Genomic DNA, 72089 nt, shown 5'->3' with positions numbered 1-72089 from the left:
ACATCAAAGTAGATGTATTGAAAAAATACCAGAACAAGAGAGAGAGTCCAATTTTAATGTTTGTCTGCCTATTGAATTAAATCTCCTTCCTTAAAGCGCACAAAATCAAAGATCAGAAAATCTGTATGTTTTTAAAGTTGTTGAAAAGGCCTATAATCTCACTGCATGAGTGGGATGCATTTTTTGAGAAATAACATGCTGTGGGTCATACTGCACTGTTTCAGTCTTATAGAAGGATGTTCCTTTGTTTGTGATATACAGTATATTTTCCTATCTTGTCTCTTGTTATTCTGGTTACCACGTAGGCCAGCAGACTCAGGTGGGAGGCTAAGCATATGGTTAGATAATAACAAAACGTACTTTCTGATTTTTCAGTATGCTTAATACTTTTCTTGTGAAAGAAACATGGTGAAGCATTTATTTCACTTTTGTTCTTTTTGATGCTTTCACTCATATCAGCTTCTATGTCACAAACAGATCCCTCAGGTCCCAACACCTGAATTTTGAGGATATTTAAAATTCAAAACCTTCATGCTCAGGTGCACTGAAACTTTGCAAACAGCCCCTGTATTTATAAAAGGCAAAATAAAAAAGCAAACCCTGCTGGTGTAAATCAGCCTGGCTTCACTGACCTAAAGGGTGTCATACTGATTTATACTAGTTGAGAATTTAGCTCCCATATTTGAATGCATCAGACTAGATGTTGGAATCCAGATTTAATTCTGTTGCTTGTGCCATCTATATTTCTCTGGGTAGAAAAGCATTCAAAGAATAAATAAATACCACAGTTTGGTTATTTAAATGTATGTTTGGCTATGATTAAATTAGTCATTTTATTAGAGGTGAAGAAATCCCACATCTTCCAAACCATTTTCTGAAATAAGCCAAGCAATGGCATGCACAGACTGATGGCATACTTCATGATAATAGCTATTTAAGCCCTGCTAGCTTCCCTCACCTTGGACCATGCTGATGAGGTCAACAACAACCTTTTAGTGCCTCGGCATTGAAAATGAAATGACAGCATTGCTTATTAGACTTACTTTCTTTTTTTTTTTTGGTTTATGGATCTCAAAATACTCACAGGAAGACCTTTGGTCTGGTTTGAACTATAAGCAACAAGTGATAGGTTAATGTGGTATAAACTCACTGTGCCACTTATGCCAGGCTTTTCAGTTTTAATCAACCATTACTTCCTACAAGATTAACTATACCTGAGAAAGGATGACAACAAAACTGAGAGAATGAAAAGGCAAACTGAAATATTTTGCCAAAGTATGTATAGACAGCAACAATAATCATTTGACTTTATGCCTAATTCTATTTAACTTTTTTTTTTTATAACTACAAATGAAAAACGAGCACATACAAATGGTTATAGGGCACTGGACCAGCCAGGAACTCTGGATAACTAAGTTCAGGTCCCTGCCTGACCATGGACTTCCTGTGCAAACTTGAACAAATCATTCAACCTCCGTGTACCACAATTCCTTGCATGTAAAAGGGGGAGAATAGCTCTTTCCTACTGCACAGAAATGTTGTGAGAACAAACATATCAATTATTGTGAGCTATTCAGATGCTACAATACTGACTAGTCACAATAACAAATTGCTATATTGTCTGATAAGAAGGGAACCCCCTCCATACAGGCTACCCCCTAATACAGCCCCCTCTCTAGAGGCTATCTCCATATATCCTGTATCAGACTATCCCCTAATATTCAGATTCACAGAAGTTTAGGGCTGGAAGGGACCTTGTGAGATCATTGGGTCCAGCCCCCCTGTGCTGGGCAGGAAAGACTGCTGGGGTCAAATAACCACAGCAAGCTGCGCATCCAGTCTCCTTTAGAAGATCTCCGGGGTAGATGCCTGCACCACCCCTGTTAGGAGTCTATTCCAGAGTCTGGTCACATGAACCATGAAGAAGTTTTTCCTTATATCCAGTCTGAAACCTTCTTCTAGGAGTTTATGACCATTGCTCCTGGTTTTCCCTTAAGGCGCTTTGGTGAACAGTCGTTCACCTAGCCCCTGATGCTCTCCTCCGATATATTTGTAAGCTGCCACCACATCCCCCCAAAGTCTTTTCTTCTCTAAACTGAACAGTCCCATATCTGTTAGCCTTTCCTCAAATGGCTTGTTTGTCAGGCCTCTAATCGTAAGAGTGGCTCTTCTCTGGACTCTTCCAAGTTTCTCCACATCCTTCTTGAAGCGCGGCACCCAAAACTGGACGCAGTACTCCAGCTGCAGCCTCACTAATGCTGAGTAGAGACGGAGAATAACTTCCTAAGTTTTGCTTGAGATGCATCGGTTGATACAGGCCAGCGTATTGTTAACAGTAGCATCACACTGGTGGCTCATATTCATTTTATGGTCAATTATGACCCCCAAGTCCCTTTCAGATGTGGTGCTAGCTAGTATAGCAAGCCTAATATGTAGGCAGCTTCAGAATAATTTTTCAAATGTGATTTTAGGAGCACAAGTTCATCCATTGTCCATGGGCTTTATGTTCCTAGACCCCCTGGAGACTTTTGGAATCCTCCATTTTTATACCAGGTTTTTTTTCCTATTAAAACCCCCAAAGATGGCTGTACTGCACTATGAAATAGTTCTCAAAACTTAGAAGGAAATGTATGCAGTTTGAGTTTTCTGAAACAAGATTTTCTCTAAGGCCTTAAATGAAATGAAATGTAATTGGACTTGTAAACTGATGAAATGAGCTCAAACACATTAGAAAGTGATGCGTTTTGGCAGGATGAATGAATGAGTGGATAGCATGTGATATAAAAGTCATTCTTTCCAAAAGGTATTAGGAAAACTAAGATTCAAGCCTCCCAGAAGAATAACGGAAACAAAATTACATAAAACTGAAAGCTAAAATGCAGAGGTAGTAAAACAAATGGTACAACATATTGGGGGAATGTAATCTTTGTTAAGAGAAGACTTCTTTCACAGGAGTTTTGTTAGTATTTTTAATTGATTAAATATGGCCTTGGCATATTTGGAAGCATGTGAAATAATAAGGTTGCTTTTCATGGTATTTAGGTGAACAAGGTCAGACCAAAGCATGAAATAAGATAATGCCAAATCTAGTGTAAATATCAAAGCACTTTAGAAGCCAATTGGAATTCTAAAAGGACTTCTCTAACTCACTTAAGTCTCAGACATGTAAAAAGTTGATTCCAGTGCGTTTCTCTGGGAGTTGTTTTAGGAGATGCTTTATCCATAATTAAACAAAGGACTTATTTTTTAATAATAAATATATTTTTAATAGTCATATCTTCCTTACCCACATGATTTATTTCACATATTTTTTTCAGGACAAAATTCTTCAAAGTCTTTATTCAACAGTATTAAGGAGTAAGGGCGGTGGGGAGTGTATTGTTTATGGTTTTTCTATTGCTAGCAATACTTAGAACTCCAGAATAAAATTTAAGAAACACAATATTACTTTACTATTAAATTTTATTTTAAATTGGGTTGCAAGCCATGGCACACAATGACATCGTTTTCTTTCTGATGCCTTTTCCTGGTGACAACCAAGGCCAGAGGCATCCAAAGAAGGCCTAACCCCCTCTTTTGTGATATGGCTAATGTTAGGATATAAAAAAAGGAGGGAAATGTCTTTCTAGACCTTGATAATTAGTTTATGCTCCAAAGTATAAGGATGGTTAGTCACTATAATTGCTATTCCAGCTAGAGTAATTGCAGATGCTACTCTCTACATCTGAGCCTTTTAGAAATCTTTCTACATAATCTCTCTCAAGCATTTTTCCATTTTAGATTTGTTATTTGGTGTTTTCTTTGAGTGTCCTCTTGTCCTTCAGAACAGGAAGGTTCAGTTGGCCTTCCATACTCTTCCTTGTTTCAAGTAAGTTGGTCATATCTACTTTTACCATTCCCTCTTCTAAAGTCAAATAATAAGAACCTTTAAATCTTGTGCCACTTGCTTCCCTTCCCCTCCTCTCTTAATCTTTTTGCAACTTTATTTTGTTTTTGTTGTTCTCTTCTGCCTTCTAGGTAAAATATGAGGCTCTAACACTTCTGCACATTGAAAAAAATGGTTGTATCATTATTCCTGTCCTCCTCAACCGCTCCTAACATTTATTGACCTCCACTGCACATTAAGGGGCAATCACCTATCTATTATCCTGTTATTAACCTTTTATTTGAGAATTTCCTTAAAGGTAACCCCCAGGTAGCACAGACCTGGCCACAAAAACTCTAGACATCCCAACCACTTGCGTACAGACCAAAACGAACATGCTCAGAAGCTGATCTGAGACTCCAGTTGCCACTATATTTGGCCCCTTTTAGGCCACTGCAGCCAGGTGCAACTTCTAGTTCTTTCAGTTCAAAGGCATAGTGAACTGACTCCTGGCTGGCCCTAAGATCAGGGAGCTGCTAAGGGTGGCATAACCCCTTCCCATCCTGCTTTGGTGCTTCTCTTTTTGCTGCAGAAGTCACAGCACCAACCAGTGGAGGACCTGGACTGTAAAGTTACAGCAACTCAAATCTGTTAATGTTCTTTTAGGTTTTTGCAGCCAGGTGCAACTTATAGCAGTCCCACCATTAGAGGAGTAAGCATGCAAGTGGTATTTTGGACCACCTAGGCAGATTTTGGATCATGCTCCTGCCAGAAACATTCTTAGTTCTCTTTAAGGTGATGAATAAGAGAGGAGGAGGAAGAAAAAGCAGGCCCTCCCATCTTTTAGCTCACCAGCCCAGTGGCTATAGAACTTATCCAGGGGAATGGAGTGGTGGGTCCTAGGCCTTCTCTTGACCAGAGGGATTTAAAACTTCTATCTTCTTTCTGGCAACGTGCCCCTGCTCCTGCCCTCACTGTTATATATTCATTTTGTCCAATGACATAAATGCAAAATCCAGAAACATCACTTTGGTGAGGGGCAGGAGCCAGAGCAAAAGCCTGAGCCCAGGGTCCCTTTCCTTCCAGAGCAGTGCTCACCTCAATCAGCTACAGACCCCAGGGCCCATGACTTATTCAGCTGGTGTCACATATCTTTCCCCTGTGGCTGCCCAATGGGATAGCTTCAAGAGGAGAGATGGAAGGGGCTCTTGGTTCTGTCTAGCCCATGGCCTGGCAGGAAGTAGGTTCAACCTTTTGGCTGAAGAGGACTAGAACTTGGCTCTCCCACTTCTTGGACTAGTGACCTAACTACTAGGCTATTGTACCAAGCTTTAAGATGGCTGCCATCCTCTTCCTCTAAACAGTTGCTAGCTATGTTTTTCTACAACTAACTTTCCAAAGATTTACAAGCTTGTGTGCATTTCAGGATGCAAGAGAATCACAACAGAGTTTAGGTGGCCAGAGCTGATCCTTTCTGAGCATACTTAGAAGGTGAGAGGGGGTGAGGGGAGAAATCTAAAATCCACATAAGTGGTCTGAAATGCCATTTAGATAACTACCCTTAGTCACGTAAGTGCTAATTATACTACTCTGGATTTGGGCAAGTCTCAGCAGTAGCATGGGCAGACCCCAATCAGAATCCCTGGTCTTGAATGCAGCCAACAACCGATGCGTTTAAAGCTACTACAGATCTCATCCTCCCAATGTCAAGATGAGTGTCTCCTAAATAGCATGGACTTATCCAAATAAGGTCACATTAATATTTACTATTCAGTCCGTATATTGTCTTTTATTAAACCACCATGATGAATGGAGAAGAGTAAGAAGGGACCTATAGTATTTATACAGTAACACATTTTGTATCCTAAAAAACAAGTTCCACTGAATTACAAAAAACTCATTTAGAAGAAAAATAGCCTGTGTGCTTCCCAAAAGAGTGTATGCTTGGGGAATATTTTCCACATCCTTCTTTCTTCTCTTTACCCTCTCTGTCTGTAATTCTTACTACTAATTCTTGTTATTTCTTCTGCATCCAAAGTTTTCTTAAATGTTTGAAGTAATTTTCTCAGTAAGTCTTTCATGTAAGTTTCTGAGGGTTGTGACTAGAGAAACAAGGTAAAAGGTCCATCCTGAGCATAGTGGCTAATTGGGTTAGCATGGTTAAGATAGGCCCATTTGAGTAACCAATGGCTAACATTGGAGGACCCGAGTAATTATAGGCCGGTGAGCCTCACCTCTATTCTTGGCAAGACCTTAGAAAAAATCATAAAGGATCACATTTGTGTTTTGACCAGGTCACAATGTGCTTAGCTGCAGGGGTGGAGATAGATGTTATCTACATGGATTTTAAAAAGGCTTTCGACACAGTGTCACACCCAATTTTTACAAGCAAACTGAGTAGCTGTGATATGGATTTTTTCACAGTAAGGTGGGTGAAAAACTGGCTTATATGATGCACCTAGAGAGTGGTGGTGGATGGGGGGTGGTTTTTCCCTGGAGAGATGTGGGCAGTGGTGTTACCCAGGGCTCTGTCCTTGGACCAGTGCTGTTCAATATCTTCATCAGTGATTTGAACGAGGGGGTTGAAAGCACTCTTGTCCAAATTTGCAGATGACACCAAGCTATGGGGTACAGTAAACACACTGGAGGGCAGAGAGTGGATCCAGGCAGATTTGGATAGACAGGGGAAGTGGGAGGATCAGAATAGGATGCAATTTAACAAGGATAAGTGCAAGGTGCTGCACCTGGGGAGAAAGAATCTCCAATACAGCTATAGACTGGGAAGCACCATTCTGAGTACCATGGCAGTGGAAAGGGATCTTAGACTAATAGTCAATGCAAAAATGAACATGAGTCACCAATATGATGAGGTAATAAGTAAGGCTAACTGCACGCTTTCTTGCATTAGTAGGTGCATCACGAGCAGGTCTAGGGAGGTGATACTTCCCCTCTATGCGGCACTGGTCAGGCCACAGCAGGAGTACTGCATCCAGTTCTGGGCGCTGCACTTCAAGAGGGATGTGGATAACCCTGAGAGGGTTCAGAGAAGGGCTACTCATATGGTTGAGGGCCTGCGGGTAAGATCCTATGAAGACAGACTGAGGGACCTGAGTCTCTTCAGCCTCTGCAAGAGAAAGCTGAGAGGTGATCTTGTGGCTGTCTACAAACTCATTATGGGGGGTCAGCAGGGAATAGGAGATACTCCGTTTACCAGGGTGCCCCTCAGGGTTACTAGAAATAATGGCTGCAAACTAAAGGAGAGTAGATTTAGACTGGATATCAGGAAGAAATTCTTTACGGTGAGGGTTGCCAAAATATGGAATGGGTTTCCAAGGGAGGTAGTGCTTTCCCCTACCTTGGAGGTATTCAAGAAAAGATTAGATAGGTACTTACCTGGGGTTATTTAACCCCAGCACTCTTTCCTGCCTAGATCAGGGGGTCTGACTCAATCACCTACAAGGTCCCTTCCGACCCTAGAAATCTATGAAACATCACTCCATGGCCCAAACAACCAGAAACCTATTTACAGCTGGGTCAGCTGGGAGTGGCTTTTAGTCACAATCCAAAGCAGTGCTTGAAATCGCACCTGTGGATCCACAGTGAACCACTCAACCACTCTGCCATCCCATCACTACGGGGCAAAGTAGTGAGACCTAATTCTGAAAACCTTTGACTGATCTTTATTTGCATGAGTAATCCTTCTAAAGCAAATGTTTCCAGCACCCAAACCTTCATGATCAAATACTTGAGATGAAATGTATATAATTTCTTCTCTTTGCTTAGTTCTGCTTTCTTAGAAATTCCTTCTAAATACATATTCTGCTTCAACAATAATTCAATTTTAGTTTAGAAAAGCCAAAGCCCCAACAGCTACTCATAGCAAAGAAGACACCACTGTAATATTACTTATTTCCACTTGGAACATCTACTGTTTTACATTTCCTGGTCACTAATGCTTACAAGGCAATTGCTATTAGTTACTACGGTAACATGAATCAGGAGCATATTTACATACCTTTCAAGGCTGAGAGGTTTCATAACATTTAATAGGTAGTGTCACATTAACCTAAAACTTGTCCTCTGTATCGCAGAATTAACTGTTTGAATGACATTTTAAAGGGTTTTTCTTTCCCCTAATGAAAAAGATTCTTAATATTTTTAAAATCAGCTTCTATTAACTGCACACAACATTGTACCTTTGGCTCCAATAGCAGATTCATATAGATTTCTAGGGTTGGAAGGGACCTATCAAGTCTTACCTCCTGCTCTGGGCAGGAAAGAGCGCTGGGGTCAAGTAACCCCAGCCAGATGCTTGTCTAATCTCCTTTTGAACACCTCTCAGGTAGAGGAAAGCACCACCTCCCTTGGAAGCCCATTCCATATTTTGGCAACCCTCACCATAAAGAATTTCTTCCTGATATCTGATCTAAATCTACTCTCCTTCAGTTTATGGCCGTTGTTTCTAGTAACCCCAAGGGACACCCTGGTAAATAGAGCATCCATTATTCCCTGCTGACCCCCTGGATGAGTTTGCAGACAGCCACGAGATCACCTCTCAGCTACAGTGATGTCTTATGTCTACACATATTCATCCTATCCAAATTGTTAAACTAATATTTGAGTTCCGCAGATTCTCTTCTCAAAGAAATGAAAAACATGAACATATTTGGTAACATGAACCTACCATATAAAACTAGCATGTGCATAGTGCTTCTTCCATCTACTTTGAGCCCTTCATGGTGTAAAACTTGTGTGATGGATAGCAGAAGCATAGCCAGGCAGCTGCTCCAGCACTGCCGTGGTATCGACTGTAGTGGTGCAATCAGCACCTGCTGTGATCATGACTATTTTTTGTGCTCGCCCTCAAAGGCAGCACCCAGGACTGTTTTCCCTGCCCCCACTTATGGATGCAGCATTAGACTCCTATTTGGGCCCAATCTTTCAGCAAAGGCTAAACTGGCTTGTGTGGCCTGGCAAGCAGCAAGGGCAAGGCCAGGGTGCCTGGGCAATGAACTGACTCAGCACATCTTCTGCAAACTTCAAGTCATCAGGGCTTCCAATGAACTCCAAGGATGACAGTAATCCAGACACTGCTGAGATACAGCACCAACAGAACCTTCTGTATTAGTTAGGGTGAATCAAGCTCCATGAGTTAAGGTGAGGAATGGCAAAATCTCTGTCTTTTGATCTCCCAATAACAACAGTCTATTCTTCTCAGAGCTAGTTTTTGAGCCAGATGTTATTAGAAAATGTTTACCCCCTACCAGAAATATACCCAATGCTCGATATTCCCCACAAGAAGGAATAGTAATGAATATGGTTATTCTGTGAACATGTAAGCATGACTTCAAATATATAAGATTCTTCTGCTTTATACATGCTCAGTATCAGCAACTTACATGCAGAAAAAACACAACATTTTCACTGACTTTTGAGTTGGAATGTAGACCTTTCCCTCACCTCAGACAATTTCTTATGTTTAGTTATATTAACATATGGCCAGCAGGGGAGGGGGATGAAATCACTTTTCCCTTTCGTATTCCCTCTGTTTCAGAGGTACAGGATTTTCAGCAATAATTTTTCAATAAAACTGTCACTGCTTCCAATAAAAAAGTTCAAGACTTAATTCGTATGACAAAAGATCTCCAAAAGTAAAACTAAAACTTTTCCACTTATTAAAAAACAAACAAACAAACAAACAAACAAACTCAAAAGGGAAATAGCATTAAAAAAAGGGAACATATTTCTACTGACAGTAGAACTCGGTTATATATCAGAATGGTTGATAACAACACGCAAAAAGCCTCTCAAATTCTGAAATGCACTTTCCAAAGCATGTAGCTTCTCACTATTAAAGGATCATCCTTGATCAGCTAGTGCAGAATTGCTCATCTTTTCTCTTGAAAAAGCCTTGCTCTCATTTAATGTAGATTTATAGGGGCATATCCTCAGTTGATGTAAACTGACATAGCTCCATTGAAGTTGGTTAAGTCTGACAACTTACATTCATTGAAGATCCATAGTCTTATTAACCAAAAAGCAAAAGCAGACATATAAGCAATAAAATAACTAGCATTAGAAATCCTTCCCTATACTTGCATTTAATGGAGTCCAAGCAGGCATATATTATTTACATTTTACTTGTAAACAAGATGTTCAGATGTCCACAACTAATAGTATCACAGTCACATAAATTCTGACCTATGCGGAAGGAATCTTATCTTCTAAAAAACATTGTATCAACAGTTTCTGTGGCATGTAAGGGATTATTATAGAAACACATTGTAGTGTGTTTTGGCAATACACCAGTGTTTTTATTCCAGGAACACAGAAGGCTCTGTTTAAATGAGACTAAAAGAGGGACTGTCACCTGAAGGAAAGTAGGAAATAATGTTCAGCTCATCCCCTGTTTCCTAGAAGATATTCAAGTTTCCTGGACCACTGATACATAAAAAGACCCGGAGAGACACCAACAACCACTGATCTTTCCCAATACACTAAGGACTACAGTAACAATTGGTCCAGAGTTCAGCTGGAAGAAACTGTTTTGAAGTGCATTATTGTACCTTGAAGAAGAAGTTTGCCTAAATCATTACATCCCCAAGAAGGAAGGGTGGGGCACTTCTGTACCAAGATGAAGCCTACCTATGTGTTAACTCAGACTCCAGAAGGAAGGCTGTAAGATTGCTGAACACAGAAGACATCCATATGGCCAGAAACTCCACAAAGATTCTACACAAAAAGGGATTTTATTTTTGTAAATCATTGCAAAAATCTAACAGAACTGAGGGACAACACACTTACAGGTCTAGACTATCGCATATCCTAAGAAAGTCCCTTTGGATGGCATTCTAGCCACAGTTACAAAGCACAAAAAGGAATTCAGGGCCACCTGTTAGGTACCTAAATCCAATCCTATGCTCTTCTGATTAAGTCCCTAAAAATCTATTCATGAATCTAAGGAAGTTACAGAAAGCTAAGGAAATCCAGACTGGACAAAAAGTACTGTAGGATGGATACATAACTGTTTGGATCACTGTGTTCAATGAAGTCATCGATGATGACAATGTCTAGCTGCGAGGACATATCAAGTGGGAATCCCCAGGGTACTGTCCTAGGGGATATAGGGGAATTTGCCCCTGCTATTGTTTAATTTCTTCATTAATCATTTGGACAATGGGATTGAGTTCATACTTAGCAAATTTGCACATGACACCAAGTGCAGGGGGGAGGGGTTCCAGACACACTGGAGGGCAGGGCTAGGATCCAGAATACCTAGATCAACTGTAAAAAATGGTCTGCAAAGAAGCAGATGAAATTCAACATGGACAAGTACAAAGTCCTACACTTGGGATGGAATAACTGCATGTTCAAATACAGACTGGGGAACGACTGGCTAGGCTGCAGTACTGCAGAGAAGGTTACAGTAGATCAGGGGTTGTCAACCAGGGGTACGTGTACCTCAGCGGGTACTTAGGAAGGCCACAGTGGGTACACAGCAGTGGCGCAGAGAAGTGGGGGTGGGGTTTTTGTTTTCGCCGTGCCACCGGCACTTCTCATTTTGCTGCCGCACAGCACTGCCCCACAGCATGCATCTTCTCCCCCAGTCACTGATCGGCCACTGGGCTCCTCCCCTGGCTCATCAATTGGCTGCTGGAGGACTTCCTGCTTCTCCACCAACCACTGGGTGTACACCGACCAAAATAGGTTGAAAACCCCTGCAGTAGACCATGAACTGAATATGGGCCAACATTGGGCTCATATTGCAAAAACGGCTAATAAGAGTACCTCTTGTAAATCAGAGGAAGTGATTCTTTTACTCTACTCAGCACTGGTGAGGCCTCCCCTGGAGAACTGTGTCCAGTTTCAGTACCCACACTTCAAAAACGATGTAGGCAGATTGGAAAGAGTCTAGCAGAGAGTGAGAAAGCTTAGTAGAGGCCTACAAAGCATGGTTAAGAGGAAAGGCTGAAAGAACTAGGATTACTTAGTCTGGAGAAGAAAAGGCTTGGGGGAGGGGGTGGTGGTCTTCAAATAACTGAAGGGAAATTACAGGGAAGATGGAGATGGGCTTTTTTCTCTGGCTGTGGGTTAGAGATGAGGAGGAACTTTCTGAGCATGAGGGTAGTCAAGCATTGGAGATTCCCCAGAGAAATGGGAATCTTCATCCTTGAAACTTTCAAAAGCAGACACTTGGTTTAGTGAGGGATGATTCTGCCTTGAGCAGGGAGCTGGACTACATGATCTTGTGACCTTTCAGCCCTTGTTTCCTATGATCTATTTTTGCAATGTATGGTCATCTTAGCCTGAGACTTTTGACTTTTAGAAACGTTTATTCTGGGGAGGGTGACAAAAGAGGGGCAGTAAAGACACTACAGGTTGGCCCGAAGGTCTCGGACTCAAGGATAAAGCCTGGGCTTGTGAGCTGCAAGGCCTGCCCCCGCAGTCTAGTCTGTGGTCTTTTTAACAAGTATACATTGCAACAAAGTAAATAAAGAAGGGCAGGGGGATGTGAGACAGGTAAGCGGGCCCATGAGGCCAGGCATGAGCAATGACACCTGGGCCTATGGCCCACAGGGCCTGCCCTCACACTCTAGACAAAATAAAGAACAAAGAAATATATACATACATACATACATATATACAGTTCTATAGTGGAGACACTCAAGGGGGCCTCAGGACATCAGGGGCTGTCCTGCACAGGCAAAGACCGAGGCCTTGGCCCACCAGACCCACCTCCATACTCTGAGCAGGTGGCGGCATCAGAGCACAAGGAGTAGGTGTCCCCTCTCGACCAGACACAGAGCCCCATGAAGGCCTAGTGCTCCTCAAAGGTGGGCACTGTCCATTGGAGGACTGCATGCTTGAATTCAAGTGAGAGGTGGGCCCGCACCAGCAGGTGGAAAAGGTGCAGAGCATCGTCCATCCCAGTCCCAGTGAGCCGGTTTCAGCGGCTCTTCAGGGTAGCCATCTTGGCCTGGCCTACCAGGAATTAGCCCAGGCTGACTGCGCCCTGCTCAGCCACCTGGTATAGGAAAGAGCAGATGTATGAGTGCTCTGAAAAGTCCTGGCCCAGCGCCTGAAGCAGCACCCCGAGGGCAGCAAAGAGTGGCCGCAGCCGGGTGCAGTCGAGGAAGGCGTGAAAGACTTTCTCTTCCACCACCCCCGGGCAGAAGGGGCAGGCTGCCGAGGCCACTGGATGCCATGCACCAAATCTCCACTGGAGGTCTCTGGTCTTCTTGGCAGTGGGCGTCTTGTACAGTGTGCACCACACTGGGGCCCCTGACAATGCCAGGTGCCACCACCACGCAGTGTTGGGGTGGCCGGCTACCACCTGGGTATACGGGTGCACACCACCCAAGTGTAGAGGCCCCTCTGAGGCAGTGTACCAAAGGGGCAGCCTGTGTTGCTCCCGGGAGGCACGAGGAGCCTCAGCAGCATGTTGGGCTGGTCGGCCAGCTCACTGGCCACTGCCAGGATGACTGGCAGTGGCGGAAAGGCATTACCCATGGCATCCATGGGGGGGAGGGCCTGGTGTGCCTGGAGGTAGCCTTCCAGGGTGGTCCCTGCTTCCATCAGGAGGGTGGCCCTAATGGCCCGCAGAAGCCGGCCCATGGTGTGGATGGAGTGCAGGACTAGTCGGGTGGCCAGGGCCCCAGCCACCCCGTTCAGGAAGGTAAGGTCCAGCATTAACAACTCCTGATCAAAGCCGAGGCCCCCCACTCGGTGCAGGAACCGACATGCCAGCTGCCACCACAGGAGGTGGCTCTCGGTGTACAAGAGCTGTTGTAGGGCTTGCAGGTGGTAGGCAGCCACCCTGCTGGCCAGGTCAGTCAAGCTCTGGCCCCCCTTAGTGGTGGGCATGTAGAGGGTGGCTCGTGGGAGCCAGTGGTGTCCGTTCCAAAAGAAGTCCACCAGGAGCCACTACAGCCTCTCGAGCAGCTCCAGCGGGGGGTCCAACACAGAGTACCAGTGCCACAAGGTTGAGGCTGCCAGGTTGTTGGCAATGAGGACCCAGCTGCGGTAGGAAAGGATGGGCAAGTGCCAGTGCCAGTGCTGCAGATGGGCCTCCATCCCTTCCAGCAGGTCCTCCCAGTTGTGGGCTGCAAAGGCCAGTGGCCCCAGGAACACCCCCAGGTCTTTGAGGCCTTCCCGGCACCAAGCGAAGTCCAGGGGGAGTGTACCAGCCCATGCCCCAAGCAGGAGGGTGTTGCTCTTGCCCCAGTTGCTGCGGGTTTATGAGGCAATCTCGTAGGTATGCTGACAGTCCAGCAGGGCCCTCATGTCCTCCTAGCTGCCCAGGAAGACTGTCACATTGTCCGTGTATGCCGTCAGCTGGATCAGGAGGCCGGTGGTCAGGCCTGGTGCTGGTGGCAGGGCTAAACTGGTCAGGTGGCGCTGCAGAATGTGCAGCAGTGGTTTGATGGCCAGCATGCCTGACAGGAGGCAGTCCTGGTGGATGCCTTGACGCACCGGGAATGGGGCGCACGGCATGCCATTCACCTTCAGCCGGCTGGAGGCATTGTGATACAGGACCCGGAGCACCGCGATGAAAAGGGGCCCAAAGCCAAAGGCCTTGAGGGTCCCGAGCAGGTACTGGTAGTTGACCTGATCAAAGGCCCTCTCCTGGTCCAGTGCAACCAGGCTGACATCCAGGCCAAAGAGCTCCGCAGCCACAAGCAGGTCACACAGCAGGAACAAGTTGTCCTGGATGGTCCTACTCGGCACACAGTAGCTCTGCTCAGACCCGATAACAGAGGCCATGATGATGTGGCATCTTCGCCAAGATGTTATAAATCGGCGCACGGAAGGAAGACTGGCCGCCAGTTCTTAAGGCAGCCAAGGTCCTAGCTAAGTGACAAAAAAAGCACAGGAGGAAGAGAAGAACTCACCTGCTTTTGTACTAACAGTTTTTCAGGGACTTGAGCAATGAGAACAGGATCAGACTTAGGCATCTAAGTCCATGTAGACATCTATTAGGCAGACTAGAATCTAGCCTGCAGTCTCTGTTTCAGAGTATAAAAAAAGAATTTAACCTAGGTATTTTTCCCACGAATTGAAGGTGTGCAACAGCATTTTAGATAGCAGAGTCTATATGTAAGGAGATGTCTGGGAAATTAATAAAAATGAGAGGGACTTATACTTTGTATCTGCTTTTTATCAAGGATTTGAGTATTTTGAAGCCTCTGTCTTCCAGCAAGGAAATAATTAAAAGGTGAACATTTTAATGTTTTACTTAAGATGGCATGATTAGGAAAGATGATCTAGTGACATTAGATTATGTGATTATGTGAAACTGGGTGAATTACCTAATCTGAAATTACCTAATCTTACTGATTTAATTACCTGAATTACCTAATCTGAAAAGCAAAAGGCAACTTTTCTATAAAATGGTAAATAAAGCCATATTATTTTTCTACCTAGAGGGGATACTGCTTTCTGGGGCCCTATACTTGCAGCTGTCTATCTGAGGGTCTGTTGTAAATATTTGGTAAAGTCTTTATTTGCTGACTAACAGGCAGCAAACATAATACAGCCCATGTTTGTTGCTAGTTCAGAACTGCTGTTTATAGGTATCTAAGTCTCCTGTGAGGGTATCCAAGACCTTAAACACTAGCCAAACCTAGTACAGTTAGGTACATGTAGCTGTCAAAATCTTTATTGTTTCTTTTAGAAACAGACCTTTCAGGCAGCAGGGGACCCATACACCCAGGCATGTTCTGTCAGTGGGAGTAAAGACAAAAAAGAATAGGGTTACAGTATGTTTCACAGTCAAGAGAAATTCGTGGCCTTTCAGAATTTTCCTCCTCCAAGGCTCCTTCATTCATAAGAGCCAGCTGTGACACATTAGATGTGACCAGAATAAAACCATTTTGTCATGGCGTTACTGAATGCTACGGGAGGCATTGTCAACTAGGGCTTATTAGTTCAGTAAAATACTAACACCCTAATAAGGCACAATATTTTGGCTTGAAATATTTTGCTAGGAAGAAAACTTCAATTTGCTTGTCATGTTCTCAGGCTCTGATTACCTAGAGCCAGAGCCAATAAATGTGCCTTAAATGGCTGCTTTGGGATGTTTTTGGTTGCATGGTCAATGTTTAGGCATGCAGCTCTTGATATTGTTTTAGTCTACAGATTTTCATAATAATAAAAATTCTACTTTCACGCTTAGAAAAAAAGGATCAAGCCAGTCATATATGGTAATGTATGGTAAGGATCAAGCCAGTCGTATATAGTAATAACCATATACGACTGGCTTGATCCTTTTTTTCTAAGCGTGAAAGTAGAATTTTTAAGCCTGTTTCTGAAAACCAGTGTTTCAGAAACAGGTCATGATGTGACCATGAAAGAATGGAGAGATTCCCTTCTGCTCCTTTTATACATGGGTCTACCTTCTTGTAAAGTACATGAAAGGTCACTAAACCATGATCTGGACAGCTGACAGGAAGGGATATACAGATCTATCTTTCAGTTTAGCTTGATAATTATTATTGCCAGGATTTTCTGAAGTACTAGGAAGAGAGAGAGAGAGAGAGATTGACTGTAGTCCTCTATAGAACAGACCTAATGCATCTTCCCCAGATGCTTTCTTTTATGTGATAACCGAAAATACTTCCATGAACATATTCAGTAGAGGAGCCCCCTGTTCTTCCCACTCTCCATGACAATGAAGAACGGGATAACTCAGGACTTGCATAAGAACATGACTGCCCAGCTCAGGTTCAGACATCTATAGCTTCTGCAAATTTCTAAATTTACACTGGGCATAGGAACTTAAATACACAGGCACAAGCATTGCCTCTTCTATACTAATGTTACATCACAATTTGCATCATCATTTTCATTTTGGTGATAGCTACTAGGACAGGGTGTGACAGGATTTTTCCAAAGGCTTGTTCAGATGCCCCCAACTGTGGGCTAATTTCGTACTCTCCCAGCCCTTCGTGATCATCCCCTCCATGTGTTCTCCTGCCATGCCTTGCCATGTAATCTTAATACCTAGGGAGGTTACCCAAGATGCCTCGAGGGGGTCAGGTGATGCAATCCTCAGGCAGGTCTCAGCCACAAGCTCTTTCCCTGTGTCCTCCTCCTCCCTCACTGGCCCTAATTATGGCTTCCAGCCTCCCCCATAGCCACCCTCATGTCTCACAGTTGGCTTTCATCAGGCCTCTTGACCCTACTAATTCCTATTCCCTCAGTTTCCCCCTCCCCTCTCTGACTTTGAGACCACTCAGCTTTTGCCTCCCCACCTCTTTGAGGCCCTGGCCCTTGCAGGGTAAACACTGCAGAGTGCTCCAGGGCACTCCGCTGTGTGGTCTCCAAACCACCGCTTACAGCTACTCCCAAACCTCTCGTCTCTATAAACAGATCCCTAACAGCAACATAACCCCACTGCGTGAACAGAAGCAAGCATTAACCAAAACCCTTAACCCATCCAAGCCCACTCACCAACAGGGAGAGGCTCTATGGGTCAGTTGTTCCTCACTAAGCAGCTTCTGTACCAACTTGCCGCCCTTAGCTTCTTCCTGGTGGGAGGCTCAGTCTCTGTGAAGCCTACCCCTAGGCAGCTTATTGCCCACGGGAGCTGGTAGCGCTGCTACTCTAGTTTCTGCCCTCTCTGGACTATTTACTGTCACGGGCATTGTCCTTCCCCCACTTGCAGGCTCCACTGATCAGGGACTTTTTCTCTGCTGGGTTTTGAGGAGGTTGAGGTTCTTGCCTTGATCTAAAGCCAAGCTCAAACTGTCTGAGTTTTGGCTCGCTGGACCCCAAAAGTCCTGTTCTTCAAGGGGCCTTGTGGGTTTTTCTAACCCTTCGGCCCTTCCCTAGTAAAACAGAGCTAAGGTTCCCTGTTCCCCAGGGCCATTTATAGGTAACAACACTACTTCTGCAGCTGAGCTGGCACTAGGAAAAATGTGCATGTGTGCATTTGACCATGCTAGCAAACACATGGTAGCTAACAAATATTAAAATCCCAGTGTGGACAAGGCAAGCAGTTTCTAGCTTTCACATGTTAACATAAACTTTGACTTGCTAACGAACATTCAGACACTTTCAGAATGTCATAATATTTTAACATAATAAATTAAGCATGCACAATATGATATATCATATTATATAATATACTTTATCACATACTGATATAGAATAGATAAATATACACTGTTAGTGCTAATGAAAAGGAATTCAACCTTTAAAGTTTGTTAGAACAAAGTGAAACAGTAAAAAAATACTCCAAATGAGTGGAAATATTTGAAAATTTTCATCAAATATTTCTCTGCCATAGTGAGTATATACAGTTTCTGAAGGGAACTATTCCAATCTTTTTTTTTTTTTTTTTATCAGCTCTAGTCATTCTACGTTTCCTAGCTGAGTCCCTGTACGAGGCTGGAGAGTGAAATGTAAAAGCATGGAGCTTTGTACTCAACAAGAAATGCTGGTTTGTGAAGCAGCAGCATGCAGAGAGGATATAAGGGAAGCTGTGGCAAATATGAAGTGGCACTATAACAGCAAGCTTTGCCCTGGGTTAAAAAGAATACAGACAAGTAAGACAGTTTAAATAAAGTGTGACCTTTTTGAAGGTGATCCTGATGGTTCTTCTGATCTGTGGAGGGGCTTATTATATATACATGATTTAGGATGGGCAGCAATGTTATAACACAGCAGAGTGTAGTAACTCTGCTATCAAACTTGTACATCAGAAAACTTACAATAAACAAGTTGTGTTTGGGATTCTGTTTTGCCTTAAAGGCAGAAGATAAATATCTTTGGGTTCAGACAGAATATGCATTTACCATGCAACCAGCCCCTTGAGAGTGCTCTACAGCCATGCCCTGATAGAAGTGCATGACTGCAGAGCGCTTTAAAAATGCATGATCGCAGGAGACATTAGTCCTCATTTAATGAGGGTTCAGATAAAGGTGCTCCAAAGTGGAGCACCTTCATTAACTTCTGTCTGGGAACATTAACCCTGTCTGGGAACAGGGCTGGACTGCATCAGCCCAGCCCTGCCCCAGTGCTGTCTTCAGGATGGGAGGGTGGGGGGAAGGGAGGGGAGGGATTTCTGTCTGGGGTTTGTCCAGCCTGCACTGGAGGGTGGGGTGGGTGGATTGAAGTCCCCCACCTTGGTGGGTGGGGTGCTTCAATCCACCCGCCCTACTCTCCAGCACAAGCTGGACAAACCCCAGACCGAACTCCCTCCCCTCCCTTCCTGAAGATAACACTGGAGCTGGGTGGGGGAGGCAGATCTAGGGGAGCGACAGGCAGGCAGTCTCTCTCCACTGGATCGGCTACAAAGTGGATCTTGATAGCCCCCACACCTGACCAAATACTGAATGTCTATTGGGGTGGGGTGGCAGTGGGGTCACTGTAACTCATGATGCTTTCTATGAAGCACCATGAGTTACAGTGGGAGCTGTAAGTCTGTCAGTGCCCTTCAGGGCAGAACATAAATGTGAAGGTAGAATGAATGAACCAGAATAAAGAGATATTGTCCTTAACCAAATGTAATCAGTAGCTACTGAGAAAAGATGAAAACAAACCCCTAGAGTCAGTAACGTTACATAGTTGTGAGAGGGAACAGAGTTTGGGTCACTCTGTGGAACTTGGATCCAAGTTTCTTCTTAATTGCACTTGCATACCACTCCTGATGTGAATGGGGTATCCGTTTGACTGATTGCAGAATTTGCCCCACTGTCTCTAACCATTTAATTCTGTTATGAGAGATACACACTGTAAATCACACTCAGACATGTTTCTAACTGCAGACACTTAAGTCGGAAATTTTAACTGCAGAGACTTAACAAATGTATTCCTCAGAACTCAAGTAAGAGTATTTTTAAATAGGATAAGCAACAGTACACTTTGCTCACAGAACCACAGTGTCCTTTCTATCTTCTTGTGGCCATAACAACAACAGCACAAGAAATGTTCAACAAACGTTCCCTTGCAGCGCATTTTTGGAAAGAACCACAAAGCTGCCCTTGCTCATAAAGCCATGTGTTGCAACCTGATGCTGTATCCTTTTCTAGTCTGAAACTGCTTTAAGTGCACTGCATTGCTGGGCCCCTCTGCTTCAAAGTCCATTTGGCTTACTCTAGAAACTGTTTCAATTTCTGAGGCACCAGAGAACGCTTGTGACCTCAGATCTCTTATCTGAGTTTGTGAGGTTCTGCTCCTCACTCACCCTGGAGCTTTAAATCAGTCTGAGACCTCCAGAGCTCCATGTAGGTTGGGAATATCCTGGGTTTCTAGTTTATACCTTTTCGAGGATGATCTAACAGAGAAGTAAGGAATTTCTTAACCACAGTGACTTTGTTCTTACAGCACTTGGGAATTACAGATCTTTGAAGACAACTGAAATCTTGAGATAAATCTTCCCTAGACTGATCTTACTCCTTCTGCAACTCTAAGGTTCATCAACATTTCTGGCTAAGAACAATCTCTTCTGTTTTTCTTGCAAGTACTTTGTGACTAGAGACAGAAATTACACATAACTGCTATAAGTGATTGGAAACCTGTTCAAATCTCTAACACAACAGAAGTTCAGCGCACATAAATCACCTTCAAAATGGCCAATGGTTGTCTGCAGTAAACCTGGATGGATGTAGCATTAGACTTCACTGATTTAGGTTAAATAGGTTTATTGAACTTCTGTTCCAGATCCCCTCCTGTTTCAAGTTAACTGACAGTCTCCCCAGCATCCCAGGATGTTTTACACCTGCCCCGCAACAACCCCTGTCCCCCCTGCAGGGTGGGCAGGCTATCCTTGCCCCAAGACTTCCCCCCCAGCTGAGCAGAGAGGTGTGCCCTAGTGCCCCTGGACTTCTGACCTGTGTCACTGCAGGCACACGGCTATAATTCTGGAATCAAAAGTAAATGTCTGATCATTTGCTTATTGGCTCTATCAATACAACTTAGAGTAAGGTGCAAATACTGAATTGATTCAGCCTTGGGCTTTTTGACTATCTGTACCCAGCCCATATGTGCAACAGTGACTGACCACAACACCCCTTTCTGCCCCAGCACCCAGCCCCAACCCTTGCCATCCTTCCATGTATGCCTTACCACACTGTAGAAAGCCAATTTATTTGCCAGTAGGTGAAAGATTGTCAGACACAATGGCTCCAGATTACTATCATGAAGGCTTTCCTCCTGCTTTACTGAGGGATCAAACACTTTTCCCAGATCACCTACTTGTCTGGAAAGCAATACAAAAGAGTGTCCTCAGGCAAGTTTAGCCGTATTCAGTACATAATAAAATATGGAGTTCATAACTGACACAGATACATCCCACTCTGTCACACAATGTTCTTTACTTCTTTGTGCTCAGAGTTTAAGTGCTTGTCCCATTAAAAACTAATACAAAGCAAATCAAGATGTAAGAGGGTAGGTTAAAGAGGGCATAAGAGGTGGGAGTATATGAGTATTCTATTACCTAAAACCCATTTACTATGTTTAAGAATAAAGGTAAATGCTTCCTGTCAAAACTAACAGCCCTGCCGTCCTAAGTGCATGCTTATTGGCAGTTCTCTCCTACCCACTTTCCACAGCCCTTCCATATCTGAGAAAGGGTATGGTACATAGCAGATGAGATGAGTATGAAACCAGAGCCTCTTATGTTTGATATGCCACATTTTGGTGATCTAAAATAATTTTTTTCTCTACCCGAGCTGTGCTAAGCTGGCAGATACTGTTCTCCAGTGCCTGTAACTTTCATGACTATAGTGATGTCTCATATTTGATTTTATACTGATACATGATCATTTTTATTGCTGGATTAATGGAAATTCATGTTTCTACAACACAATGGATACTATTTTTTCCATCTAACTTATCTATACTCTTGCCAATTCAATGTGATTTGATCGCAGTCTCATGAGATTTAGGGGATTACTCTCTGATCCTACAGTCGCATGTTTATATGACAATTTTAGCTTTCTTTGGGGGGAAAAAAGAGAAAGTTTTTGGCCCCAATGTTGCAGAAAAAAGCCTGACAATGTGATTCAAGTGCATCCTGTAGACTGCACACAAAACCCCCCTAAACAGTTAAATTTAAAATATCATGATATTTAAATATGCATGTCTCATAGGCCTGTCCCCTGATTTTTGAAAGTCTGACAGATGATACTGATATATATGCAATTATTCTAAGCAATACAGAGAGCCAACCCGCCCCCCCCCCCCCCCAAAAAAAAAAAAATCACTGCTAATCTACTGCAAGTTTCTTGGAGGCATCTGATCTGCAGCTTTTATTGCTGTTATGATTTGGCAACTTTTCTTTGCTTCTATGACAATGTCCAGAGAAATGTGTTGCTATCAAAGTTCAACTAAAAGTTATTGTGCTTAGTGCAAGAATCACTGGAAAAATGCAATGGCCCAATTTACACAGGATTTCACTAGAACTCAGTATGTTTCAACCTCACGCAGCTCCTTCAGTGCCAACTGAACTGTGCATATATCACCCACACAGTGTGATTGAGCATGCTCCAGGCCATGGCCATGGGGATGGGCAGAATAGAACTTCTCTCCACCAGTGTTGGCATTGGCAGCAAGAAGCTACTTTTACCCCAAACTGATGAGAAGGGAGCTTTTCTCTCTTGTATTATCACCATTTTCCCTGCTGGCACTCAGGCAGCAAGGAAGCAAAGGAAGATGAGCTTGATTCTGCCATTTGAATGTTTTTTCAGTGCAGATTTTTGGGTTTTCTTTTAACATGTGTACATGACAATGTTAAAAGCAGGTAACACAGGAAAAGTTGCATAAGGAGCAGAATGCAGTGGAGGACAGACAACTATTTCCCCCCACCTGTCTTATATCTGAGAACCCCAACACTGGATGGCAGATCAATAACTAACCATTTCTATGACTCCTGGGTGGTAAGCATGTTCATCAATCGCTATTGAAAGTCTGATCAGGTGGTGAAGGTACCCTTCAGCCTGCAAGAAGAATTGCAGTGACAATGACTGCTTTTGGGACACAGAGTAAAATTAACTTCTAGGTTATCCCCGTCAAGGACCATTAAGTCCTGAACTACGAGGGACACTGTGAACAAGTCATATTTTAACCTCCCATGAGCACAAAGCAGGCAGGTTCCCCTCCTCCCTTCAACAAATCTGACCTTCACTGAAATTTATGTGGAAATGAAACAGGAGAAGAAGGCTGTAGCCCTGCCAAACTCTGATGATGTGACTCATTTTAATTACTGGTATTTGGAAATTAAATGGCCTAAGGCTCATTCGGCAGTTTGTTTCAGGAAGAATGATTTAAGGACGCGCTAGAGTTGCAGTACCTTTTACAGCAAGTGTTGAACAAGGCATTCATTTTTCTTTTTACAGAATGTCCTTGTAAGCATAATAACAATTAGGAAGCTAGGCCTTCACATCAAAATCGCCTGTTCGCTCTGACATACCCTCCTTGGGCTACTTTATCACTTATAATTTTCTCAACAAGCTTCTTGAGTGCTAGCTTCTGAACATTCACTTTGAACAGCATTACAGGTGTCTGATTTCTTTAAAAGCAGAACATGTAAGAGCACAGTTGGAAAGAACATGTGCACCACTAATGTAGGCTTTTTAATTAATTGAACATCTTTTGCCTTTGAATATATTCCCTTTACCAGCTTTTTAAAGTTGTTACATTCACTAGCCAAAATAAGCGATTGAATCATCCTTCATCCAATGTATAAAAGAGGTGTAGAAACAAGAGCTCTCAACTACTGTCAGGTGCACAATCTTACAGGTGTACTTTCTGTTTCTTTTTAGTATACGTTTTTTTTTTAAAGAGAAAGGTAAGAAACAGAGGAGCAGAAATACATCAACAATACTAATGGAAAAATATTCTTATATAACTCACCATAAATAGGTCATATTCAGCTACAGCTGATTTACAAAGAGAGTGTGACCATATTTTCATTCATTTAGTTTGTTTTTAAGGGCATACTAAATGCATTTATTTAAACTGTAAAAATGTTCACAAAGCAAACAGAAAGCCAGAGACTATTCTCCTTAGATGAAAGTGACTGAAAATGCTAATTCTTAACAAAGAGAATAAAATAGATTCTCATGTCTTCAGCAAGCAAAGGACATGTTGGTTTTCAATGTTTTATGGTGAAAATGTAATTTTATTTGTGATTATAAAGTCTGAGTATGGATTTCTATAATGAATTTAAACAGGTTAACTATGCATTTTTACAAAAACCATCAATTAACCTTTTCTAAATATGCCTGTCCTTGACAACATTGTATCAATTCAGAATATTAAGAGCAGCTTGTTGGCTTCTGTTTTTGGCGTGACATCCTTTTAATAGGTGTTCCTCCTTAAAAAGGGGCAACTAGTTTTTGTGAATCATTTAAGATGCCCAGTCATCTGTTGAGTATTCCTAAGTATCATTTTTTCATATCCAACATTTAGGGATGTTAATTCTCAGACAACCTGGAATACTATGGAACAATCAAAGCATTTCTAAGTACAGTAAAAGCTTCCTTAACCAGCACCTTACAAGATGGCATGTTTTATTAACCCGCATGCCAGCTTGTAAGGTAAAGTGAAACTGGAAGTGCCCACCGTGGCACTTCCAGTTTCTCTGAGCCCCCATTGCATGGGGCATAGCAGCCTGCGCAGAGCCCACCTCCCTGTCCTGTGGGGCCCGTGGGAGGGTTGGTGATGTGGTGGGAGGGTTAGTGATGCCCCAGACGTGGCAGGAGAAGTGCTGGCCCGAACAGGCACGGTTTTGGGCTGCACCAATAGATGCATTAGATACAAGACATGGGAGGTGATAGTGCCTCTCCACTCAGCGCTGGTTAAGCCTCATCTGGAGCACTGTGCACAGTTCTGAGCTCTACATTTTAAGCAGGACATGGGGAAGTTAGAGAGGGTCCAAAGGCAGGCAACAAAGATGATTGAGGGCTTGGAAGGCAAGTCATATGAGGAGAGGCTGAAGGAGCTAAGCATGTTCGGCACTTAAAAAGTGACATACTAGCAGTCTTCAAATACTTGAAGGGCTGCCATAAAGATGAGGGAAAGCACCTTTTCTCTCTTGCTGCAGAGAAGAGGATGTGGACCAATGGCTTGAAGTTGCAGCGAAGTAAATTTAGATTGGATATCCAGAAAAAAAAACTTCTTCACTGTGAGAATAGTGAGGGTGCACCCTGTGCCATTTTCCAGGTCATTGATAAAGATATTGAACAAAACTAGCCCCTGGAGAACTCCACTTAATAATGGCTGCCAACTGGACATTGGGAGCCTTACTAAAATCAAGGTATACCACATCCACAGGTCTCCCTGCATCCACAGAGCCAGACATCTTATTATAGAAGGCAATCATGTTGGTCAGTCATGTCTTGCCCTTGGTGAATCAGTGCTGACTGTTCCTAATGACCTTCTCCAAGTGCTTAGAAATGGATTCCTTCAGGATCTGTTCCAGGGACTGAGGTGAGGCTGACTGGCTTGTAGTTCCCTGGATTCTCCTTTTTCCCTTTCTTAAATATGGGCACTATGTTTCCCCTTTTCCCATCATCCAGGACCTCCCCCAATCACCATGAATTTTCAAAGATGACGGCCAGTGGCGCTGTAATCACATCAGCCAACTCTCTCAGTACTCTTGGGTGCATCCCATCCAGACCCATGGACTTGTGCATGTCCAGATTTTCTAAATAGTCTCTAGCCTGTTCTTTCATCACTGTTAGCTGCTTAGCTCCTCCTCAAATTGTGTTGCCAGGTGCTGTAGTCTGGGAGCTGACCTTGCCTGTGAAGACTGAGGTGAAAAGGCATTGAGTACTCCAGCCTTTTCTGCATCCTCTGTCACTAGGTTGCCTCCCCCATTCTTGTTCCCCTTCACATCCCTTGCTAGTTGCAATGCCAATTGAACTTTGACCTTCCTGACTTCCTCCCTGCATGCCTGAGCAATACTCTTATACGTTTCCCTAGTTATTTGTTCAAGCTTCCACTTATTATAAGCTTCCTTTTTGTGATTTAGTTTACTGAAGAAGTTCCCTGCTAAGCCAAGCTTGTCTTCTGCCATACTTGCTAGTCTTCCTGCACATTGGGATGGTTTGTTCCTGCACTCTCAGTAAGGCTTCTTTGAAGTACAGCCAGCTATCCTGGACTCCTCTCCCTCAGACTGGCTTCCCAAGTGATCCTACCCATGAATTCCCTTTTTTGAAGTTCTGCTTTTTTAAAGTTCAGGGTCCTTACTCTGTTGCTCTCTACCCTTTGTTTCCTCAGGATCCCGAACTCAAATCATCTTGTGGTAACTGCTGCCCAAGTTGCCATCCACTACTACATTCCCCACCAATTCCCTGTTTGTGAGCAGCAGGTCAAGAAGAGCATGGCCCCTACTTGGCTGATCTAGCACTTGCATCAGGGAGTTGTCCCCAACACTCCAAAAACTTCCTGGATTCCCTGTACACTGCTATATTGCCTTCCCAGCAGATGTCAGGGCGATTGAAGTCCCTTGTGAAAACCAGGGCCTGTGATCAGGAAACTTCTGTTAGCTGTTTGAAGAAAGTGTCGTCCACTACTTCTTCCTGGTCTGGTGGTCTGTAGTAAACCCCTGCCATGACATCACCCTTATTGCTCTCTCCTCTCACCATAACCCAGAGACTTTCAACAGGCCTATTCTCCAGTTTCACACTGGTGCTCTGAGGAATCATGCAGCTATTTTACAAACAGCACAACTCCTTCTCTTCTCCCCTACCTGTCCTTCCTGAACAGTTTATGCCCATCCATGAAAGTGCTTCAGCCATTCAAGCTTTCCCACAAAATCTCTGAAAGCCCCCCAACCTGAACTCCCTCCGTTCCCTTTCCCCACTCTTATTCTATGAGGTACTGAATGCCCTCAGGCCCCACAGCCTGATTGGGGGCGCCAGGAGAAGTGCTGCTGGTACTTCTGGGTGTGCCCCTGGCATTTCTGGGTGCGCCCCGGCACTTCTGGGTCAGCGCAATTGACTGTGGGAGGACTCCCTCGCCCCCAGTTGGCACAATCAGCCTCAGTTACTGACTGGCTGCTGGGGTGGGGGGGCAATTGCCCCCCCTGACTCAGGAGGCACCAGTAGCCCATGATATCAGATCTCAGGCTAAGTCTGGGGAATGCACCGTTAGGAAAAGAATTTTGTGACTTACTATTGTGCTAAATCCCAACAACTTTACTCAGACACGTTTTCATGAGCATCAGCAGTTTTGTAGTATGAAAACCCTTCTACTAAGACTAAATTTAAGCCTATGCACTCAATGTTTACAGTACTATAGAAGCCATCATATAACAACTTCCAGTGGGAGCTATTTCCACCTTGGTGACCTAGCAATGAAAAAGTTTATAATCTGTTAGTTATCCCTTTTGCTATTCAGTACCTTAGCAACATCTGAACAAAATAAATGACTGACTAAGCAATTATCTTAATGTCCTTACGTCACTGGTGCTCAACCTCTGGCCTGAGAAGCCATGTTATCTTGCCCACGGAACTCCCTGGACTGAAAATTTGGTGGTAGCAGAGGGGAAACAACACTGCTATTGCTCTCCCATGACCAAATTTCCAAGCTAGATGACCAGATGACATAGCCCTGAGCAGGATAAGGCCTGATGGAGGCAGTGGGCCTTATCTGGCCAGGAAAGCAGACTGAATGTGGTACATGATGGCTGGGACCAGGGCAGCAGGACCAGTCAAGTGTGCATAGGCCTGGGGTTGGCACCCTATTCTTAGTGTGCAGAGCTATAGTCCAATCTGATGCATGTGCAGGCAGGGCCCAATCCAGCACACAGGGCCAGGCCCAATCAGTGCATGGAGCTGGGGCAAGGCACCAACCTCATGCTGGATCAGGTCCAGGGACCAATCCTGTGCACCAGTTCCATCCTTCAAACCAACCCTGCACCACTTGTCCTGCCCACAGCCCAGACAGTTGGGTTCTGTTAAAAAATATTTAATTATTTTCTTATATGCCGTGTTTTAAAAACATGTTTATTGACTTGGCTTCTGTTTATTGACACAGTGCTATGTTGAGATATAGCCTGTCATTGTTAGGTGCATATTCAGATTCCCACCCTGACAACAGATGCATAAAAAGAATGATTTTTCACATGAGGTAACCACCTTGAATTATTCAAAATGCCACTTCTTCCTGCCATATCTATTATATATTACTGCTAGTCTAGATAAGTGGGTGTTAGAGATTGGGAACATATTTCAGGCTAAATAAGACTTTTACACATGAATTATAAACCCCTAAAATAAAATTGGAGTTGTCATGCAAATTTCAGAGGTCTTAGTAGACATAAATATAATTAATATTATGCACTGAAACAAGCAACATTGTGCAGCCCCCCCCAACCCTAAAACCAGAAAAGGAATATTGTATGAATAAGAATACCCCATGTAGTAATATTTACAGGCAGAAGAGATATAAGGTACAGACAGCAGTGCAGCTCCCAGCTGTGACTGAGAACAATTTCTGCAAAGTGTTCTGAGTTACAAAGTTACCCCAGGCCAAACAGAAGTTCACAGTTCATTTCAAGTGGGAGAGGAATCTAGCTGCCAGCTAGGAGCCTGCAGCTGGGTTCCCATAGCAATTTCCAGGGCTCTGTGCCTGCATCTGATTTTTTCAGATTGGAAAGGGGAAAGGCAGCAGAGGGAGCTCTTTCTTGGGGCTCCCCAAATGGTACTGAAGGGTGGGGTGTTTGAATTGGAGCCCCTCCACCTTGGGGTCAGTTTTTCGCTTGACTGGCCATTTTTGAAGCTTTTCGCACTTGTGTTTGGTCACAGCTATAAACTGCTTTCTATGGCCAGATCAGGAGAAAACTGTCACTTCTGTCTGCACTTATATAATACATTTTCACAACTTCTCTCTGACTCCACCTCCTCCCTCCTTAAATCCTGCTCAAGCTATAATAGTAATATCTATAGTAAGGAATATAAGAGATCTACACATTGCTAACTAAGTAGGTCTGAAATAAACCTATTCTCTACACAAGTTACAATGCATAAAGTCTGAAGTTAAAGGTCAAAATAGGTACAAGCACAAGAAACTAGCTAAAGTTTAACACCAAGGACAAATCTGGGATACATCTACCTGTACTATAGCTTTATGTAGGGAGAAAACTGGTCTGGCCTTGTCATTCATGTTAAAAGGACCATAACTTGAGAAGCTGAGAACAGGGAATGTGGAGGAAGGTTGTTAAGATCACATGCTTTGGGGAAGAACACTTTAAGCAAGGAAGAACAAACTGTGCATAGTGGGTATTATAGAAAAAACAAGCTTGCATTGTCTGGCAATACTGAAAAAGCTGCCTATCAAACCTACCTTGATCCCTGTGGATTCCCTGAACAGTTGATTTCACTTGTACTTGACCCATCAAAATAAGACTAGAGTTGTTGCAAATCTCACAATAATTTTGTATATTCATTTCAGAAATCTAGTTTCCAGCTGTCTATATACACTAATATATAATGATTATACAAAACGGAGACAGCATTTTGCTACATTATTAAATGAATTGAAGCATACCTAAACATTACTGTGGATTCTATTTAAGTTAATTGCAAGTCTTTATAATTTTTACAATTAATGGAAACATGGCAAAAAGCATTTGTCCAAAAAATGTGGGGAATTTTAATAATATGACTGACAAAAATATGTAAATTGTATGTTAAAATCGTCTATGTTTTTTTTTCTTTCCTTTCCAGTTCTCTTGCACAAATGGGGAAAAACACAATCTCGCTGTCAAACATGGTGCAACACCAATACTGGCAGGTTTGTAAGAAAACAAAGTTTATTTTTTGTTTTAAGCCACTTTTCAAACAAAATATATGGCATTTCACTGTAACTACCTGCCCACATTTCCATATTAGATGTCCCTCTGCCTCATACACTTAACTCTTATAATCTTTTTTCACTTTAATTATTCCTAACTCTCATTCTGTCTAATATAATATAAAAACATTACTCTCCCTGAACCAGATATGACTATGTAGGGTATTGCCAAGGCTCTCAATTCTTGCTTCACCTTTATTGATCCAAGTTGGTCAGCTGGGCATTTAAACAGGATTTAGCCAGAATTTAGTTGCTTATGCCACAAGCAGCAATCCAGATCTACCCTAGATTCACAAAACATGTAGGCAATTAGAAACATTAGGTGCTTCTATTTGGGCCTGAATTGTTCCCTAACTGCCTACATCTGAGTTTCTGAGCATGGTCAGAAGTTATCCAGGCTAACCATCTCCATGACCAACTCCTACTCTGTTGCAATCCAGATTAGAATTGGGGAAGTTGCCTAAAGTCTGTCTAACTCTTTGGTTTGTTAGGAACCCATAAGGCATGCTTTACACACACTGACAGCATTGCTTTCAGTACAAAAGTATCTCCCATAGTCATGATCAAAAACACAGCTAGTATCAGCAGACCCATATTTCCTAATAGCCCAGTGGTTAGAGCACTTGGGAGAGAGAGCCTTTCTCTGAGTTTTTCAGTCATACACCAGACTGGTTGAAAACAACTATAACTCTGGCAATAAGGACTGGAGTCCAGGATTATTTCTTTGTAGGGGATTGCCCTCATCACAGAATCAGGCTCCCTTTTGCTTCTTTTCCTTCTTGCCTCCTGATTCTTGAATCCTTAGCTATCCAGAGCCCATCAACAGGAAAGGTGCTCCAAGACTATTCTTTAGTCTGGTTGTTGGGACATTATCCTGGCAAGTGGGAGATGTAGGTTTGAATCCCCTCAGAGATCCTGGGTGAATGTCTTAAACCCTAGGATATACAACGGCAGGTGGTGGCATGCTCTGCATCTTGAGTGAATAAAGGCACCTAATGTACAGGTCAGAATCAGACACCAAAGCTCAAAGAATCGGGAGATCAGAAACTCCCCTGTGGCGAGTGTTTCTTATTGGCTAGATCTGGATGCCTCAGCACCTGAGCACTCTGGGTTGCCTTTCAAAAGCATCTCATTCTTTTAATTAACAACACAGGGAGCCTTGGCATCCAACCCTATTTGGATCACTCTCCTGTGGTGAGGCATTATAATCCCTACGTCTACAAGGTCACTCTGGAGCCAGCCCACTGTCTTTATTCCACTTGATAACTGTGGCTCTTAATTTTGTCAGAAGTGCAGCTCTTATCTTGTCTCTTTCTTCTTGTGGTGTAGGCAGTCAATTCTAGTTCCACCTCCCCATCTTGAAGATGTCCTTCACCTTGACAGAGCTTCATTTCTTTGTTCACCCTGTCTCTCCATCTGATACCAACTTATTATTATTCCAGATCTTTAAGGCTTCTGTTTTCCCCTTTCTTTTAAAAACATTTAATGTAAGGGATTTTTTTCCCTTGCCTCCCAACACTGTAGTATATAATGCCTGCAAGGTAAATTAATTTGGCACAGTGAGGTTGATAGTGACCTTATGTTTTGCTGGTATTTCAATGCCTGTATAATGACAATATAACCACCCCTTCAATATTCCGCTTTATCCACAAGTATGCTGCTCTTTCCTCCACAAATACACGTGCAATTTGTGTCATTGTCTGAAGGCCGAATTTCGAAAAATTATTTCAACATGCTTTCCTGGTAGAATTTTTGAATAGTCATTAGCATAACTGCCGCTTTTGTGGATGGTGAGTACACTGCAGCCGAACACTGGAAATACAGTGGGGCTGCACAAAAAGAGCAGGCTCCCCAAGGCTGCACATGCACATATCCCAAGTTTCAAACCAGGCTATGTTACATAACTATACCACTCCACTGCATCTCCCTCGCTGCAGTGCATTTTCTTGTCCTAGTGTTAATTCACTTCCATCTGAGACAAAGCTATTGGTGGATATACTGTTTCTGTAAATTATTAGAGCGGAGACAGCTTGAAACTCAGATTAAGGGAAAAAAAAGCCCGTAAGGTCACTCCTGCAGTATATTCTACTAGAGTTCCTTAATGTGGGCTTTAATTATGTGTCATGAGCATTTGATCATATTTACATAGGCAAGCAGGTGCTGTTCATTTCTTCTGTGTACTGAAGCATCTCTTGACAAATCGGCATCACCATCCTATGTACTGTTTATATGACTGTGACCAGACAAGCCCTGCTGAGTGGTAGCAAAATTCAGCAGTTGGCCAGCCTGCCCTCACTCCAGCTTTTCCATCCTGCCACCCAGTGTCTTTCCTGCCATGCCTTGATGGAATACGTATTTCAACGGGAGACATCCCAAGCCTCAGAGCCATATTTTTCCTTTGGGCCACCTATTGCATTTGTCTACACCTTGACCCCCTAGGTCTTGGCCTACTTATTCTAGCTCCTACCATACTCTGGCCTCAGTTTCTGAGCTGTAGCTATACAAATGGGGCTTTAAGCTGCCACAGCCTAGGTCTGGGACCTCCTGTCCCCCTGGCCTCAAAGGGGTTAAACCAAGGGTGGAAAAAATGGTAGAGCCATTTCCCAGCAGCTCCTACCCCATGTTGCTACAGCCAGTTTCCAGAAGCAGGGGGGCTGTTACAGGGGGGCCAGGGTTTCCATGGGGACTGGCCCCAGCAGCACTGGTAGGACACACAACTGGGTAGGGAGCTGCTCTGGGGCTGGAGCTGGGATCTTGTGAGTGACAGTGTGGTCTGCGGGCAGCAGATCACAGTCTGCCCCAGCTCTGGAACATGCTATCACTGCTGCAAGATCCTAGCTCTGGAGCAGTTCCCTTCGCAGCCATGTGCCCATGGAAAACCTGGCCTGTGCTGTCACAGCTCTGCTGCTGCTGGGGTCTCCATGGAAAATAGCTGCAGTGATGTGGGCAGGGGCTGCTGGGAAATGAAGTCTGCCATGGGCCCCATTCAGTCCATGGGCCAGACTTTCCCTGATCCTGGATTAAACTCGCTCACTCTAGCTTCCTATCCCTAAGGGTCCTCAGCACCCACCCTGCTCACTTTCCTCTCTGTCTCTGGCCCTCCAGCCTAAAGGGAGTTAACACTCACAGGGTGCTTTAAGGCACCTCCAAAACTTCCAAAGCCTCCAGAACTTCCTACCCTCCCCCCACTGCCGCTCCGAGTCCTCTGGTCTTTACTAGTTTATATGCAACAAAAACACTACCCCTCCAGGCACTCGCACCCAAAACCCACTTGAACTTGGATCCTTCTCTCTTCTGGATCCACTCAGGAAGAAAAAGAAAATGTCTCTGCCCTTACACCACAGGGCTCCCCTTGCTGCATCTTCAAGTACTGCTGTGGCCCACCTGGGAGCTCTGCTTCCCTCCTGGTCAGGGCTAGCGTGCACTTCCTAGCCTGAGGGCAAGCCTCTTATTCCTACAAGCCCCTCCCTTTCCAGCCAGCCATACCTATGGCCCAGTCTGAGCACAGGAGTTGCTTGTGCATCTCCTACCATCTGCCTGCCCATTGGCTGCAAATTCTTCTTAGGGTGACCGGCAATAGCGGGGATCTTCTCTCTTTTCCCTTTCAGTGCTTGCCACCCAGAGTATCCCTCCAGTAGCCCTTGCAGCTGTCTTGCTGCCCTCATTGAGCCCTCATTCTTCTGAACCACAAAAATCCTGCTCTTAAAGGATCTTGCCAGTTCTTTTTGCCCTTCCAGACTTCTCACAGTAGCAGGGCAAATGTCCCATTACAGTGATTTGGCATTGAAATGAACTAGGGCTTTCCAATGTTAAAAGAATTATGTTTTGACTTTGGCCACTTGTAGTAGGAATTGTAGATGAGGGTTGTAACAGGGATGAGTCAGACAGGACTATAACACGCTCTCTGTAATAACCTAGCTTTCCGAGAAAAGCAGCTGTTTTTAAAGGGTGCATAAAAGAGATCAAAGCCCAGATCAGGATCAAACCTCACTGAAGTCAGTGGAAGGATGGTTATTGACATCAATGTGCTATAGATGAGGCCCTCAAATATGGAGAGGTTCTGTTGAGTTGATGGAGATACACTAGAGCAGGGTAAAAAGAGTGACTGGATAACACTGCTGCCTCATGTATGTTGTTGTAAGTGAAGTCATGTGTTACATCAGCACAATGGCAATTCCCTGTTTGTCTGTGCTGCAACCTTTTGAAAGTTGCGTCTGATCAATTCCAAGATTTTAGAGGGTGTCCTAGGTACTAACTAGCAGAGCCCCATTGATTTTTGGGACTAATTATGCTGTCAAAGGGAAAACTGTGGGGGAGAGGCCCCTGTATCAAATTAGCATATTCAGCAACTTCTGATATAGATCCGAGAGCCAGTTAAAATCCAGACTTTAACACCTTCTGGGATCAAAACAAGAAAACAAGTCTCCATCTTGGCTCTCTCCTTCCTCCCCAAGAAAAAGGGAAGGACATGGAGATACACAGAGCCTTTGATACTGAGAACAATGTCAAATAAGTTCCTGAAATACAAGGTGATGGGAAGTGGCACACCAGGAATTTAGGGAAGGAGAGAAGAGAGGAGAGTAAAGGACTGTGAAGACCCCATACTGTGTGCAGTTCCTTGGCCTCCAGATGTACAATAGATCAAAAATGTGATGTCATCCGTCACTCTGATCCACTCTTCCCATTTCTCTGTGCTTTCCTCTATGAGCTCCTACAGGAGCCATACCATCTTAGTGTCTGTTTTTTTCCCCCCCATTGCAAATGTTTTATCTTCTTGGCATTGCTCAGTTTTTACTCACTGACCCCATCTCCAATATTTTTTAATTTTCCATTCTACTTTTTTCCCCCCTTCCCATATTATTTGTTTTCTTAGCTGTAAAACTTTGTCTAGCTTTCTTTCAAGGCTTCAGTCTTCCTCCCCCCAGCACTTTTCATAGTAATTTTTCAATCACAGCACTGTCATGGAGTCAGTTATGGATAAGTGTTACAAACATAAGGAAGTGTGTCACCCTTTTGAAAGCATATTGCCACCTGTGAGAACATACTGTGTAGACCACATCTGACTCCAATACGGTGCAAATTTTATCAGATTATAGATAAGACGTTATAGGAGATAGCCTTGACTAGATCATTTAAAACAAATGTGACTAGGGAGATTGAGGACCCTGTCATCCTTGTATTCTAGATTATACATTGTCATTCTGTCAAGTCAAATCTAATATAAATGAATCACATTAATCAGAAAATGTGAATTTCTATTTGACAAGCTAAAGGAGCATAACATCTTCAATTAGATTAGCTACCTAAAATTAGCTACTGACACAAGCAGGTATACATGGTCAATTTGCCTCCCTGAAACTGAAAATCAAGTAAGACATATTAGATAATAGATAGCCCTAGCGTGAATGCAAGGCTGTAACTCATTCAAGGGGCTCTGCTGACGTCATGTGAAACCAAAGTGAGTTCAGCTGTACCTTTGGTTTAAAGTCATCTCTTGGCATGAGTTAATATAATATATTTTAACCTTTAAATGCTTAGGGCTTTGCTCATCAATAATTCAGTTCTTTGGCTGCAAGACAATGGAAGTTGAGATGCATCATTAAACCATATGCTGAACTGGGATACCAAATGTGAAAAATTTACCACAGGCCTCATCTTTCTTCTATTAACATTAGACTAATGCACTGGAGAAACATACATATTTCCTACCAATTACCCTAAGATGAAATGAAAAAATTCCAAGTAGGCTGGAAGAATGCACTGAGTATGCATTGACAGGAGTGCTCTGAGCTGGGGTTGACATTTATTTCCTGTAAGCAGAGATTTTAGGAATAGTCTAATTTTATACTAAGTGCCATGGACAAACGATTTGTATTTCCCAGCATCTGTATCTGACAGTGGGAAGGATGCATTCTTGATAATTTTACTTAATATAGCTATAAATGGGCCTTTACTCCATGAATTTGGTTATAGACCCTCTAGTGAACAGAGTCATTAATGAGGAATGACTACTTTTTCCAAAGATCACATTTTCACCTCAGTCAGCTATGTATTTTTTTAAATTAATGATCAAGTAAAAGCTGTATTTTTTTCTTTTGTTTTCTTTCTGTTATTAGCAAGAACTACCCATCTGGATGGGATCATCAACATTTGTACAAAAAAATCCCTACATCTGTGCTACCAGGAATTTAAAGTCCAAGCATAACTATCAACTTCTCCATCAGGTATATGGGCATGTTTTGCAGGCACACTAAGTCAGTGCTTTTGAATTTTTTATCTTAAAGGCCTCTCTAGATGTTCAGGGAAAGGCATGATAGCATCTGATGTGTGGAGCCACACAATCACACCTCCTGCCATGCCACACATGCTGCTGCAGCTACGAGTACCGTCAGCTGTGGGACTTGCAGCCATAGCAGCACATAAGGCACCCCTGCAGCTGGGAGCCCTGTCAACTGATGGGGATCCCAACCACAGGGGAGCACCTGGCCACATGTTCAATTAACGGAATGATAAAAATGAGCCACAAAGTTATACATTTTTTGTGGTTTATTCCTTGTTTTATCATGCTACTCATTGCTTGAACATGTGGCTGGGTGACTTAAGATGTGATTTACTAATTGATCATGTCAAAAGTATAATCATAGGTGGTGAAAGGCTGGGGCTAATGGGGCTTAGCCCCCCCCCCCCCAACTAATTTTGCAGCAGGTGGTGACAGCACCACCGCCACGCCCCACCACCGTAGCACCACGCCCAGCACAGTCGCCACACACTCCATCACTGCCGCACATACAGCACCAGTGTGCACCAGCCCCATGGCCCTGCAGGTGGGAGGGGTGGGACTCATGTGGGCACACCCCAGACTGCCCAGTCCCCCCAAATATTTTCTCCCACTGCTTATGAGTTTAATGTGTAGATGGGGCTTAAATGCCACAGGATGGGATTTTAAAAAACATTTTCAGTAGTGGCCTTAGTTTGCACTTGCTGCAGCCACACTGGAGTTTAATCACTCACTACAATGGAAACAAATAGGCAGACATTGTCTAAGACTAACTGGCTGAGCTGGGATGAAGCCACATGGAATAAGTTAAATGCTAAACAAGTCTGTATAAACTGACAGATAACTTCTGATACACAGGCTATGTACAACTTGACTCCACCCCATTCAAATCCCTGAAAATCCATTCACACATCCATTTGCACCATCATCTGATCCATAAGAATGAATTACAAAAATGCAGCAAGAAGAAGGGGACACACATCCTGCTTTGTATTAAGAGTTTTTCAGGGACTGGAGCAGGATGCAAAAGAATTCCTCTTAGGTGGATGTGCCCACCTGGCCTCAAACATCTGGTCATGTGCAGCTCTGGCCCGGATGTTTGATGGTGTTCACCTTACCATCAGCGGTGGTCCGTCAAGTAGGTATTCGCTTCCGGCGTGGTCTTCCCCAATCTCGTCTGCCATGACTTTGAATATTATTTCAGTGGAGAGTCCAACCACTGGGAGACTCTCGATGGTGGAACGCCTATCTGGCAGTCTTCTGCGAGGCTCCATCTCCCCTCTACCTCACCCTTACACCCAGCCTCGACGGGTCAGCTGTCCTCCTGGCCAGGTTTCCAGCCATTGAGCCTCTGATTGCTTTTGCTGGGGTGGTCCACCCTGCCAAACCGTAAGCAGCCTGCGGTATCCTACCCGGGCTACGAGGCCGCCGCCCTTTCCCTAAGGCTACCAACCAACCCTGAGGCTTAAGTAACAATCAGACTCCATGAGCTCTGACCCTCAACCCCTCCAAAAGAGGGAAACATAAAATACAAAAGAAAAATCACTGATGCACTCTGAGGGGCCCAACTGCCCTCTTGCCAGGCTCCCTCTGCCTAGTTGCTAACAACCCACCTTTGACACTATGGGTCTATGTTAGGCCCTATATGTGGCTGGGGTAGCCTGCAGACTCCACCACAATTCTTCTCCCTCATTGCCCAGCCTTTAGTTTCTTTGGACCACCTGTGGTCCTCCAGTGGATGCCTGTTCCCTTGTCACCCACTGGATTGGTGCTATGCTGCTGAGGGCCGTGTTTTGCAGCCCCTCATGCTGCCCTTGTCTCCCGTCTCCCACCTGGTGCGCCTCTTCGGCTCTCCCAGTGCCCTCAACGGGCCCACCTGGTCTGGTGCCAGGAATTGCGTTGGCCACTCCAGCCCCTCTGCTGTGGCCACTGGCGTCGGGGCCTTTCTGCACCCCTCTGCCCTTTTGCCTATGTTCTCGGTCTTGAGGAGCTGCCTCCAGCTCACAGCTCCTTTTGCTGCAGCCAGCAGTCTCTGGCTTGCAGAGTGCGCTGAAGCGTCCTTCCCCACTGGGGGAAGCAGCTTCTGGCTTCTTTCACTCCCACAGGAGCTTCAGAGAGACACCTCCTGCTGGTGCTCCTGCCGGCGCCAATCTGCCCCCTTCCTCTTTGCCGGCGGCCTGTTTTATTTCTGCCGGCTGTCGATTGCAACTGATGTCACCGGCCGGCCACAGCTGTACAAAGGCACGGCTGATGAGCCGTGCGGGTTCCTCCTCAGGTTCCAGCTTTACTGTGGGTCCCGCTGCAGGTAAGTATCTCCCTTTACCCTTGCTTTTTTTGTTCATTCCCCTCTGAGGGTTCCTGACCGCGGGGCTTCCCCCTGGTATTTTGGGTTCCTCCCTTCTGTTTTTCCCTGTGAAGTGGAATAGAATCTGGTCCTTTAAGTGCAGAAGATACCACAGGTCACGTCACAGATTAGCTCCCTATTCAAGCTAGCAGCCTGCAATTGTCTTTTTCATTAATGAATGCAGGATTACCTTTACTAGACAAAACCACACATCTGGGCTAGGTACAGCCAGTCAGAAAGTCTGAGGTTGAATCAATTCAGTCTTTGCAGGTTAGTCTAGCTATACAGATTACATTGAAACAGAAGTGAACAGACATTTACCTTTGATACAGAAAATGTAGTCACATGCCTGCACTGGCTCAGGCCAGAAGCCTGGAGGCACTAACGCACAGCTCTCTGGCTGTTCACTTCCTCTTCCTGCTGCCTCTGAGGTCTCTGGAACTTGTAGTCCACAATTACAGCAGCAGGACTCTGCAAGGTTTCTCATTTCTTCTGCCTGCTCCTAGGTGCCTCTGGGATTTGTAGTCCACAGTTGCAGGCAGCAGTAAGTTTAAGTTGCAGGGAAGAGGTATTTAACCCCCCTCCCTGGCCCCAGACCCCAGCTGGGGTTTGCTTGGGAGCAGTCCCATCTCCCCTGTAGACTGGGCTGCATCCCAGCCGGGTTCCCCCCTAAGTGGGAAAAAGCCCTCACTGCTACAGCTAGGAAGCAGAGGAGAGGGGCCAGCCCTGCTCTCTAGAGCACACAGCGTAGTCCAGCCCAGGGCTGGATGGGATGCTGGGGGACTGTGATTTAACGTGAACTAGGAAGGGGTCTGGGACAGAAGCTTCATAAACTGGTTTGACCCAAATCAGTTAAGTCTGATACTACATTCAACCGGGTTTATCTTAAACCACTTGGGTCTCTTCAGCCTCAAAAAGAGAAGGCTGAGAGGGAACTTGGTAGCAGCTTATTGCTGTTTCAGGGGAATACGTCAAGGGCTCAACTGTTCACCAAGGCAGCCTTGGGGAAAACCATGAGTAATGGCCACAAACTCCTGGAAGACATTGTCAGGCTTAACACTAGGGAAAACTTTTTCACAATTAGGGTGTCCAGACTTCCCACCAGAGGTGGTGCAACCACCTACCCTGGAAATCTACAGGAGGAGACTTGATGGTCACCTTGCTGGGGTCACCTGACCCCAGCAGTCTTTCTTGCTTAGTGCAGGGGGGTTGGGCCCAGTGATTTTACAAGGTTCCTTCCAACCTTCTATAATCTATGACTCTATGAATCAGTTTCTGATCACTTGAACCAGTTTGTGTGTAACTTCTGTGCCTAGCCTTAAAATCACTCTCAGGATTATGCAGAACACAGGTTCTAAATAGAAAGGAATTTAAATACAAAGACTCAGGGGAGGTGGCACTGCTGGCAAAGATGAAGATGGGTTGAGTAGGTCAAGAGGGATAAACAAGGCAATTAACCCATTGATGGACATGGGGATCATAAAAACTAGTCCAGGAATGGGATAAGAATCCTTAATCTCTGTTGAGACCATACTTAACACAATCCAGCCCATAGAGACAGTAGGTAGCTATGTTAGTTTAAAATCAGATGCAAGGCAGGTTGGAACTACAGAAACTAAGTGGTTGCGAGAGGCATGATCTTTCATAGGCAATAGCCTACTTTGTCATTTTTATTTTCATAGTCATAGTCACATAGTCATAGTCATAGTCTATGACATAGAATCTGACAAAGCTGGTTGTTGCCTACAAAATCTTCTGTCTCTCTAAACAAGTTAGTCTGTAGGGCATCTTTACACATGCTCTGGGAGTGTATGCGTGTGAGGGGGAGTGCTTTAATTAGAGCAGTTCTGAGAGCTCCTATAATTAAAATACCCACAACATCTCATGTATTCAGTGTCCCACATTTCAAAATGGTGGTGGGGGTACTTTAACTAAAGCTCATTTGATGAGCTTTACTTAAAGCACTCAGCCACCATTTTGAAGGGCAGGGACGCTGAATACACACGAAACAGAGGCTGCTGGAGCACACTAATTAGCATACTCCAGCAGAATTGATTAATCAAGTCTGCTCTGATGCACTGTAATTACAGAATGTTGGAGCAGCATCCCCGCAGATCTACAGGCACCCTAAGGAGCCAACCTGCCCTGCCTTCTGCCTGACAATTGAGTCTGGATGATTTCTTGATCCACAATTTCATATTCAATTTGGTTTTTTTAGTTTGTTATATAAGAACAACTGCTTTAGGTCAGTGACAGAACGTCCATGGAGGTTAAAGTTTTCTTCTATGGACTTGTATGCATTTCTGGAATTGATGTCAAATCAGTGTCCATACATTATTTTACACAGGGATTGCCCCATCTGTCCAATGTAGACAGCAGAAGGCCACTGTAAGCAGATGATGGCATATATGATGTTGGTAAAAGAACAGGTTTCATAGATTTCATAGACATTAGGGCTGGAAGGGACCTCGGAAGATCATCGAGTCCAGCCCCCTGCCCAAAGGGCAGGAAGTCAGCTGGGGTCATAGGATCCCAGCAAGATAAGCATCCAGTTTCATCTTGAAGGTGTTCAAAGTAGGCGCTTGAACCACCTCCAGTGGCAGGCTGTTCCAGACCTTGGGGGCTCGGACAGTAAAGAAATTCTTCCTTGTGTCCAGCCTGAAACGGTCTTGTAGTAGTTTGTGACCATTCGACCTAGTCGTCATCCCTTGGGGCGCTCTGGTGAACAAACGTTCCCCCAGATGCTGGTGGTCACCCCTGATAAACTTGTAGGTGGCCATCAGATCACCCCTGAGCCTGCGCTTTTTCAGGCTAAAGAGCCCCAGGGCTCTCAGCCTGTCATCGTAGGGTCTGCTTCCCTGACCTCTGATCATGCGCATGGCTCTTCTCTGGACTCTCTCAAGCTTCTCCACATCCTTTTTGAATTGTGGAGCCCAAAACTGGGCGCAGTACTCCAGCTGTGGCCTCACTAAGGCCGAGTACAAGGGGAGAATGACGTCCCGGGATTTGCTTGAGAAGCATCTATGGATGCAAGCCAGCGTTTTGGTCGCTTTACTAGCCGCCGCATCGCATTGCAGGCTCATGTTCATCTTGTGGTCAGTGATGACCCCCAAGTCTCTTTCTTCCATAGTGCTAGCCAACATAGCACTGCCGAGCCTATAAGGATGCTGCGGGTTTTTTTTCCCAAGGTGGAGAACCTTGCATTTATCGGCGTTGAACACCATCAGATTCTCGTCCGCCCACTTGCTGAGCCTGTCCAGGTCAGCCTGGATAACCTGCCTGTCTTCTGGTGTGGATGCTTTGCCCCAGAGGTTGGTGTCATCGGCGAACTTGGCCAGTTCTGATCGCTTCTGACTCCAGTGTCCACATCATTAATGAAGATGTTGAACAGTATGGGTCCAAGGACAGAGCCTTGGGGGACCCCACTGGTCACAGGACACCACGATGAGTGACTTCCATCGATTACTACCCTCTGGGTCCGACCCCGGAGCCAATTTTCCAGCCAGCGGATCGTGGAGGACCCAAGGCGACAATTGGCCAGTTTCTCCAAGAGGCGATCATGGGACACCAGATCGAAGGCTTTTTTGAAGTCAAGATATATGACATCAATCTCTTCTCCCTTGTCCAGGTGATAGGTCACCTGGTCGTAGAAGGAAATGAGATTGGTCAAGCAAGACCTACCCGCAACAAACCCGTGCTGGCTATCCCTTAAGATGTTGGCGTCGGCCAGTCCATTAATGATGGCCTCTTTAATAAACTTTTCTAAGATCTTCCCCGGGATAGAAGTCAGGCTGATGGGCCTATAGTTAGCCGGATCCACTTTCCTCCCTTTCTTGAAGATAGGCACCACATTGGCCTTCTTCCAGTCTTCGGGCACTACACCAGAGCGCCAAGAGTTTTCAAAGATCCGTGCTAGAGGCTGGGCTATGATGCTCGCCAGCTCCTTGAGTACCCTGGGGTGAAGATTGTCAGGGCCAGCTGACTTGAAGGTATCCAGCTTCTCAAGATGTTGCTTCACGAAGTCAGCATTAATGGAGGGCAGGGGATCACCCTCACCCAGACTTCCCTGTCCCATAGCGGGCATGGGCGTCCCATGGGACTGATGAAAGACCGACGCAAAGTACCTATTTAATAGGTTGGCTTTTTCCTGGGCATCAGTTGTCAGTTGCCCCATCTGTTTCAGCAGGGGTCCAATGTTGCCCCTGCTTTTCCTCCGGCTCCCCACATATCTGAAAAAGGACTTTTTATTGTCCTTGATGTTCAAAGCTAGTTGGAGTTCAGTTGCAGCCTTGGCTTTCCTGGTATGCTCCCTACAGGACCGGACTAGTGCAGAATGAATGAACCCTGATGCTTTAATCCACATTTTTTGATCCAGTGATGATTTGGTATGTGTTGAGGAGGGGGCACAGCTGACATCTGGGTTTGTAGCAAGGCATGGTGGCTCAGCATGAATAGGAGTTAGGTAGTCTGTTGCTTGAAAGATGTTTTTAGTGGCACTGCCTGCAAGCAAGGACTGACTTCCGGTAAAATTAGCTGTGTTAATCTGAAGTCCAATAGAAGGCAAAGCGGGGTTGCACCTTGGGGGACTAATGACAACATCCTGCCCTGCCTTCTGCAAGGCTACCCGGAGATGGTTGTCATTTTTCCAGGAGGGATTGGAGGTCATTAATGATGCATCTAAGGTGTTCAAGCTCTAGGCTGTAGGTGATGACCAGAGAAATTCTGTTCTCCTTGTCACAGGGCTGGCACTGTTGCAACTTGAAATGAGCTGGATTTTGGCTTTGTTTATTCAAGTGGCAACAGTTTTGGGATTATGATGTAAGTGTAGGAAGCCCCGATACAGATCCCCAAGGGATGCATCCTGGTTTGTGGGATCAAATATATGGTTGTAACAGAGATTCGTTGTAGAAAACAGATCAAATGGTGTAGGATGAAACCTAGTGACATGGAGGTAGCTGTAGAAGTCAGTTGATGTCCAATACTATGTGGTGGTGATAGGCCCATTGCAAAGTTTCACAGTGGTGACTAAGAAATGAATTTGCTGGGTGGAGTATTCAAGAGTTAGTTTGATGGAAGGGTAGAAGTCAGAAATCATAGAATCATACTAAATTAGAGTTGGAAGGGACCTCAGCAGGTCATCTATTCCTACCCCCTGCTCAAAGCAGGACCATCCCCAACTAGATCATTCCAGCCAGAGCTCTGTTGAGCTGGGCCTTAAAAACCTCCAATGATGAAGATTCCACCACCTTTCTAGGTAACCCATCCCAGTGTTTCATCACCCTCTGAGTTAGCAAGTTTTTCCTAATCTAAATCTTTCCCAATCTAAACTTCCCTTGCCAGAACTTGAGACCAAGGTGTTAAAGTATGGGTGGATTTTCTCTAAAGATTGTTTCCTCTGTGTCCATCATCCATATGATGATGTCATTGATGGACCTTAAGTATACCGGGGGAAGAGAGAGAGTACAGCAGACTTCAAAGTCTGTCATAAATAAATTGGAATCCTGGGCACTGTAATGTGCCCATTACAGTGTCATCCATTTGTAGGTAGTCTCCAAATCTGAAATAGTTGTGTGAGGATAAAAGTGAGAGAGCACAATAGAAACAGAAGCAGTGTCATCATTGGTGATAATCACTGGTGATAATGTTCCTTACGGCTTGTAATCCATTCTCATGAGAGTGCTAGTATACAGGAGATGTGACAGCCATAGTAGCTAGTGGATCCATGGTAGCCATGTATATAGTGGTTGCTGGAAGCTTGTCAATAAAGCCTAGTTTCTTTTGGAAAGCTGTGGTGTCCTTCAAGTAGCTGGCAGCTCCAATGGCATATAGAAATAGAATAAAGTCAAATGTAGTCAGAAGCTCCCTCTATTATGGTATCAATGCCAGAGACAATGTTCAAGTAACTTGAGGTGCCCTGGGTTGCCAGCTTTGTGGATCTTGGGTAATAAGTTTTGCTCATGACAACAATGATGCTCCCCCCCCCATTGTATTATAATATCAAGGTTGTTTATAAAACGGTTTATGACTCCCATCAACTTCCACCCCTCCAAACTAACTCTGGAATATACATCCAGCAGATTAATGTCCTAGGCAAATACAGGAAAGATATGCAGTGGGCACATAGCCACCACACTGTGCTGGAAACCAATCAACTGCCAGCTTTCACCCTAAGTACACCAATAGATACATTGTCTACAGCCAAATTCTACATTACAACTGTATCTGCCCTGATCCCACTAACCAGGATTAACACCTTAAGGATCTGGAACAGGGATTCCTACAATTACAATACAATTCAAATCACTCAAATGAACAAAGCCAGACTCAGACCTCACTTCTGCTATAATACCAATGCCATGAGAAGGAACACAATCCCTCTGGTTGTCACCTGCAGCCCCCAGCTTGAACACCTTAGACACATTAATGACCTCCAAGCCCTCCTGGAAAAGGATGACCATCGCAAGGTAGCCATGGGGAACAAATTTGTCTTGGCTCACAGACAGCCTACCAACCTCAAACAGTCTCTCTCAAAGGACAGACTAATTAACTACCATCCTCACTGAGGCACCAGGCCTTGAAATGGACCCAAATGCCTGCTGTGCCCTCATATCAGTACAGACCACTGGACTGAATGACAAGGTTCATTCATCTACAACTCTACCAATGTCATATTAACCATCATCTTCTTACAGTACTCCTGTGCTGTCTATATCAGACAGACAGGGTGATTTCTATGTGCAAGAATGAATGAGCAGTGATCTGAGATAAAAATCAGAAAGACATGCAAGCCTGTGGCAGAATACTTCACCCTCCCTGGACATTCCATTACTGACCTCAGGATTGTTGCTCTTAGGTAGCAAAAATTTAAAAACCTGTTTGAACAAGAACAAGAAATTATCCACAAATGGGATTATATTTAGCATGGTTTAAAAAGGGACTGTGGATTCTTATTCCATTACCTGGATTAGTTCTTGCAACCCCTTTGTTCCTATGTTCTTTACTTTTTTGCCAGTCCCAGCACTGCTCCCCTCCCTCCCTTTTGTATTCAGATCACCCATTCCACTTTATAGACTGGTCTATACTTGTCCTTTCACAGCATCTGAGGAAGTGATCTGAGTTCATGACATTTTATGCTCCATATATAATCTTATTTAGTTAATCCATAATCTATCCTGCCTTCTGCCTGATTTACGACTAACATGGCTAACAACTTCTCTACAGCTAGAGGACTGAGGTTGTAACAAACTTTGGTGGGGTTTTTTGGCAATCTCAGAGTGTCTGTGGAGGTGGAAACAATTTATGTGCAGGTCAGGAGTGGCAATGGCCCCAACATGGAGTCCAGGAGCTGTCCTTCCTTCTGTACTGTGTAGAGGGTCAGATCTGTTGTAAGTTGATCATTGTGGGCATGTCTACACATGCATTAATGAAATTTAGTTAATGCACATTAAATCTAGTACCTCCGCTGTGAAGGTGCCTATACACGAGTGCTGAGGTTGCTCCATCACACGTGAAGTCCAGTGCATCAGAGCAGACTTGATTAGTCAAGTCTGCTGAAATGTGAAAATTGCTGCACTCCAGCAGCCTCCTGAGTCTCATGTATCAATGTCCCTGCACTTAAAAATGGCAGCAGTGGTGCTTGAACTAAAGCTCGTTTTTAGTTCAAGTGACCCTGCCATCATTTTTTAAGTGCAGGGAATGCTGATACAGGAGATGCAGCAGCACTTTAGAGTGGCTCTTAGAGCAGCTCTAATTAAAACATGGCCCTCCCTCACCCCTGGAGCACATACAAAAGTTCCCTGAAGTACTAGGAAAATGCACATTAGCCTGTTTTAATGCACATTACCTAAAAAGCATGTTTTTTTAGTGGCACATAATATGCATCAGCCTACTTTAATGCTCATTAACTAAATAGCATTTGTTTTAGTGATGCTTCAATGCACATTAAAATAGGCTAATGCATATTAAAGCACACGTGTAGATGCATCCTGTGTGGCTCTGTCTCATGGAAATATTTCATTCATTTTAGGCAATGGAAGAAGTCTTGAAGTCTTCATACAGCTGTACCTTATTGTGTAGTTGGACAGAAGGATGGACCATGAGTTAGTACAAACATCTCAGTGGAGCTAAGAGTGTGGTTGTATAGGTTTATGATATTGCTGTGAAGTAGCTATGATTACGCAATAAAACTATAAGAAACAACTCAAACATGAAATTGCAGAACAAGAAATCATCCACAGACCAGACTGGGTTAAGCATAATAGTCTCAGAGACTCTGGGTTCTTAGCCCATTACCTAAGCTAATTTTTATAATCTATATGTCCCTCAGTGGGTTAGCTTCCTTGCTTATGCCTACTGACCTATTCAACCCACCTCTACTTCCCTCAGTAGTGTCCTCTCCCCCATCCTTTGTATTTGAATTCCTTCCTGTTTAGAACCCCATGCTTTCTGCAAGCCTGTTCACAGCATCTGATGAACTAGACCAGCGAAAACCTATCCTCCAATTAGTCCCTGCCCTGTGTTCTGCCTCACTTTACAGCTAACTACCTTCCTCTAAGGATTCTTTAGGAGATCAGCAATAAAGCTAGTAAGGCCATCATTTGGCTGAAGAGCTCAATATATTGAACATTTGAAATATAGATCTGACACAACAAACTCGTTCCCATGTAAATTGCCAATAAAAATCACTCTGGCACTGAAGTTCAAGGTCTTGCTAGAAAGTACAACTACATTTCACCTTTGTGAAGAAAAAGATAAAAGTACAATTTATTCTAGCCAGCCACTGAGAAACCTTCCATATTTCAACTCTCCTGAGTGCATTCCATTAACAAAAGCAATACGTGGATTAGTTTTCTTGAAAGTATGGCTGCTGGAAGTTTCTTCCTAAAAAGATGACACAAGACATAACCCTTGAATGCAAAGCCTATTCACCAGGTGCAGTACTAAATATAAGACACATATTGTCAAATGTGCAGATAACTGTATTTCATAGAACTGAACAATTTCAAGTTAATAGAAAACTTCTTATGACAGTCTTACTTCCTAACACCTCATTTTTAAAATTTGAGATGCATCCATTTTGGTCTGTCTCTAGTTCACCTGGAAATACTGAAAGGACAAGATACAGTTACTAAAACGCTACTTAAAAAAAAAAAATAGTAGTACTTATTACAGGTCTGCTGATGTGATTGGTTCAGTGCAGCTCTGTTCCCAACGTGAGCTTTGCTTTGCCGTTCCTTGGACCAGAGTAAAACAAAGTGGAACCTTAAAAAAAGTGATAATATAAAACAGTGGTTTCATATTGTGACCTACATACAATTTACTTGTTCATTTTAATATTATAAAAGCTGAAAATCTGTCCATCTGTCTCTCCATCCGTCCGTAACACTTTAGTGGCACGCTGATTGCATGACTGAAACAGCCAATCAAAGTGCTCCAAGCGTGGGGCGGGGGGCAGGATGCCACCATGATTCTGAAACCGTGCCGAAGACCAGACAGAGTGTGGGGGTCATTCTTGATGGGCAATTGGCTAGTATATTATAAAGCCAAAAGAACCATTGTGATCATCCAATCCAGGGCTGATCAAATGAAAGTCTGCAGGCCAGATGAGGCGCTAAACTTCAGCTCCCAAGGGGTTATGCTGTGGCCCCCAGGCTCCTGGTCAAGGTGCTGCTTTCTTAGGTGTTCCAGCTGCTGCTGCTGCTACCAGAGCTTTCAAGCTCCTTCTCCCTTCTCAAGCTTCTGCTTCCTGCCCTAGGAACTTGCCAGGAGGACTCAAAGGACCTGGAAACGTCATGCAATGTGGGAGCACTGGCATGCTGCAGGAAGGAGGTGGGAGTAGAGCTTGAAACAAAGTGTTCAGTGTGTGGGGTCACTAGCATGGTGCAGTGTGGAGGTGAGCACACTGCGTGGCATGGCAGGGTGGAGCTGTCAGTTGGCATGGCACAGTGCAGCATGCTGAGCGGCCTGTACAGTATATGGCTCAGGGGGCCTGTGGTCCCCAGCCATTCAAAGTTCGACAGCCCTGATCTCACCTGAACTTCTTTAGAGCACAGGCCATTGAATTTCCCTGAAGCAATTATTGCTGGAACTACAGCATCCCTTTTGCGGGTGGGGTGGAATCCCACATCAATTTTAAAACTGCCAGTGATGGAAAATCCACTACAGTCCCTGGTTAGTTGTTCCACTGGTTCCTCACCATTAAAATTTTGCACTTATTCCAATCTGAATTGTTCCCAGCTTCAATTTCCAACCATTAGAACTGTTATACCTTTGTCTAGATCACAGAGCTCAACAGTAAAATTTGAGCCCTATAATCAAGTCATTCCTTTGACAAACCAAATAGACAGAGTTCCTGGACTCTCCCACCAGAAGGCAAAATTTGTAAACCCTCATTTAATTTCATGGTTTTTCTCTAGCTTTAAGCAATTTATAAACTTGCTTCTTAATATCTGGACAGAAGAACTGGACACTGTATTCCAGCGCCAAATACTAAGGTAATATAAATCTCCCAAATCCCACTCAATTTTCCCCTTTTTATACATCTAAGGATTGCATTAGACCTTTGACTACAGCAGCACAGGAGACCCATGACTAGCTGATTTTGTAATGGCACTACCAAGTTCTTTTCAGGACAGAGTTCTTTATTCTCTAAGTATGGCCTATGCTCTTTGTTTCTAGACAGAACTTTAGGTTTACTTGGATTAAAACACATATTGGGTGTGTGTAGACAAAACAGTGGTTTACTTTGCCCTGAATTGAAGTGGTGCGTTTTTAAAAATACCGCTTTAATTTAGGGTGAAGTAAACCCCCATGTCTTGTACACCCATGTCTTACCTGCCTCTCTGGTGGCGGAGAGGGGAGGGTGAGCTACTGGCAGGTGGAGCGCTCCCTGGACTGTAGGGAGGGGGGGAAGCCTGGTGTTTCCCTCCATGGAAGTTGTGGGCCCCCCCCAGGTAGCACTTGCCCACTGGCACCTGGCTCAAGCAGTCCTAGGGGGCACCACAGCTGCAGATGGAAGGACTGGGTCCCTGCGCAGCTCATGCAGGCAGGCAGGCTCCAGGAGGGAAAAAAAAAGGATCAGGCTTGCGTTTTTTTTTTCCTTTGGTGGAGCCTGCCTTCCTGGGTGGCTGCCAGGCTGCTTGCACAGCCCCTGAGCTGCACAGAGCCCAGCGTTTGGCTACACAGCTGTAGGGCAGCAAAATAAAATTCCTCGGAGGTGTTTTAGTTTGCTGGGCCCCCAAGTCATTTAAGGCACATTACGCCGCCGAATGTGCTACAGCGCCTGGGATTAATGCGCAATATGCTGCCAACACTTGAAAACACCAACACCATTAAAGAGGTGCCAAAGCATTTAAAGCATTTAGCTTTAAAGTGTTGTGCGCACATGCCCCTCATTTCGTCTACACATGCCCATTGTTTATTTGTAGTCAGGTGCACTAAGTTATCCAGACCACTTTCTATCAGTGACCTATCTTGCTTGTTATTTAGTAGCTCTCCAACCTTCATCATCTGAAGTTTGTTCGGTGATTACAGTAAAAGCTGCGCTATCTGGCATTTTACAAGCTGGCATGCTCTACTAATCGGCATGCTGGCTTGTAAGATAAAGTGAACCTGGAAGTGTCCACTGCAGCACTTACAGTTTTCCGAGCCCCCATGGCCCGGGGCATAACAGGCTGTGCGAGGCTGTGCAGAGCAGGGCCCGTGGGATGGGCGGTGATGCGGTGGGAGGGATGGCAATGCTGCAGGAGGGGCAGAGGGACGCCCCAGACACGGCAGGAGAAGCGGCAGCCAGGGCTGCTCAATTAACCGGCATATTTTATCTGGTATCTCCCATTCCCTGGGGATGCCAGATAACATAATACAGTAAAAGCTCTGTTTTCTTCCAGGTCATAGAGAGGAAATGATCTGTCAGACCGTATTAGAAACACAACTACTTAATGTTGGTTCTCCTTAAACAATTATTTTTTGAGGTATCACTTCCTCAGTTTATTTAATGTGTGCCATGTTAATTTTGTGTTGCTGTAGTTTCTTAATCAAAATGTCACCTATTACCAAGTCAAATGTCTTACTGAAGTCTAAGCAGATTACACCAACACTATTACCTTTAGCTGTCAAACATGTAATTGCATTTAAAGGAAAAATAAATTAATGGTAGCTTGAAAGAATCTGTTTTCCACAAACCCATGCTAATTGGTATCACTTTCCCTTCTTTTCTTCTTTATTAATAGAGTTGGTTTCTTTGTTAAATCCTGTGGCAGAAGGCCACCTCTGTTTCTTCCCAAAAACTCTGCTCTGTGACAATTTGGTTAGTATGGGCACTGCAGAGGGTACACACCATACCCTATCTCTTTAGGTAACCTGAGCTGGATACATTCCTGAGGGAGGGGGGAAACCTGCTTCCTCTGTTTACATGACTGGCATCACATACCTGGGTGAGGGGCTCGGGCACCCTAGTGGGATAGAGACTGCCAGTCTGCCCAGCAACCAGTGATGCATTTCAAATTGGTTAGCTGGCAGCCAACAGGTTCTGGCCTCCATTGGACTAGGAAAATGAGGTCATAAGGCCTATATAAGTTAAGGACCGCCCAGGAGGAGGGGCAGTAGCCATGATGAAAACTCAGAGAGAAGAGCTAGACCATCTGAAACTTGCTCTCTCTCTCTTGAAACTCATGATCAAGGAACTGCCTGCCTCCAGAGGGAATCTTCCCCTGCCTCTGGATGATACTTGTGAGTAAGCTACTTGAGAGCTAACTAGATATATAGCTTGCAGTAACTCAGATGCATGACCAAAGTCTACCCCAGCCACCCTGTTTGCTCTATGGGATTTCTCTGATACTACTCAACTCTGTACCTTATTCCAACCCTAATCCCTGTAACCAATAAAGTTCCCCTTTGTACCTAGTGTGGGAGACTTATTGGGAGTGCATCTAAATTATGCCTTGGGGTCCCCTTGGTTCGGCTGACTAAGGGAGACTACTACTTGTGTTTCCAAATGAGGGAAGCACCCCAAGTTCTTGAGGTGAGTCAAGTACCCTCAAGGGCTACTAGGCCTGTGTTTCCCAGGGGGGACAGTGCTAGGGTCAAACCCATCCCTGGGTGGTGGCAGCTATACCCGCAGGCTGGTGGGTGTGCTCCAGGAGTGGGGTCAGCCAGGCGTCAGGCACCGCTAGGGAGGCACTTGGAGCCTGGAAGGTGGTTGGGCACAGCGAGGTAGGTGGCTCAAAACAGGAGCACCCCCTGCTGGCCCGCTACATATCCCATGAGAGATTGTTTCAATGACTGCAAGCTTGTTCTATGTTGACAACGTCTCTTCCTATTTGTATGTTTTCATGCTGTTAGAGCCATTACATTACTTTTTAGAGTGAAAAGTATTACAGCCCTAACTGAGTTCCTCTTGTGAACAGCCATCAGACAACCCTCGAAGTATCAGGCCCTAGTCTAAGCTTACACCTGACTTTAAGTTTATTGAGTTTGAGCAGCACCCAGATGTTTGGCCTCCCTTGCACATTATTGGGAACAAAGTCTAACATCAGGTACCATTTCTAAAGATGCTGGGAACTAAGGCTCTACTGCTCTAGATTCCCAGACTGGTACCCATACTAACAACTGTCTCCCCAAATTCACCAATAGCTTACGTATACTGTCTCCAGAGCATCATCCTTGTTCAGCGTTTCAGGGGCCTTGCAACATTCACAGCAAGTAATGCACAAATAATTGTAAAGGCACCTCTGACCTAGACACACACTGCACACAGACAAAGCACAAATCTATGGAAAAATAACAAAATCTTGCCTCCTCTGAAAGTCTTAAGGGAATTAACATTTATTTTGCAGCCACTCACCTTCTGCCTATTCTTCCCTTCTAGTTGTGGTCTCTCTTTACTAGAGAGATGCCTTTTACCAGCAGTTTTTTATCAACCTGCTTCTATCTGCCAATTCCTCAAAGTTTCTTCTTTCCTCAATAGGTTGTTATTTCCAACTCTATTTTTTTGCAGTGGGTAAGAGTCATCATCTAGCTGGAAGTGTCAATTATCTCTGGCTGGAAGTCTGGCTAGAACCCTGGCTATGCTCTCCTTTTATAGGGACAAAAGAATAGGTCTTCTTGCCATGTATAGTGTATAAATATCAGCAATTGGGCTATCTAGAGCCTTTGCATGCTGTCCTGTAGATATGGAACACTGCACCTCTGAATAAGTTTTCTCCTGCATCAGTGTGGCACATAGGATGGCAGCAATCAGAAGCACATATCATATTAATAAAAAATATAGGTATTTCCAACATTCTTCACCAAAAGTTGAGGCCTAACTTTGAGGGCAGAATAGTGCTGTTCTTACTATGTACTTGCACTAACTTAGACTCCCAAACACTCAGGGGAACAAGATTAGGGATGCTGTGCAGGTGAAAGGGTTTGTGGAAAGTTTGATGCCTATAAATAGGCATCTGTCCAAGGGAGCCAGAATATAACCCATGGTGTTCTGTGTTGTTCTCACACAGATTGGACTGGATGAAAGTGTAAATTAAACCATCTGTGAGATATGAGTGGCTTGCTCTTGGGTAGACAGTTGCAGCTATGATGGGCAGTTATTTTAAAATTCCTATCTTCTTGCTCCAAAAAGCCAGAACCAAAATAGTAGTATTTAACATATAAAAACAAAAATAAAATAGTCTAGCAATCTTGCGGGAACCTTGGCAAGCTTAAAATACCTATTTCACAAAATATAACCCTGGGGGGGTTCATGTATCACAGACAGAATACTCTGTTCTTATGGTTTGAACAAATATCTGTTTCCTCTGTTTCCACCATCTATCCTTCCCTTGGGGCTGAAAGACTCATTGGTTTTTACACAAAGACGTTTCTCTTCCTACTTTCCCTAGAGTAAATGAACTCAAACTGCCACAAACACGTTGATCTATGGAAGACTACTTCCATTCTATAAGTTCAAACTCCCCGATCTAACCCATCTTTCACATTAGCTTGGCAGTCTGATCATACCAAGTGAAACCTATTCCTGACAAGGAAAAATTAACAGAATGAAGATGCAAGGATTTCATGGCCTGAAGGGAGTATTACAACAATCTACTCTGACTTCCTGCCTAACATACGCCAAAGAAATTCACTTTGCGATTACCATAGAAGCTTGATATAAGGCTTGGTATCTTCTTTCAGGAAGATGTCTAGTTTTCATTTGAATACTTGCAATGTTACTCCATATCCAGAGAAATGTTTGAAATGGTTAATTACTTTTACTGTCAATAATATGTGCCTTTTCCTAGTCTGAATTTGTCTTCCTTCATCTTTCATTATGTCTTTTTTTTCTGTTAAACTGAAGAACAGGTATCATTTTCCCTATATTTATTTTTGAAAAATGATCAAAGCAAGCTAAATCTTCTCCTGGATAAATTAAATAGCTTTCCTATCTTATAATGATAAGCCATGGTTTCTAGGCTTACAAATCTTTTTTGGAGATTTTTTTTTATTAAACTTTCCAAATTTGTCCACATCCTTTCTTAAGTTTTCCTAGAACTAGACACTATATCAGTACTAGTCTAGAAAGAGATAATGGCTTCCCAGAAATGGGTTGTGTATGAAAGGTAGACAGGGTTCCTCTCAACCAGACACAGTCACTAATCCACATCATGGGTAAAGAGAACAGATGTACTAAGGTCAAGAATCCCATCCAAAACATGACAAAGAAGAGAAATCCTAGTCTTTCAAAATTCCCCTAGACTCACCTCAGCATTGAGGCTGTGTCATCATTTATTTTGTGGTTTATTTCTTTGTAGATAGGATTGTCAACCATCATTTATCAGTGGGTTGGCAAATTTGTATTGCTCGGGAAGTTGTTAGAAAGTTTAAAAACCTATAAAGTATACGTGTGTGTGAGAGTGAGTGAGAAATATTAAAAAACAAACAGATTTCTTCTCATAACATCATTTCTTTTACCTTGGGCAGTGGTACATGATTACTTTAAAAAGCTCCAAAATATGTTACAAGCCCTGGGAAGAGTTTGACCCAGCTAGAAGTTGATAGTTAATCATTCAATGGAAGTTCAAGGAACACAGAAAAATTCATTGGAAAGTTTTCTTTAAACATGGGAGATACCATTTTTCATGTACTTGACTGGGGGCGGGGGAAGATTAATTGTACAAGAAAAGAGTACTACTTCTATTTTCCAATTTAGAATTTTTGTAGTTTTAATTTATCTCTGTTATCATTCATGTTTCTGTCACTTTTGCTATTATTTTCTTAAAAGATAATTGAAAATAAGAAGAAGGTTTAAACAATTTATGACTATTGGAGACATTAAAAAATTCTCCCTTCTATCTGTACTCCTCCCACACCTCCTGAGTGAAACCCTGGCTCCACAGAAGTTAATGGCAAACTCCCACTAAATTCATTAGGGCTAGGATTTCACTCCAGGCATGAATTTTCAGTGCTACCAAAGTCTAAGAAATTTACCCACAGAGTTTTTTGTTTTGTTTTTAAATTTCTAGTAAGGAATAAGTGGCTGCTTTCAGGCATTTAAAAAGAAAAAAAAGTGCTTTACTTTAAACTCCACGTACTCCCACACCAAGCCCAGAAGAGGCAGCACATTATTTGGGCCCGACTTGCCTGACATCTGTATAGAACCAGCACTTTAATGGGACTTTTCTGGTGCTTTTATCTAATAGCTGATTAAGTCAACTATTTAACCACTGAAGTGCCTAGTTTATATAAACACATTGCCCTTCATTTTGTATTTCCTAAAAGAGAGGAGATAGGCACCATAAATTGGTGCCTTAACATAGAATAACATGTTTCTACGATTACAGAATAGAGAACAGAAGGTGAACCAACAACTTGATGAAGGCACAATCAATTTAATTGTTTTTGTTTTCTATGTTGCATAGGTAGCTGAAGCAATTCAAATTATATTAAGCAAAGGAACAGTTAATCTGAATCTAAAACAGACAATGCTTAGGGATTAGCTGCTTGATCATTATTATGGACACAGAGGACAAGATACTGCATATATTAATAATCCATGATATTATTGTTTTTCTGGCAGGTAATGTTTTTCATAACAGGTATGTCCCAGATACTTGTGAACTAGCACATAATAAGCGACATATATAGATTATTGTAGAGGACAGCTATTTGCTCTCTAGGTTTTAAAACCAGGCAGAGTTAGTCAATGTTTGACTTACCTCCAAATGATATCACCAAGTATTGTGGTTTTCTCTGATAAAAAAACAAATCCCTCAATTTTCAGATTAAAAAAAAGTAACCCCAAATCCATATTTTTCCGTGATCACAACAAAACAATGCTAATATATATCTACATCCCTTTAAGCAATAAAGTAAGTGGTCAGACTTTCAGAGTCATCAGTGTACTGGGTACTGGAGAGAGAGATTAGTGGTGTTTCATTGTGATCACAGAAAAGTATGGATTTGGGGTTTCTTTTTTAAAGCCAAAAATTGGGAATTCTTTTTTATCAGAGAAAACCAGGATCCCCAGACATTACTGTATATATGGGAAATATATATAATTTAACAGTATATGGATTAACCTTAAGCTTTGGCAGGGTACCACCATGTTTAAAATTAGTTAAATAATTGAAATCATCCCTTAATCACTCTCCGTTAGATGTCTATATAACCTGAAAAACTGATCCAAACCATCTTGTCTTTGGGCATTTTGTAATGTTACGAAGAAAGACACAAAATGTCCTTGGACTATTTATCTTACATATCCAAACTGAACATTCAAAATTAATTTCAAATAAAAATTAGGAAATTTTAAATTTCATATTTGGAACATGGTTTATCTAGATCTCTTGTCTGATTCCATGTACTTGTGTACAATCTGTGGCAAAAGCTGGACCATTTATCTAAAGAACAACATATTACACAATAAAACCAGATTCAGTTTTTGCCTATATACACAATAGGAACTTGTGTCAGATGCTAAGCACCGTCAGCTTCCTTTGAAGATGGAAGAAGTTGGAGATACCGAACAACATGCAGGGTCAAGCTAGTTAGGCTAGATCTTCAACTGCTCAGCACCCACAATTGAGACCATGTGCTTAAAAGAGCTTGGGTTGTTCTTAGTTTCTTAACAAAAGGACCCAGGGTGAAATCAGTGGTGGTCTTAGGGTTGTTGGGGCCCTGGGCAAGAGAGTCATTTGGGACCCCTTAGAGGCTTAATTTTGATGACCTATAAGCAAATCAGGCATTTTTTATTTCAATTTCACTTCGCCCTATCCATGAAACTACAATGAAAGTATCTTAATACAATATTGACAATACAAATATTCAGTGTACTTAATTTTTATTTTTATAAAGTGTGGGGCCCCAGGCGGTTGCCTGGTTTGCCCTCCTCGAAGGCGAAATTCTGGCCTTAAGTTCTGCTGGAATTTTGCCACTGCTGGCATCACCATTTCAACCTAAATGTGTCAGAATTGCTTAGTACTCAGAAAATCTTATTGTGGTCCTTACGGCCACATTTCCAAAAGTGTCCAGTACCCAGTACACTGTTGACTCTGAAAACCTGACCACTTATTTTATTGCTTGAAAAGGAGTTTAACAATTTTTTCCAAGTTTTGGCCTATCTACACACATGCTGGCCATCCATACAAAGGGTTTGGTTTCCAGAAGGGGCAAAGAAAAATAACCGCACACATACACATATAAAACACTATGATGTGCCAGTCATTTGAAAGCTAATGCATGTCATTTGCTACAGAAGATGGTACTTAATTAAATGGGTTAACATTAATTGATGAGTTAACATGTCTAGTAAGTAATAAAGGATTGTTCACAGCACTCAGACATTGCTGATAGGAATATTGTAACCAAAGTACTAGTTGGAATAATAGTTTGTCAATACTCTTTAAAACATGAAATGTAGATTAATTCAATTCTTCATATATCTGAATAATGAATACTAACAGTATTATGATACATTAATATCATATATTAAGGAAAAATGAACTGCACCATAACACAGAACTGAATTTCCACTGCACAAACACAGATGCTAGCATTCAATTTTTGTACTCATGAGTAAAGTTTCCCAGAACCTTGGGAAATAGCTACATCAGACTAGAAGTAATTTAAAAAGTTAAACATACATTCTCTTAACCTTGGTAATGAATACGGCACATAGGAAAAATATCACTTCAATTCCCTTTATGCTAATTATAGTTGTAAGAAAATAAATAAATACAAGAAGAATTATATTCAGTTGACTGCTCTTATCAGCCACAGTGGAAAAAGAGAGTTCACAGGCTCATGCCCCAATAGAGTTCATAGCACTAGAACTAGCACTTAAATCCCCTGTTGGTCTGACCTGTCCAATCTGAAGAAAGATAGTCAAGGTATATAAAGTGTGAAATGGAAACATCAGAAAGAGTCAACAACATGAGGCACATGACTGAACAGCTGTCAGAATGGTTACTAGTTGACTTGCATTCAGATGCTACTCTCAAACTTTGTGTTCCATTTTTTCCCCTTCACACCAGGTTCAGATCCATTCAGATTCAGCCGACCAGACTAGTGAATATATTCCTAAAATTATGGTTTAAATTCCCATGTTCAGTGACATGGTTGGCCATGTTAGTCTAAAGTCAGGCAGAAGGTAGGCAGAGCAGCACTTTGGAGCCTAGCTGGTTCAGAAAGGCACAAACTTCTGTAGAGAACAGCCTACTTTGTCTGCATAGCACCTGATGGGCCCACTGAGGTTCATGCTGGAGACCTATTCACTGACTGGAACTCTCTTCCCAGCCTTGCCATTTCAGCAACACCTTGATTATGCAAATATTTTCAACTTCAGTCACCAAAGCTGCTGGTACCTGTTTAAATATAGGCTTATGGCAGGGGTGAGGGTTGGAGGAATAAAATGAAAAAAAAATGTCCAAAGCCACAGGATACAGAGAAACGATTACAAAGTGAACATCACAAACTCACTGCATTAGAACCAATGCTAAACTGAGAAATAGATGTTTTTCCCAGTTTGCTGAGTAAACATTACATGGAAGCCATACAAAACCCTGATACTGCCTGTGTAAATGCTTTGCAGTTCATTATGCCCAGGGATTTTGTAAATGCACTTAATGTGAAACTGGGGAATACAATATACTCGTCATTTATTTTTCCATTTAGAATATGATTATTAAGCACAAACTAATCCTTTCACTTTCTTGTTTTGTTGTTCTTGTTCTTTTGCTCTGTCAGCACATCAGGTGCTATAGTCAAATCCTATTTCCCTTTATGTGCCCACATGGAACTTACTCAGCTGCATAATTGCCATCGGTAGCACTTACACACAGCTTACAGCCTTTTGCCTCCTTTGATTTAAGCCCAATAGCCTGGTGCAGTGGTGTCAAACTTTTGGCCCCGTGGACCGGGAAAATGGTGCAGGGTTGGTTTCTGGGCCCAATTAGCTCCTGTGCTGCCTCCTCCTAGCCCTGGAACTGGCCTCTCCACCTGACCCCAGCCCCCAGGACTGGGCCCTGGGGCTCCTGCCACCCCTTGCACACTGGGATCAGGCCCTGAGGCCCCTGCCACCCCCCATCTGGCCCTGCCTACCAGAATTAGGCCCTGGGGACCCTCTCTGCCTCCCACCTCCTGCTGCTCCTGCCTGGCCCCGTGTGCTGGGATAAGACCTCGTGCCACCCTGTGTGCCCAATATGGTATGCAGAGCAATGCTTCTGGCCTGCAGGGCTCCCCACAGGTCTAGAAATTTGGCATCATGGGAGCTGCTGCTACTCCCCCCCACCACCAAATTTTCAGCCCCATGAGCTGAATCACCTGACACCAGTTTGGGCCCATGGGTTAGGGGTTGGGCACCCTGGCCCAGTGTTTTGGGCACTTACTTAGGAAGCAGGAGATTCAGGTTTTAGGCCTTCCTCACCTAAAGAGGGTTTGAACAGACATCTTTCAGGCTTCCCACCAGTTTTCTAACAACCAAGGTACATCTCAAACAATCCCCAATCCCCTCTCCAGCCCTTCTTTACAAGGATGAAACACTGTATCTTGAGTATAGTATTAATTAGATAAAGCAGATGGAGAGCAGGAGGAATGTTTCTGCCCCCTTGAGCAAGAGTCCAGGCTAGAACTGAGGAGATCCAACTTTCCAAGGCAGAGTGCAGCCTGCTGTGTAATCTCAGTAACTACATTGACTCTTATGTGGACACACTGAACGTGGAGAATAGCAAACTATATATATGTGCCAAAAATGGCAGTTACATAGGTGGGTAACTACCATTTGGGTATGTGAAATAGCATTGCACCCTGTGTATCAGTAGCTGAATGAACACACAAAATCACCTTTATAGTGACTTCACTGAACTCAGTTGTCCCTTAATTTATAAGGCAATAAATACTGCTTTAGTAATTTAAGTGTAAGGAATTGGGAGAGGGGGAGCAGGGAAAAAGTATCTTAGTTAGGGAGCAGTCAATGTAGGATAAAATATCCAAGACTTGTGCTGAAAAAACATGTATTCCCTAGTTTAGCCTGGTCTTTACAGCCATAGCTTTTGTTTGATATCCTCCAAGAATGGCCATACAGGGAAACGGCTTCTGTCTCTGTGGCCTGTTATGGAATAGGTTTCCTTTCTGCCTGTATATCTTTGATTATCCCTGCGGTAGTTTCATGCTTTCCACATCTCAAGATAGTTGCCCTCTACCTCTCTCATTGTCTTGCTAAACCTCTCTGAAGAAACTTGGGCATATCAGGCAAGAGCCACAACCCTGTGATTTTATAAATGCATCTCTGCTTTCAGGGATTTCTTGCGAAATGCAAAATTACAGGAGCTCTGCTCCTGATTTAAAGGTCATGGGGAGACATCCAGGACTAAATGATGGTACACATACATAAATTGTTTTAAAGTAGGTAGAATTGGTGCAATTGTAATGTACTTATTTCCACAAAAGCATGGAGATGAAAAGTTAAGGCACATAACAATACATCCCCTCTTTTCCAACCACAAGTTGGTCTGTGGTGTGGTTTACACCATTAATAGAATTTCAGAACATCCCAGGAACATCCTTACCTCTGATTTGCTCAGGCTTCCCTTCTCCACGCAACCCTTTGCCAAGCTATACTCCACACTGTTAATATTTGGCACAGTAGTGTGCGACACTCACACACACTTGGGTTGTATATGGCAAAGTGTGTACTTTTGGCTGCTGTGTATTGTGGTCGGTGTGTGTGAATGTGTATCCCAGTGTCTGGAAATTCCTCTCTCCTCTTTTTCTTCCCCCATTTCTGAGGTTTTAAGGGATTAATATCAGTAAGGTGGGTATTGGTTCCTTGGGTTGGCTAGCCAGGAATTAGGCCTGGCAGTTTTAAACAGGGCTGAAACCTAGGAGTTTCTAATCCTGCCAGTTTTGGGCTGGGATTGAGGTTTGCAACTTTCTGCTCCCAGTGGATTTGTGAACCCAAACTCCCTGCAGCCCAGGCCTAGAGGGGAGGCCTGGCTTTTCCCCTTTGTTTCTTTTGATGGTTCTTTTCTCCAGCCAAGCTGTGTGTTTGGGCCAGCTGTAGCCAGTAATCAACCTGGCTCCCTTCTGAGTTTGTCCTGCAGTTTTTGTTTCAGCAGGCCGTATTTTGGGGTGCATGCATGCTGGTTGAAGCCACAATCAGCCCCTCACCCCTCACACACAGCCTCTCTGCAGGAGCAAAGACTGGAGCTGTACCACTTCTCCATGAGCAACACAGCCCTTTGCAATGCAGAAGGACACATGTTCTCGAGCAGCTCCCCATGGTGCAGTGGACCCAAGGAGCAGCTCATTCAAATATCTGGTGTGGCTCCCCTCTCCAGCCCATTGCTGAAGGGCAGGTACAGGGAAACAAGCCGCTGGAATTACCCACTGGGGAGCCCCAAGTCCCAGACTGCCTGGGTATGGGTGAAGTCTCCCCAAAGAGGGTGCCACCTATAGACTTTGCCCTGTACTTAATAGTGTTTGAAAATTACATTTAGTATTTTCTTTTGGTTTTTTTTAATTTTCTGTAATAAATTTGGGGTTTGTGGTTATACTGCTTGCGAGGAGGGGGTTTTGTTTATATGGGATGCCCCAGCAAATTTAGTGTTCCCAGGTTTTTGAGTGGGGGCTCGAGACACTGGTATAATTTACGGGGCACCCCAAAATATAAACCCGGCCCTTCTTGCTGTCAACTGGTGCCTGGCAGAAGGGTTATAAGTGTGTTGTGCTTAGAAGGGAGAGTCAGGTAAAAGAGGTGAGGTGGCAGCTGATATCATTTGTAAGGGCCAAGTACAATTTGCACTATGTCACCCGCAGCATTTGGTAATACTTAGGGATGAAGGAGAAGAGGGTAAGTACTATTAGAAAGCTGACCCCTTCATTTCCTTGTTGCTGCATGTTTGTGTCAGGTACGTTGGGTGTCCAGAAAGTTTAGCTACTTCAAAACAACTTAACTATTACAAGACAATTAACAGATTCATTTTCTAGGTTTTTAATGCTTGAGGAGGAACCTGGCGCTGTACAAAGGCAGAGGTGAAAGGAAGGGGTAGGGGATGTATATGCAGCTCCTACCTGGGGAAGCTCTGACCAGCAGCCGGGGCAGGTTAACCCTGGTAACTGGAAACACCACAAAAAAGCATTTTCTGTTCTTTTTGAAGCTACGCATATATTCTTGTTCAATGGCATAGCTAACCTAGGGTGACATTTCTTACTGAGAAGTTGAAGAGAAAAACAGCAATTTACATCTTTCTTTCAACCTGTTTTCAAACACAACCCTACCTGTGGAATTGCTGTGAAGGTGCCTCTTTAACGGTGCATCTTTGCCATTTCCTTTTCACCCTCCCAGCATACATATCTCTAATCCTCTTTATTTTCCTACATTGATTTAAGCTTCCACTGCAGGAACAGAATTGCCTCAGATAATGTAGGTCCTAGGTCACCAGATAAAACAAAACAATGCTTCTTTTATGCACTTGTGATCCAAGGAGATGCCTCCCCTGAGAATTTGTTTTCCCCCCACACTTGTTAATGAACTCTACATGCTCAGGGGTTTGTACCAGGACATATTTTATTTATAATACAGATGAGAGTTTAGCTTCCTTTTTTTAAAGGAAAATGTACCATATTATCAGGTATATCTAGGGCTTTGTATCTTATTTCTAAATCTTATTGTTCTTTGGGGGTTCTTAGGTAGCTAAGAAAAACTATGGTATCTGACACCATCTGAGGATCTAGCCTTTAGATTTCTCAAGTAACCTTGATTTGGAGAGACAGAGAGAGAGCAAGCATTTGCACACGTGTGCATGTGGGCTGATTAACTATAGGTTGAAAAATAATGTGGTGCAATTCCTTTCAAATAAACAGAACTACTTTTTCTTAAAATCAAAGATAATCTGCTTTTATTCTCTATGTTATATATGCAGAGAGCAGAAAGAGACTGATTTTAAGGTCACTAACAAAAGGAAATCCCTGATATACCAGCCATACTAATTTATTACCAAGCTGGAAGCATCAGCATTGTGTGACCTTGGCCAAAAAAATTTACATGCTATAGTGTTTATTGACATTATATATGCAAGAAACAGAATTAGGGACAGGTGACTCTCTGAGGTCATGGATGCTTGCAGGGACATTTTATCTAACCGTTCATGTACAACTCATTGAAAGATAAGAATATGCAGCCCCTGTCATGGCAGAGTAAAAGAGCTATTTTTGATTAGGAAGCAGACGAGGTAAAATTACTTCATTATTTACTCATTGAAAGAAAATCAATTGCTGGTGCATAATCCTATTGACAAAGCCTGCACAGCCCCTTGGCCTATCAGCAGCATAAACAATTACAACACTAAAATAAATAACCATTCAGACCTTGAAAAGACACACTCACTAGCCATTTCACTTTTAGCATTAGAACTGTCATACCGCTATGCAAAAATAATCACAAGGTTAATGAGCTTTTTTCCAAGTAATTCACCAAAATGAGACACTGAATTCTGATTACAGTCCTCTGTCATTATGAAATTTTCCAGACAGTGACCATAAAGCCTATAGACTAGTTTCTATTTCCAGTTAATTCTACGCTGAATACCTGTGACTGAGACCATGGATATGCTTGTACATCACATTACGCACAACAATTTTTTTTTTTTGGAGCTACCCTGTTAATAATTCATCTAATAGGAACCTAAACAATATTACATGTTTCTGCAATAAACACAAAAAAGAGGCACCATTTTGTGTTACTGTTCCATACCTTCAGCTGCTATTCAACATAGGGGCAGTATATATTGAACATTAAGAGCCGTGTGCAATGTTTGATGCTAAATCATCAACACCGAGGGCTTGCATACTTTAAAAAAATTCTACCAATATGCAGGTTTCTAATACTTCTTTTTTGTCTCTCTCAACATTTCAGAAATGCTGCACAATATAGAGGCCTAGAAAAATTTTGTGCAATCTGGATGGCCACCAAGAAATTTTGGCAGGTTTTCAGGAAAGCATTATGAATTTCTGTTTTCAGTATGGGTGTATGTGGTGAAAGACCACATCTATTTTTTTTTCCCTTGAGTGATTTCCAGAAATACTAGGGAAGGTGCTTGGATACAGTAGTTTTGGAACTATAAATTACAGCAGCAAGAAAAAAAAAAGAAACAATGGGTGATACTGTAACCTCCAGTTGCATAACTAATGGGTAATGGCCAGGACACCAGCCTGGCACCAACTCAGACGGGAAGAGTCAGGCACAAACTAGCAGCTGTAACTGCTATGCTCCCAGGCATGGTGAGCAGCCCAGCTTTGGCCACCATTCAGTATGCTTCCATCACCCAGGATGCAGAACTATTCAGTTACCTCTCCAATAACCTCATTCTTGCAATATGATTCTAAACTTCAGGAACTGCATTAATATAAAGCCATTGCAGCATATTTGTACTAAACCAAGTCAAAGGATAATGAGTACATGCATCTACTGGGTTTTCAAACCTGGACTCTCTCCCTTAATTACTTTTTTGTTTTCCATTGTGGTCCAGAATTCAATCATTTGCTGCATTTTGTACCAAGCTCATAACACTTAATAAGGCTTTGCCCTCATTTATTCATTAAAAGGTTCTGAAATTGAGTGGAATTAATTTTAGTGATGTAAAAGCTCATTAAAAACTTATAGCAGTTCATCAGCCTTTTGACAAGAGTGGTGAAGTAATCAATGGGTAGACCATCTGTGAAGGGTTCTTTGAACATCTTATGGATCATTAACCCTGAGTGCTACAACAAAGGCAAATTTCTTGAGGGAAATAAACCAAAAAGGTTCTTAAGCAGGAATAATATCTGGCCAAATTTGAACTGGCTGTACATCTAGCATTCTTACCCTTTTATTTCTATGCACTGCATGTACAACCAACACATCCCATGGGTACTTCAAAAAGGCTTGATAGCTCTACCTTCTTTGTGAAGCATTTTTGAAAGCTCACCTTTTAGAAAAGTCAGTTAAGAGAAATAATTGTACTTAATTAAATATAATGAACTAGACTCGGAGCCAGTGGTGCAGAGGGACAGCCTTTGCAGCAACAAGAGAGAGGTACAAAATGAGTTGTAGCAACCAGAGAAGTGTGAGGTACAACAAAGCATATATACCAGGTGAGGTGTAAAAGACTGTTGGAAGGAGTGGCTTTGAAGAAAAGTATAAGTGGTGTAACTTGAGGTCCCTAAGGACAATAGTGGTTGACAGTTTGACATTTTATAAATGCCTGGCTGGATGGAATTTAGTCTCACATTTGCTTTAAGGAAGAATTAGTATTTGAAAAAAATCTCTTGGCAACTGGCATTGTGCAAATTCATCAGCTACCGTATTGTCACAAATTAATAACATCATTTCACTTAATCTACTGGAAGAAAATTTTAAGAGGGAATTTGCTTAATTTTGCAACTGCTTTCAATCCCAAAGTTTCCATTTAATGGAATGGTATAGCTACATACTTAAGCAGGTCATAAGGATGCTAGTGCCCCAAGATTTCTTATGAATACAACAAGACTTTTTAGAAGTGCTTTGCAAAATTATATAACATTTTATTTATAAAAGACAGATATGCCTAGAAACGGTAATTATTAGAGCTATTAGAAACTTCTGTTGAACCAAGAAGTTGCAATGTTAAAAATAATCCTTTTTTAAAAACAAAACATTTCCACAAAAAATTGTAAATATCTTAAAAATATGTAGCACCAAAAAATAATGTTTTTTTCAAATATCACAGTTCCTGATAACAATTTTAAATGAAAACTTTAACTTTTATTTTGAGATGATAAAGATCAGCCAGGAGGCTACACTTAAATCAGAACAGTCTGAATTAAGAAGGCACTCGCACATTTGGCCTCATGACAGTGAATGTTTGTTTCTGAATTTTATTGCAAAAAGAGCATTAGGGGTTGTTTTTTTGGGGTGGGGGGTTCAATCCACCTAACTGAAAGGCACTGTCCTATTGCCAAAAGGTAGTGTGAATTTCTTTTCTCCAGATTTTTGAGGATTTCCTGACATTTGAAGTCCATGGGTGTATCTACCCTCCCCCCGCCACATGATCAGAACCCTAATACAGAGATTGCCAAATAAAATTTAAAAGACCTAGCTAAAATGCAATGGCATTCTATTTTCTTCTTGTACTTTTCTACTGCAGTAGGTTTTTTTATTAATAAATAGAATCTTTTCAAGCTTTCAAAAATGAGTCTTATATTGAGAAAGTCTATTAGGGGATACAGGTTATAAAATGTTCTGAAAGACCATATGCTGCTCCATTAACACTTAACATCATCTTCTTGTATTTGTTGATTTTTTCCGTTTTTTGTTTTTTTTTTAAAGAGATCTTTATCTCTTGGCTTCAACATGAATTGAAACTATAGGTCAAATTCCAGTTGAAAAACAAAGCCAACCCAGGATGAATAGACTGCAAGGCTAAGCTTCATGCATCACAATTTCTGGCTTTAATAAAACACCAAATAAAGCAAGTGAATGTTTAAGTGTCAGCATTATCTATTTAAATAGAGGTTAATATACTTTTTGTCACAAGTGTAACTATATTTTCTTGTAAGGTTTATAATAGCAAAGTGGCAGTCTCTCTATGACCTATTCAGTTTACCCTATATTGAAGTGACACGTGACAAATAGAAACACTAACTCATTGTTGACCTATCTTATACTAAAGGCTTGGAAGGAATACAGAATTATTTACCAGCACATTTTATTTAACACTTGACTCTTCCACTTGTTTCTAGTTTCTTTACTACAGGCATAAAGACTGTGATTGGGATTAAGGTTACAGTGGCTGCGTCCACACAAGACACTGACTGCACAGTAGCTCATTACTATTGTACAGTAACTCCAGTTACTGCAGAGTCATTTACTACTTCTTTATACAAGTACTGAATGACTGTGCAGTCAGCATCTTGTGTAGACATGGCCAACGTTCACCCTTTTCTTAAAATTGTGATTAATAGTCTTCATTTCACAGGATTTTTTGCCTTAAAAACCCAGTAGTGAAGAGTAAGGGAACCCAATGTACACATTCCTCTACCATATTTCTAAGGTGTCTGCATTCATGACTTATATATTACAAACAGAAAGTTAAAACAGATTCTCAGCTGTACAATACTGATGAGTTTTTTAAAGATGTTAGCTAATTCTGTTACAACTGCTATTATGGACGTAAGGGGTTTTTTCTTGATGATCTGAGGAGGGGTACTTTGTGCCCAAAATCTTGTCTACCATTGATCCAATAAAATATATAATCAAAAAACCCCTTTGCTTTTCACCTACATCCTGCTACAATAACACACCAACATTACTACATTACAAATGTAAGACTGGAAAGGACAACCTTTGTCACTGAATCCAGCCTGCTGGACACAGGCAATATTATTGTATGTGAAATAATTTAAACTAATCCTTGGTAGCACTGAGGTGATGTTGTTGCCATGACGGTTCAGGAGATATGTGAGGCAAGAATTCTTGTGGATGAATCCTTACAAGACAGCAACCTACCAGCTGCTAAACTGCAAGTAGCAAGTAGCTAAATGTGGTAGGGAATCCTCACTAAAATCTATTACTCCTTTGTTTGATTCTGTGTCCAGTGAGTGATCAAAGCAGGGAAGTGCTGTGGTTCAGAAGTGTCTTTCCTTTTGGGAATATCCTCAGAGAGCTCATGGGCTTCTCAGTAGAGCAAATCAAATGGCATTTCTACTCTGAAAAAATAAATCAGATTCTTTTTTACTCAGCGGATAAACTCCTTGGATGGGAGACAAGAGGCAGGAGATAGGTAGGAATGGGGGAAAAGAGAGAAAGGGAAGTACCCCATCCCACTCACCACCCCAAAATATTTCTTAGTGGTAGCTACCTGTCACCACTGCAATGTACCAAAGGGATCTTTCTTCCTATACAGAGACACAGTTTGACTGCCTCCAAGATCCTGGAGATCCCAGTCCATCCAGCCTGATGACCTCTTCAATATGAAGTTAGTTTCCTAACTGGGTCCCCAGGTGTCACTCCCAACACTTTGCCCTGGTTATTTCCTGAGCAGAGAGAGGTAATTAGACATGTTAGTCTGAAATCAGGAAGAAGGTAGGGTAGTGATGCACCTATAGATTATCTGAATCAGAGATGCATAAACTGTTGTGAACAAGAATTCACTTCATCAGATGCTGGTACTTTCCTGAATAAGTGGGACAGGGCATGGCTGCGGCAGCCAGTTGCAAGGGAGCAGGTAACCAAGCAGCTCTCCCCTGTGGCAAAATGAGCGGGAGGGGCCTCCATGTGGGTGATCCAGCAGTGGGACTGGGAAGTTGCACCATGGAAAGAACACCAGGATGTGGAAGAGAACTTCCCCACTAGATACGTGTAGGAATATGCAAGCCAACTTGAATGGAGGGTAAAGTCTACAGGTATACTTTTCTGGAGTCAAGTTCTCATTGTCAACATGCTTTTTAGGGAACTGTTTTATATATCAAAGAATAGGAATGGGAATTTTGCTTCATCAATTTCATTGATTTGGGGACATTGTTATGGTTACAGAACAGGCAACCTAAATTGTTCGCTGGACTCCATCTTCATCATCACCATCACTCCCTCTTCACCTAATCATACTTACGCCTCCTGCCATGCACATGTGACATGTGTGAATTACACATTAGGTCCCATTGTGCCTTTACCTGCATCTGTAGAGGGGGCCTAAGTGGAAAATAATAAAAATCAAGGTATTGTGTATTTTGATGATCCAAGTTTTTCCCTAATGAATACAGGTTGTATTTATTCACATGTACTCATAAATTCATAGATGTTAGGGTCGGAAGGGACCTCAATAGATCATTGAGTCCGACCCCCTGCATAAGCAGCAAAGAGTGTTGGGTCTAGATGACCCCAGCTAGATACTCATCTAACCTCCTCTTGAAGACCCCCAGGGTAGGGGAGAGCACCACCTCCCTTGGGAGCCCATTCCAGACCCTGGCCACTCTAACTGTGAAGAAGTTCTTCCTAATGTCCAATCTAAATCTGCTCTCTGCTAGCTTGTGGCCATTATTTCTTGTAACCCCCGGGGGCACCTTGGTGAATAAATACTCACCAATTCCCTTCTGTGCCCCTGTGATGAACTTATAGGCAGGGTTAAAACTGAATTATTAGAAAATTGCATTTGTTTCCAAGAGAGGTTGCTTTTCTCTTGTGTATATTAATTTGCTCTGCAAATTCCCTCAGGAACCTAAGCTCTCATGTACCCAATGTCCCCATTCCATTGAAATAATTGAGTTTGAATCTATTTAATTAAAATAATCAAAATAAACTATACAAAACAAGACCGAGCTATCTGCAGAAGATTGGAGTCAGCTACTTACTAGATTTCATGTAACTAAGAAAGTAATTGGTCACAGCGGTTTCTATGTATAGAGACAGAGTAGAAATATGTCCAAAGAAAAATTCTTAGTCTGTGAAAGCCTACCACCCTTTCAGGATAGAAGGGTCAAATAATCCATATTTATATTTCTCATATAATTTCAGTGTGCCCGCCTGGCCACGAACATCTGGTCATGTGCCGCTCTGGCCCGGATGTTCAGAGGTGCTTTTCCTTCCATCCCTGATGTTACAGTAGATATTATCTTCCTGTGCAGTCTTTCCCAATCTCGCCTGCCACGAATTTGAATCTTGATCTAGTGGAGGACCCAACCACTGGGGAGTCCCTTGACGGTGGGACGTCTGTCAGGAGTTTTTCTGCGAGGCTCCTCCTCCCCTCTACCTCACCCTTACACCCAGCCTTGGAAGGTCACGTGTGTCCTCTTGGCCAGATCCCCGACCATTGAGCCACTGACTATGTTTGTTAGGATGGGCCCCTCAGCTTATGTGTTACCAGCCTGCAATATCCTATCCATGCCCCGAGGCCACCTTCTTTTCCCTTAGGCTGCCAGCCACCTAGAGGCTTAAACACCTATCAGGCTCCCCGAACCTTATACTTCAACCCCTCCAACCCCGGGAAATGAAAAATACAAACAAAAATCAATGAAATACTCTAAAGGAGCCCAGCCACCCTTCCCCCCTGGCTCCTGGGGCCTTATCGCTAATGCCCACCGTTATATACTAGTGGACTGTGTTTGGCCGTGTATGTGGCCATAGTAGCCTGCAGGCCTCTCCACTCTCTTTGTCCCTCGTCACCCAGCCTTCTGTTTCACTGGACCCTCTGTGCTCCTCCGGCAGGTGTTTTCCCAGCCCTACTTGCGGGGATGCCTCGCAGCCCTTCCCACTGGTCTTTACTCCTGGCTCCCTCCAGGTGTGCCTCATCGGTTCTCCCAGGGCCCTCAACGGTACCACCTGGTCAGATGTCTGGGGATGTGTTGGTGTCTCCCGCTTCTTTCTGTTGGCTGTTGGCACTGGGATCTTCCTGATCCCCTCTGATCTTCTGTCTAGGTGCCCGGCCTCAAGGAGTCGCCTCTGACTTGAAGCTCCCTTCTCCGTGGCCAGCAGCATCCATCTTGCTGCGGGCTCCACAGCTTCCTCTCCTGCTGGGAGAAGCAGCTTCCAGCTTCTTTCTCCTCTGCAGGAGCTCTGGGAAAGCTTCTCCTGCCGGTGCCCTCGCCAGCGTCAGTCTCTCCCCTCCCTCCATGCAGGCAGCCCGCTTTATTTCCGATAGCCGGCAATTGCGACTGACGTCAGCTGCGGGTACCTCCTCTGTCTCTGGCTCCGCTTTGGGTCCTGCTATAGGTAAGTATTTTTCTTTTTCTTTTTTTTCATTTCTCTCTGGCGTTTCCTGACCCCGGGGTTCCCCCCTGGCTTTTTGGGGACCTCCCTTCTGTTCTTCCCTGCGACATTCAACTTTCAGCCCCAGATCCAAACTGCTTCCGACACTGGGAAGTTCTAAATCCAGGTGTGAATACAAATGGTTCAGGCCATGCTTGAATTTTCCTATAAGTGTCTTTTTTATTCACCCCTTCCTGTCCTTGCTCTTTGCCCAAGTTTAACTTCTCTTTACAGTTCTTTTCTCTTCATTTCTAACCCTTTTTTCAAGAGATTATCCCACAAACAGTCTGCAAATGCTACTGAATACGCAGAAATAAATCAGTGACATCTTCATATAATCATCTGTGAGTAAAACTTCACTCCAAATCACAACTTCATTTATAAACTAGTTTTCTTAATAAAAGAACGATCTTAAGAGAAAACAGTTTTGAACCATGTACTGCCATCTGATTACCCAATACATGAATGACATGCACTGTATTTTCATAGGACCATAGGAAAGTAGGTCTGGAAGGGACCTCAGAAGGTCATCTAGTCCAGCCACCTCTTCTCAAGCCAGGATCATGCCTGACTAATCTGCCCCAGTCAAGCATTCATCTAACCTACTCTCAAAAATTTCCAAGCATGGAGAGTCCACAGCTTCTCTAGGTAGCCTTTCCCACTGTTTGATCCATCTTACAAAGTTCCTCGTAACATCCAACCTAAACTCCCCCTGCTAAGACCAATTCTCCTAGTCCTGTCCCCTACAACCACAGAGAAAAGCCCATCTCCACCCCTTCTATAACTGTCATTCAGATATTTGAAGTCTTATCAACTCCTCCCCTCAGTCTTCTCTTCTCCAGACAAAATAACCATAGGTTTTGAAAACCTTTCCTCATTAGTCTCGTCTCCAAGGGCTGCAGTTATTTTTGTTGATTTCCGTTGGACCTCTCTCAACCTTTTCTCCTTTATTCATGTACTCTTGGCATTCAGACATAAATTAAAGAAAATAGTTTCCACACACTGATTGGCAGATATTTCTATCTAGCAAATCCTTATATTGTACCTTCAGTTCCTTAGCAATGCCATTCTTGGTAGATCACAGTGACCTGTAACTTTTTTTTTTTTTGGAGAGGGGGATAATTTTAATGATAAAAGCAGCTAGTAGCTAGTACACCAGGACTAGAAAATAAAATGTAACTGTATATATGGATTTTAATTCATGGTGAGAATATTTTTTTTTAGTTTTAAATAAGAAAGTTAATGAAAAATCATGCATTATAAAGATCAGCAATTCAGGTTTGTTATTATTAATTTAGCTTTCTCTTAATAAATTAAAAATACATGAATCTGTATGTAAGTTACATTTAGAAAACCACGACGGAACCTATTCATGTTGAGCTACAGGAATGATCTACTGTAACCAACCCTTTCATATGGATAAAAAAAAGAAATTTTTGCAATTCAATAATATTTATTAATGATTAGACTTGTCAAAAGTGGAAAACAAGAAATCTATAAATGCACAAAATTGTATCTTCCACCTTTTCAGAATGTTAGAGACTCTTTACAATCATGATCTGTTAGTTTGGGA

This window comes from Alligator sinensis, unplaced genomic scaffold, assembly GCF_000455745.1.
Source record: "Alligator sinensis unplaced genomic scaffold, ASM45574v1 scaffold746_1, whole genome shotgun sequence".
NCBI classification, from domain to species: domain Eukaryota; kingdom Metazoa; phylum Chordata; order Crocodylia; family Alligatoridae; genus Alligator; species Alligator sinensis.
Note: the sequence above shows the minus strand (reverse complement) of the source record.